The sequence below is a fragment of the Rhinolophus ferrumequinum genome, chromosome 27 (genome assembly GCF_004115265.2).
Source record: "Rhinolophus ferrumequinum isolate MPI-CBG mRhiFer1 chromosome 27, mRhiFer1_v1.p, whole genome shotgun sequence".
Lineage (NCBI taxonomy): Eukaryota > Metazoa > Chordata > Mammalia > Chiroptera > Rhinolophidae > Rhinolophus > Rhinolophus ferrumequinum.
In genome coordinates this window covers 27,373,406-27,445,055 of record NC_046310.1, presented here as the reverse complement: position 1 = coordinate 27,445,055, position 71,650 = coordinate 27,373,406, and the positions used below count along the sequence as shown (strand labels likewise).

The 71,650-nt window shown below is 45.7% G+C and overlaps 1 protein-coding gene and 2 pseudogenes across 1 annotated transcript; 2 read left to right on the top strand and 1 right to left on the bottom strand.

Annotated features, from left to right (window-relative positions):
* Nucleotides 1-5,810: 5,810 nt before the first annotated feature.
* On the bottom strand, nt 5,811-6,491 carry LOC117018507 (interleukin-33-like; annotated as a pseudogene).
* Nucleotides 6,492-33,979: 27,488 nt separating this feature from the next.
* Nucleotides 33,980-43,145, top strand: RHOU (ras homolog family member U). The gene is made up of 3 exons (XM_033099529.1): nt 33,980-34,511; nt 36,125-36,183; nt 40,722-43,145. Exons 1-3 carry the CDS (start codon nt 34,271-34,273, stop codon nt 41,175-41,177), a joined length of 756 nt encoding a protein of 251 aa, XP_032955420.1. The 5' UTR covers nt 33,980-34,270; the 3' UTR covers nt 41,178-43,145.
* A 19,493-nt stretch (nt 43,146-62,638) lies between these two features.
* The window catches only part of LOC117018506 (eukaryotic translation initiation factor 3 subunit C-like), a 10,035-nt pseudogene continuing 1,023 nt past the window's right edge, over nt 62,639-71,650 (top strand).

Genomic DNA, 71,650 nt, shown 5'->3' with positions numbered 1-71,650 from the left:
AAAGTTATATCTGCTTTATAAAAAGAATTAGGAAAATGTCCCTTTTCAATGCTCTGGAACAATTTAGAGATTATCTTATTTTCGAAGGTTTGGTAAAATCTCCCTCTGAAACCATTTATGCCTGGTACAATTTGGGGTATACTTCCTTGATAATTTTTTCCATATATTCAGGTATTGTTGTGTTTGAGCTTTCTAAGTCTAAAGAGGTCAGTTTTGTTTACCTGGATTTCTCTAGGAAGTTATCCATTTAACCTAATTTTCAAATTAATTTGCATAGAGGTCTACAAAATAGTCTCTTAAGATTTGTTAAGTTATCCTATTTCAATAGTCATTTCCCCCTTGTCATTTCTTATTTTATATGCTTGTGCTTTCTCCTTTTTCTCTTAATTAAGTTATCTAGTGGCTTGTCTATTTTCTTAATTATTTTTAAAAACCAGGAATTTGATTTACTAGTCAGAACCACTGTTTATCTATCCACCTCACTAGTTTTTGCTTTTCCCTTTAATTTTTCCTTCCTAGTGTTTTCCTTTAGTTTAGTTTTTTGTTCTTTTTCTAGCTTTTTGAGCTTGAATTTAATTCATTTACTTAAAATCTTTTATTTTTGTTGATGAAAGTGTTTAAAACTATGAATTTTCTTATGATCACTGCTTTACATATGTCTCAGGTATTCTGATATGGTGTGCTTTTATTATCATTATGTTTTAAAATTTTTGTAATTTTAGTTTTAATTTCTGCTTTCATCCAGAGTCCCTAGTAGACGCTTATACATTTCTAGCTGGGACAGACTTTTTTGTTGTTAATAATTTCTAGTTTTATTACATTGTGAACAGAGATTGTTATTTGTAATATTTCTTCTTTATAGTTCATAATTAAAATTTTTTAAATACAATAATATTTACACTCAAATATTCCATATCAATCCTTTGTATACTATTAAAGTTAATTATGAAACTGCTTGGTCTTCACCTTGATTTCATTAAAATGCTGTTTCTGAGGGCTCTTTCCTGTTACTTTACTGTCCTCAAATGTCTGAGTGTCTGCGATTTTTTTCACTACACCTTGGACACTGTATAGAGTTTAGTTGATACCTTGGTTGTTCTATTCACAAATGTAAGTTTGTTGCTCATTTACCAACTTCATGAGTCCCTTCATTTTTACGATTACTGCTTAGACACTCAATAAGCCACTCACGATCCCCAGGCTTCTCTTTAATGAAGCCTTCTGATTGGACACACTGGGTTATAATACATTCTCGCCCACTGTTGAGGCCTATTTCAGCTCTTCTTAAGGCTGGTCTTATATATAATAACATTCAAACTGCCCTTGTAGTCTACAACTGATTCATTTCTTTAAAAATTGAATAAATTTGACATGTAACATTGTGTAAATTTAAAGTGTACAGCATGTTACTTTGGTATATTTATATGTTGTAATATGATTTCTATTGTAGCAATATTTATCGCATTACATAATTATAGGACAGTTTATTTTCTATATTCCTTATACTTTGTGTTAGATCTCTATGGTTTATTTGCTACTCATTACAAGTTTGTAACCTTAAACACTATCAGTCTTGCCCCTCTACCACTTGGTAACCATTTTACTCTGTTTTGTTATAGGTTTGATGTTTTTAGATTCCACATATAAGTGATATGATACAGTATTGTCTTTCTCTGACATATCTCGCTTAGCACGTACTATTTCTACTTTATGGAACTTACTGATATTTTCTTTGTGAATACATGATTCACTGTGTGAATGATACTTATACCTTGAGAAGGAGTTGTATTTTTCCATTATCAGGCTGAAAAGTTTAATATATAGCCATGAGTTATGCCTTATTACTTATGCTGTTTACCTCTTTTATATCTTCGTTTATTTTGCTTCACTAGATCTGTCTGGTTCTGAGTGGTGTGTTCAAGTCTCCCATTATTACTGTGTCTTTATGCCTCTTTGCATTTCATAATTATTGCTTTATAAGGGTGGGGTTTTGTTGCATTATTTGATGTGTATATATTCATAATGGAAATAGCTCTGTGGGGACAGAGCCCCAGAGAGCAGTTTCCAGGCTCTCGGCCTCACGTGGAAAGGTGCTGGCTCGGGTAGTAGATGGCTGTCAGCTGTAGCCGGTTAGCCAATTGGCCACTGCTATAACTGCCGTGGCTGCGCTGGGGAGTGGGAGTCGGTCAGGTGGCAGAAAAGCGGACAGCAGGTCGCACGTTGTGTGACTCCAGCCTCCCAGTGAGATTATCGTGGTATGATTCCCCAACCTATGGCTCCGTGGGTGTTCCTTTTTGGCCTCACCATGTCCTGCATTCTTATGTGGGGAGCGGGAGCAGAGACCCTGCAGGCCGCCCTGCGTGACAAATGGCGCAGCGAGCAGGGTGTGGTGCCAGCCGAAACTCTCCGGAATGTCCTGGAGCAGTTTACATGTATAAAAGCTCAGTTTCGTAACACGGTATGGTGCCGGCCACAACCTACCAAAGCATGGTGGAGCGGTTTGTGCGTGTGAGAGCCCAGCTTCGGGAGGCCCACGAGGAGCGACACCGGGAACGGGAGGCGCGGTCTGCCTGGGAGACTCAAGCCTCCAGCTGGCACACCACCCTCTTGACCGTGGACGGCGTTGCCTTCATTTTGGTGATCTGCTGCGGCCTTGGGCTCCGAGGGTTGTGGACATCTTACACGGAGGTCTCCACCCACTCAGACACCTGGCAAGGTGAGCAAGATTCCAACCAGGTAGGAATGGAATCTGACTCTGGGCAGGAGGGCAGGTGGCCCCCACACAGTGTGTGGTGGCTGGTGGCCGCTGTTCTCAGGAGTTGGACCCCAAACAAGGGGTGGGAGGACGTGGACGGCTCTCTGGCCAGCGTGGAGAGGGCCCTGCAGGCTCTGGCTGAGCGGTTGCCAGATGAGGAGAAGGCTACAGCCGGCCACGTGGGCTGGATGTTCCTCACGCCTTGAGTCTCAACACGGAAAATGCGCTTAAAATAGTTTCAACAGAGGCTATAAAGCGCTTAATGAAATGGCCCAGGTGCCGGACCAGGTGTCCCGGTTGGAAGCGCTGGAAGCTCGGGTCCGCCTGTTAGAAGAGGGGCCCCACAGTGGAGACTCTGAGGCAGAGGCGGAGGAAGCGCGCGGAGACAATGTAGCTCCCAACCCCCAAGCCCGGCCAATCTTGAAGCAAAGGGTAAACCGTGAGCAACCTTTGGGCCCCGGGGGCGTTGCTGCCGGCAACCCAGCTGTGACTGAGTTTACAACCTACACTCCTTACACTCCCACTGAGTTGCAGGAGCTGGGGAGGCGGTGCCGACAGCGCCCTGGAGAGCCAGTCTCGGCTTGGCTACTACGTTTATGGGATGATGGGGCAGACAACATTCTCTGCTCCCCAGGCGAGATGGAAAAGCTAGCCTTCGTGACAGTGCATCCGTCCCTGCGACAAAGGTTACAGAATTGCCATAGGTTGGCCCAAAACCAGGGCAACCACTCTCTAATGGAGTGGCTCACTGCTGCGGTACGCACAGTATGGGGATGGGCTGGCGAGCTGCTAGACACTGTGAGTCAATGGCAGTCACATACGGAACTTACTCAAATCATCCGTGAAATGGGTATGAGATGCTATTTTCAATGCTAATATGCAGGGGCCGGATGACAAGCTTTTTACAGCGAGCAGGAAGATCTGGTTTTGGATACTGCACCTGCGAGTGCTTTTGGATCCTTGGTTGCCATTCTTATGCCCTATGTGGGGCGGCGGATCCATGAAGTTACAACTGCCATGGCCACCCTAGGGGATGTTGAAAGCCGGAGGCGAAGGAAGTTAAGATAGGAGGTCCGAGCAGTTGAGACCTGGAAGCCCAAATCAAAAGTAAAGGGGTGAGGTCGTGGGCCTCAGAGAGTAACACGCGCACAGATGTGGCGTGATCTTGTGGCAGCAGGGGTCGATGGGGAAAAAACAGACCGACAACCCAATGCACTCCTACTGGAACTTTGGAAACAGTTGCGTCCGGAACAACAATTCCGGAGAGGCCTAAAGGAAAAGTCTGGGAAAGTGTGACCCGTGTCCCTCCGGGACTTCATGCAGCCACTTGAGGCCGACTCCTTTCAGCTTGATTAGGGGTGGGGCCAAGGTACCCAGTCAGAGGGGACGAGCAGGGACCGGAGGCCCCACGTGGAACTGTCCATACATTGGTCCCCTTCTAATGTGCAGAGGGTTTTGGCCCTAGTTGACACTGGCGCAGACCACAGTCTCTTTTATGGGAACCCAGAACTGTTCCCTGGACCAGCAATCTGCATTGATGGCTACAGGGGAAAGACTGTGACTGTGAAAGCCGTTTCCTTACCACTGGGTATAGGAAGGCTTCCCCCTCGTTACCTACAAGGTTTATGACTCCCCCGTTCCGGAGTATATTCTAGGGGTGGATGTGCTACATGGCCTCAGCTTACAGACGTCAGTAGGAGACTTCTGTCTCCAGATCTGGATGGTGAAAGTGGTGACACGCGGGCATGCTCACCACCCTCCTCAAGGGCCACAGCCCCGGCGCGTGGTTACAGTGCGACAGTACCGCCTGCCAGGAGGGCAGGAGGCAATTGGTCGTACAATATTGGAACTGGAGAAGGCACATATTGTGAGGCCGACGCACAGTCCCTTTAACTCCCCAGTATGGCCGTTCAAGAAGCCAGATGGGACCTGGCGAATGACTGGGGACTATAGGGAGTTAAATAAGGTGACGCCACCCTTGCACGCTGCAGTGCCTTCAATACATGATTTAATGGATCGTCTGACTGTCCGCCTGGGGACATATCACTATGTAGTGGACTTGGCCAATGCTTTTTTCTCCATTGACATTGCACCCGAGTGTTCAGAGCAGTTTGTTTTTACTTGGGATGGGCGGCAGTGGACTTTTCAAGTCCTTCCGCAAGGATACTTGCACAGCCCCACTATCTGCCACGGGCTCGTGGCCCAGGATTTGGCACAGTGGGATCGCCCATCCTCTGTGGCCTTGTTTCATTATGTCGATGATATTCTGTTAACATCAGATTCTCTTTCTGATTTAGAGCAAGCAGCTCCCTCACTTCTCCGCCACCTGAAGTCACGCGGCTGGGCGGTGAATGAGGAAAAGGTCCAAGGCCCTGGCTTACCCGTCAAGTTTTTGGGTGTTGTGTGGTCGGGTGCCGGTAGTCTAATATGGCACAGGGATCCTCGTGGGAGACACTTGTCGCGTAGATTGTGAGGCGAGACCTGTAGGGGTGAAGTGTGGGGATAGAGCCCCAGAGAGCAGTTTCCAGGCTCTCGGCCTCACGTGGAAACGTGCTGGCTTGGGTAGTAGGTGGCCATCAGCTATGGCTAGTTGGCCGTCAGCTGTAACCCTTGAGCCTTTGGCCACTGATATAACTGCCGCAGCTGCGTTGGGGAGTGGAGTCGAGGAAAGTCGTCGGTCGGTTGGCAGAAAAGCTCACAGCAGGTCGCATGTTGTGTGAACCCAGCCTCCAGTGAGACTATAGCGGTATGACTCCCCTACCTATGGCTCCATGGGTGTTCCTTTTTGGCCTAGCTACATCATGCGTTCTTATGTGGGGAGCGGGAGCAGAGACCCCGCAGGCCGTCCCACGTGACAAGCTCCATTGTAATTTGTGGATTTTTTTATACAAAAAGTATTTTTATACATAAAAAGGAAAATATTCCACAGTCTGCTAAGCATTCTCTATTTCCTTTAAATGTTATCTATTTCTCTTTTTAAAATTTCTCATCCCTTCTTTAGTGGTAGCTATTTGGGCTACTCACCTAGGGTCTATAGCTTTCCATCACATTAAGTTTAAGAGAGCGTAAATATGATATTCTCTCTACTTGAACCTCCAGTTTGGTCCCCTAATTTAAGTGGAGCAAGATGGTTATCCTTTACTCCTATAAACACTACAGGATTGCTCTAACATTCAAATGAAACATATTTGGAGGACAAGAGCTCCCTGTGAAGGAGAAAGAAGGTCTGGTCTGGCAACGGGTCTTCACATTTTGTAACTCCACAGAGTGCTCCTTGTTGTCGGCAAGCAGCAAGAATTCTTTGTCTTTCGTAGGACTCAGGGTTACCAGTAACATCTGACCATCAACACTATCACCTGTTTCACTTGTGGAGATTCGCGAATCATAGAAACGGAATAACACCTTGTCTTTCTTTTGTTTTTTCCCAAGTCTTCAACAGAGATCTTATAACTTCCAATCACAAAAGGAAAAGTAATGGATTGATCATTGTATGTCCTCAGGGAAAGAGAACGTTCTGTTTTTGGTGAATGCCTGTTGGTGTTTTCTTTCCTAAAATAACAGACCTTCTTTTCTGTGATAAAGCCAGAGCATAGCTGCATAAAGTACATCTGGCAAACTTCTCTGGCCCTCTGTTAGGATTTTCTCAACCTGGAAGATTTGAACAGGGCTTTGCCTGATGACGTGTTCATCTTTGCTGTGGAAATTTGGTGGTTGAATATTTCATTATAGGCTTCATTTTTCAGGCTTCTGTTTAGGATGTCAATTCCTTATTTTTTTCACAAATGGTTTATTTTTGAGCAGATGATTTTGAGGGGATGGCACCCAAACAATTCTAAGTTTGTCTTGGATAAGCATTGTGGTCTTGTTTTGATATCTCCACTGCAATGCTGCAGCCTTGTGTTAAGAGAGCTTGCAGATTCTACTTGTTGGAATTTGTGACTGATAGCTTTAAAAAGTGTAGACTTTATTTAAAAAGCCCATTTTACTTTCTTTCTGAAATGTTTTTCTGCACTCCATTTACTTCATGTGGATTTAAGTTGTCGCTCTATTACAATTTCTCATGATGAATACATAAATTTATCAAATCATTCTATACATGTTAAGTTCCTACTATGTGCCAGGCACGATTCCAGGTACTGGGGAAGCAGTCGTAAGTAAGACAGCCAGGAACTACCCTCAAGAAGCTCACAGTCAACATTTACTTTCCTTTCCTCACGTGTAACACAATTTGCAGTTTAATGTTGTCTGTCTGTAAGCTTCCTGAGAAAAAAGGCCGTGTTCATTTCATTCATGGTTGAATTCCCGGCACTTGCAGCCAGCGCCTAGAGCTGGCGTTCAATAAGCATGTATTAAACAAGTCTACAGAGCTGTCTATATTTATTTCATATGCATATTCCAGACGAGTAGAAAACAGTCATAATTACACATACACAATTTATATTTTCAGTTTAACCATCAATTTTCCTCACCCACTCACAGTCTGAAATCTTTCATGAGGAGCCGCCAAGAGAGATGGGTTGGGGGGGTGGGTGCTTCACTGTCTATCCAGGCTGATTGATGTCCCAGCTCTCCTCATTTTCACCTTTTAATAAATGAGTCCATTTTTATTTTTTTATCCAGGGATTAGAGAGCCTGGAACCAATTGTCACTCCTGCAGGCACCCTGGAATGGATGGTCTATGGCCCGTTAGGAGGGCCATGCTGAGGACACGCTCTTGGTGTGGATGACGGAGCTGGAGCCTTTTCAGGCCACGGAAACTAAAACATTGTTTCTCCCAGGAGGGTTTTAGAAGAAAAAGAAAATTCAAATCTTTAAAACCATCTAAAAATACCTTGTTGATGTATCTATTTGAAAGGGTGCCTGGAATTGCTCCATGTATTTCTGTGATAACACTGTGTATCAATCAGCTGGGTGCCAAGAAGGACAGAGCACTTTCCAGTGACAGAGCCAGGAAGTCTCAGAACACACTCTTCAGAAGCAGCAGGGTCCCCAGAACTGAAATGTCCTCCCTCTGCTTCTAAGGCCCCAGTGTCATGTTAGTGTACAGATTCTCAGACGTCTGGAGAATATCCAAGTCACCTGTGAACGGCTCACCCTTTAGTCCTACTGTGTATTTAGTCCTACTGTGTAGGTGTATTTAGTCCTACTGTGGTTGGGGCGGGGGTAGCACGGGGAGAAGGACATATCTTCCACTTACCACCCTGTCAGTATTGAGAAAAACTATTGTCAGGGTGAGCTACTCTTACAGAAGTGCTGAAGGCATGCCCTCAGGCACCTTGCTGTAGGAAATGTTGAGAATCCACTTTAATGAAATGATCTTAACAGAGCCCATACTTGATTGGGGACCAGACATCTCAGTTGGTGAGAGCACTGTCTTAGTCCCTTCTCAGTATAACCCAGTTCTGTGTTCTTGGACCAAACACGACACCCTTGAATCCAGCCAGTCATTTAAAAAGTTTATCCAGGATCAGAAGAAGATTCAAGGAAAGGATCAGGGTAATTCCACACCCCTAAATAGCGCATTTAACTAATGGGGAATGTGATACCTGAATGTAAAGTAGGACATACATGACGCTCATTTGGTATGGAAAAATAGGATTCTAGGAGACCATTTCCTTGGGGACACTTACGTTATGAATCATCATGAGGATCTGGGGAAGTTAGTGGAAGAGATGACCCCCTGAGTTCCCTCACTTATCCATCCACTGGATTCTACTGGATGGGCTAAGAGGAAAGAGAGCTTGGAAACAGGCAGAGTCAGAAATTTGCTTCTGGACATGAGGGGAAGATGTTAGGATGAAGCAAATATGTTTCAAGGACAGGTGGGATCCACTATTAAGGTTTGGGGCAGTTTGGGAGGATTAGTAGTTATATATTGCCTGCCACCTAACAAATTAAAACAACGTTTATTATCTCCCCGTTTATGAGGGCAGGAATCAGGAAGCAGCTGAGCTGCGTGGTTTTGGGTGGGGAGGCTGGAGTGAAGGCCGTGGCGGCGCTGCTGGCTTCTGAAGGCATGGCTTCGAGATGGCGGAGGCGCGCGCTTGTCCTGGGGAGGCCTAGGTTCTCAGTGTGGGGTTCTCCAGGCTGTGCTCCAGTGCCCTCAGGATCACAGCTCCTAAAACGATTTCTCTTAATTTTTATGTAACTCAGTAGCTCTCTCCCTGACTCTCATTGGTTGTTGTTTCTTTTGATAAGACTCTTAACTGCTGTTAAGCATACCTGAAATAACCCCAAAGAAAATTACGTGACAATATTTTCATAACTTAGTAGACATCAATACCCTCCTGTAAACATCTATATTGGTCTTATATTATAATCATAAGAATTAGACTATGGGCACTTAAGCAAAATTTTTGTTTTTGTGTACACAAATGAGCATTTAAAAACAGAACTTGGATTATTAGATACAATTCTCTATAGATGATATATTATCATGTATGTATAATACATATTTAATACATACGCCTAATGCAATACTCTCTACAAGTAGCACTATCCACATTATTCGGGCTAAACTGTGTCTCCCAAAATTCATGCGCTAAAGCCCCAACCCCTGGGACCTCAGAATGTGAAAGTATTTGGAGATAGAGTCCTTAAAGAGATAACTAGCTTAAAATAAAGTCGTTAGAGTGGGCCCTAGCCCCATATGACTGGGGTCCTTACAAGAAGAGGAGATTAGGACACAGACGACCATGTGAGGACACGGGGAGAAGACGGCCATCAACAGGCCAAGGAGAGGCCGCAGGAGGGACCAGCCCTGGGCCGTCAACAGGCCAAAGAGAGGCCGCAGGAGGGACCAGCCCTGGGCCGTCAACAGGCCAAGGAGAGGCCGCAGGACGGACCAGCCCTGGGCCGTCAACAGGCCAAGGAGAGGCCTCAGGAGGGACCAGCCCTGGGCCGTCAACAGGCCAAGGAGAGGCCGCAGGAGGGACCAGCCCTGGGCCGTCAACAGGCCAAAGAGAGGCCGCAGGAGGGACCAGCCCTGGGCCGTCAACAGGCCAAGGAGAGGCCGCAGGAGGGACCAGCCCTGGGCCGTCAACAGGCCAAGGAGAGGCCTCAGGAGGGACCAGCCCTGGGCCGTCAACACGCCAAGGAGAGGCCGCAGGAGGGACCAGCCCTGGGCCGTCAACAGGCCAAGGAGAGGCCTCAGGAGGGACCAGCCCTGGGCCGTCAACACGCCAAGGAGAGGCCGCAGGAGGGACCAGCCCTGGGCTGTCAACAGGCCAAGGAGAGGCCTCAGGAGGGACCAGCCCTGGGCCGTCAACAGGCCAAGGAGAGGCCGCAGGAGGGACCAGCCCTGGGCCGTCAACAGGCCAAGGAGAGGCCTCAGGAGGGACCAGCCCTGGGCCGTCAACAGGCCAAGGAGAGGCCTCAGGAGGGACCAGCCCTGGGCCGTCAACACGCCAAGGAGAGGCCGCAGGAGGGACCAGCCCTGGGACACCTGCATCTCGGATTCCCAGCCCCCCAAGCTGTGAGAAGACACATTTCTGTTGATACGGCCCCCACCTACAGTGTTTTGCTATAACAGCCCCAGCAAACCAATCCACTCATTTTACAGCTGAGGAGATTTGAGGTTGGAGGTGACATGGCCTGCCCAAGTATGCAGCACCGTCAGGTTCCAATGTGAGCTCACCTGCCCAGTAAGCAGTCACCCAGACCTTACTACCAACAAGCTATTCCCCAGGGAAACACTAACTATTAGATCACATTTTCCTCTAATGAAGTCACTTTATACACTAGCTCTCCCCCTACCTCTTCATAGTCTTTTTCAGGTTTGCAGAGCAGGTCGCGGGTGCCTCCATGTCTTCTCTGGCCTCCAGACCCCCACCGTGGGCTATGAAAACTTAATTGTCACCTTATCTTTCAAAACAGTAACTGTAAGAGCTTGACACATAATTCAGAGGATCCAAGAAAGCATTTTTCTTCCTAAGACACACTTGTCATAAACAAGATATTTTAATACGTACTTTTAAAAAGGAAATTGATGATTGGAAGTTCATTACTAGTGAAAGCAGAGCCCTTTAGTTCTAGTAAGCGTGGAACAGTCCTGGGGTTTATCAGGCAAAATGCACTCCAGGCAGGTCTGTTTACTGACACAGCCAGATCAATGTCCAGATCCAGTGGGTGTGCTGGACAAAGGAAACCGACTGGTTCGGGGCTGTGTGCTGAGGACACACCCCCATGACTGCCCAGACTTTTTTGTTTCAGCCTTGGCTATCCTCTCCACTACTGAAATCCAATCCGGCACCAGAAACCAATGAAGCAATCAGTTTGTAAGTAGGGTAGCTACAGTGCCATATCGGGTTTATTATTGGCCACCTTGTAAACAAAGGAGACAAGGATTGTTTCAAATTCAAAAGGGGCCAAATGGCTAACTGTGCAGTCAGGTGGCAGGCACTTGATAAGCCAGCTCGTACTCATACAGGTGGTGCACTTGGCACATACTTCTCCATTTCTGCCTTCCTGGCTTTTGATATTTGGCTTTACTTAATGGTTCTAGATTTTAAAATGTTTGTCCTTTTCATTTAATGTCAGAGCCCCAGAGTTCAGCCCCCGGGCCTCTCCTCTTCTCAGTCTATACTCCTTCCTTGGTAATCTAACACTGTCTCATTCTCCGTCCACATGCTCATGAAAATCTACGCACATCTCTAGCCAGAACCTTTTTCTGAATGCCAGACTTATATATTGAACTGTCTACCCAATATTTCCTCGTGGACATCTCATAAGCAATTCAAACTTCGTATGTACAAACTGAATTTCTAATCTTTCTCCCTGAACCTGTGACTTGCTGGATTTTTTTTAAATCTCAATTAGTGACAGTTTTGGTTTGTCATGCCAGGATCCTTGGCGTTGTCTTGCCTCCTCATGCGCCCCCAAACCCAAGCCCCAGCACACCAGGTAGATTGTGCTGACTCCACCTTTAAGGCATGTCCAAAACTCAACTTCTTCCCAATACCACCTCTGCCACTCCTGGCTAAGTCCCCACCCTCTCCGTCTGGGAAACTTCATCTTCTAACTGGTCTCCCTGCACTCCTTTTTCATCCGCTGCCTGAGGGATGCTGGGAGCCTGAGTCAGATGGTGCTACTACCCAGCACAATGCCAGCAGCTCTCATGATCACACAGAAGTGATACCGTCTCTACTGTGGCCTACAGTCCTTTTCCTTTCTTCATTTTTCCTGTGACCTTGCCTTCTCTTTGCCAGCTTTTCCCTGGCACATGAGGCTTCCTGCTGGGAATGCTCCTCCCTAGACACTTGGTCCTTCTGTCCTACAGTCTCCACTCAGATGTAACTGTATGAGGCCTTCCCTGACCAGCTGACCACAACATCCTCCCTCTCCTTCCCCTTCTCTGTGTTCTCTCCTCTCTGCACGTATCATCCTCTAGCATGATGCATAATTCACTTTGGTAAATTCTGTCTCCCCTGAAATGCCAGCTTTGCCTCTGTTGTGCTCAGTGACGTGTCCCCAACTACGACAGGCCTCACAACATGCAGTGGGTGCTAATAAATATTTGCAGGGATAGTGAATTAATTGAATTCCTCCTGCACAACGTCCTGGGGTTTACATAGGAAAGTCCCACTGTCTAAGAAGAAAAGGTAAACCCACTGTGGCTTGGGAAAGTTCCCTTTGAATTAATCTCAGTCTAGTGGGTGTTGTTTCTGAAGTGCTCTCTTATGGTGATGTTGCCACTCATATCAACTATGTATGACTTGGGACTCTTTCAACATTCGGTACATCCCTTGATACAAAGCATCCAACCCATTTTGGTTGGCTGTCCTTGAGTCCTGTATGACCTTCTTTCTCTTTCCTCCCTTCTTTCCTTCCTTCCTTCCTTCCTTCCTTCCTTTCTTCCTTCCTTCCTTCCTTCCTCTTTCCCCTCTTCCCTCCCTTCTTTTTTTTTTTTTTTTTTTTTTTAACTCAGGACTATTGTTACAGGGATTAAAAGAAAAGAATAGCAATATTTTTAATGCAACAAAAACCTTTTCTGTTGCTCATATTCATTTTCTGTGTTATTTCAGATTAATGAATTGAAGGCACTCTCTTGGAATATGTGGCCAGAATTCACTCTGCATCAAGTCCCAAAGGGCAGTTTCAAAATTTCTGGAAATTAGATACCAATAGCAAGTAGGCTCAGTCTATGTTCCTATGAAGGAGTGGCCCACTAGGTCCCAAACTCACAGTTCCAGGGCTGCCCAGGTGTAGTAATTCCAGGGACCATTGCTACCGAATCTCTCCCTGGAACTTCTGAAACCTCTGTCATAAAACTGCCATGTTTCTTCACCTTCCATGCACAGAGTCTGGGAGATGAGAGAAGCGGCCCTACATATATATGTATGTGTGTGTGTGTGTGTGTGTGTGTGTGTGTGTGTGTGTGTGTGTATCACCTCCTCTTTATCCATTCATCCATCGATGGACACGCAGGCTGCCTCCACATCTTGACCATTGTAAACAATGCTGCAATGAACATATGAATGCACACATCCCCTCAAAGTAGCAGTTGGGTTTCTTCAGATAAATACTCACAAGTGACATTATTGGGTCCTTCTTTGTCTCTTGATATAGCCTTTGTTTTAAAGTCTATTTTGTCTGGTGTAGTATTGCTACCACAGCTTTCTTTTTATCATTTCCATTTTCATGAATTCTCTTTTCTATCCCTTTATTTTCAGTCTGTGCGTGTTTTTCGATCGAAGTGAGTCTCTTGTAGGCAGCGTATGTAAGGGTCTTGTTTTCTTATCCATTCAGCCATCCTATCTTATGATTGGAACATTTAATCCATTTACATTGAAATTGTTGATAGAATCGCTTCTTGGCCTTTTGGCTAAGATCAAGTGTGAAAATTATTGATAGAAATGTAGTTATTGACATATTATTATTCATGTTTTTTATTCTTTCCCTGTCTTATTGAAGTTCCTCTAAAATTCCTTGTAATACTGGTTTGGGGGTGATGAACTCCTTTAGTTATTTCTCATCTGGGCAGCTTGATTCTAAATGATAGCTTTGCTGGCTAGAGTAATCTTGGTTGTTGGTCCTAGTTTTTCATCACTTTGAATATTTCCTGTCAGTCCTTTATGGCCTGCAAAGTTTCTGTTGAGAAATCAGCTGACAGTCTTGTGGGAGCTCCCTTGTAGGTAACTAACTGCTTTTCTCTTGCTGCTTTTAAGATTATTTCTTTGTCTTTAACCTTTGACATTTTATTATAATTATGATGTGTCTTTGGGTGGGCCTCATTGGGTTCATCTTGTTTGGTACTCTCTGAACTTCCTGGGCTTGTATATTTATTTCCTTTGCCAGGTTAGGGAAGTTTTCTGTCATTATTTCTTAAATAAGTTTTCAATCTCTCTTTCTCTCTCTCTCTCTCTCTCTCCCCCTTCTGGTACCCCTATGATGCAGATGTTGGTATGCTTGATGTTGTTCCAAAGGCACCTTAAACTCTTCTCGTTTTTGTGGGTTCTTTTTCCTTTTTGCTGTTCTTATTGGGTGTTTCCTACTACTTTGCCTTCCAAATTGCTGTTTTGATTCTCTGCTTCATTTAATCTACTGTTGATTCCCTCTAATGTATTCTTCATTTCTGTTATTGTATTTTTTATTTCTGACTGGTTCTTTTTAATGTTTTCTACCTCCATTTTTATGTTTCCTATTTCTTTGTTGAAGTTCTCCCTGAGTTTATTGAATTCTCTTTTGAGAATTCAAAAAGAGAACCAATGTTTTGAACCGATGTTTGGAACTCTGCATCTGGCAGATTGCTTGTCTCCATTTTGTTTAGTTCTTTTTCTGGAGTTTGTTCTGTTCTTTTATTTAGGACATGTTTCTTTGTCTCCCCATTTTGGCTGCCTCCCTGTGTTTGTTTCTATGTGTTAGGTAGGGCTGCTATGCCTTCTGGTCTTAGTAGAGTGGCCTTATATACTAGGTGTGCTGTTTTGCCCAGTGGCACAGTCTTCCGTCCCCTGAGTGGGGTGCTCCAGGTGTGTCTTTTGTGTGGATTGTGTGCCCTCCTGTTGTAATTTAGCCTTGGTTGCTGTTTGCACATCAGTGGGAGTGATTGACCTTCAGGCTGATTGGTTGGGACTGGTCGTTACTACAGTGGAGGAGCTGTTGTGCCAGGGCTGACCGTATGTAGCAGGATTCACTTTAACAGGGCTCTGGTGCCTGTCTAGGCTGCTCATTGGGTGTGTCATTTGTGCAGGTGATTGGGTGGTGCTCTGGTGTGGCCTGACGCTGGCCATGAGTGTGTTGGTTCTGGAGCCTCTTGAGAGGGGCTCTGGTTCAGGCTAAGGTCAGCTGCTGCCTGTGCCCTGCCTGGGACCAGTTGGTATGAGCTACAATTGGTTGGCTGTAGCTTGTGCTGGGCTTGCTACTTGTGCTGGGCTTGGAGGTGCCTGGGGGAGGCTAAGCTGTGAACTGAGGCCAGATGCTGCCAATGTTGGGCTTGGAGCTTCTTAGCAAGTGGTATGGTGCATGCTGAAGCCAGATGAACCTATGAGAGTTTTTAGGAAAGTCTGTAGCTGAGGCAAGATAGGCTGTTTGTATGGAAAATCCACTGGAAGTGGCTTGGGTGGGCTTACAAATTGGGAGGGGTGGGGTCTCAGGGAATCACCAGGGCAGAGCTAATGAATGGTGTTAGCCACATTGATGGAAACTCATATATAGCTGCCGCCTGCCTCTGCATGCCAGCAACAGGGAGGGCTCAACAAAGAAACAAATGGCGCCTGCTCAGACAGAGCTGTCCCTCCACCCCTAAAGCCAGTGTGGGGACAGGGTCCCAGAGAGCAGTTTCCAGGCTCTCGGCCTCACATAGAAAGGTGCTAGCTCGGTTATTAGACGGCGATCAGTTGTAATGAGATAGCCATCTGCTGTGGCTGGGTGGCCATCAGCTGTTACCAGTTAGCCATTAGCCACTAATATAACTGCCGTGGCTATGCTGGCAAGGGGGTTGGCTTGTTGGTTGCTTGATTGACAGAGAAGCAGATGGCAGATTGTGGATTGTGTGGCTCCTCCTTCCTGTGTCTCCAATACAGCTGCCAGTGAGAATATAGTGGTATGACTCCCCTATCTATGGCTCCGTTGGTGTTCCTTTTTGGTCTCACCATATCCTGTGTTGTTGTGCGGGGAGCGGGACCAGAGTCTCTGCATGACACCAGACAACTCAGTTCCTCCTCACATGTCCCTGGCACCTTTTGAGGTGCTGCCCCAGCACTGGAGCTCAGAGAGAGTGAATCTGTCAGTGAGTAACGATGTGTGTGGGCTCTTTAAGAGGATCACCTGGGACTGTAGCTGCCCTTCAGCTCATGGGCCACAATCTCCATTGGTTTCATAGGCAGAAGTTATGGGGACTTCTCTCACCAGCACTGGAACCCTGGGCTGGGGAGCTTAATGTGGGGCTGGGACCCCTCACTCCTCCATGGGGGGACCTCTGCAGCTGAGATATCCCTCCTGATTTTTAATGGTCACATGCAGGTGAGACCAGCCCATTTCACATCTTTCCCACCTACCAGTCTCACTGTGGCTTTGTTTGTATGTCCTTAGTTGTGGGAGTTCTGTTGAGCTAGACTTTGAGTGAGTCTCAATGATGGTTGTTCTGTATTTTTGTTGTAATTTTGATGTAGTCGTGAGAGGGGGTAAGTACAGCGTCTACCTATTCGTTATCTTGACCAGATTTCGTCTATAAAATATTTTTTAATGTCACTTAAAACTTTCCAATTTTGACTGATTATAAAGCCATCTGAATTAATGAAATATTAGAATTTTAGAAAAAATTCAAAACATAAAACATTTGGTCATTGACAAGTCCTTAAGTCAACAAAGGGACACATCAATATTTCTGGAATTAATTTAGTGAATGAAAATGATTTTAAATTAGCAACACACATGTATGAAAATGATATTTCAAGAGGACATGATATATATACTACACAACTACTTAAGCATTCCTTCTACAATCCTCTTAATGTTAATCAGCTTAACTCTTAATATTTTAATTAACATACAAATCACTAATAAGTAGACAAATGTGACCCCTTTTAAGTACATCCAAATTTTTGTGGGTTTTCCTTTTTTCTCCCTAGTTCCTAGATTTTGTTATTTTATACACATTTGTATTTTTCTCCCCTCTGCCAGTATATACTGCAAGACAGTGGTGACCTGTTTCCTTTGTTTTCTCTTCTGATCAGGGCATTCTCACCTAATCAGTGTGCCTCTTCCTGAGTCAGTTGTCAAGAAAGATACACCATTGCTCTGTTGTTCAATGTGCTGCTGCATATTGTTATTAAAATAACTCCATTGCTCTGTTGTCTTGTGTATGTGTGATGGTTTAATGGTGAGGTTACAGGGTATGTTAAAAAATTTCTCACTCTTGGGAGTCACTAGCTGAGCAACCTTATAAAACTCCATCTTGCTGAGCTGGCATTTTCTAATTTATAAAGTCAGGGAAAAAATAGTACGCGTTTAGATTTCAGGAGTTTTAAACATGAAAATACCTGTAAAATGCTTACCTCATTGTGAGCCTAATCAGTGTGGCTATAATTTGTTACAGCTGTAAGATCACCTGGAAGATGGCGGCAGAGAAAAGGAGGAGGGTCTTTGTGAAGCACAAGTTTGGTCTGAACAGTCTGCTCACCTATGTCAAGGTAGGATATTCAATTTCCCCATCCAGAAGTCTGTCCTCAGCCATCTTCTGATTTTCAATTGCACTTTGTATATTTCTGCTATCATATCCTGTCTCACATTATTTATTTTACTTTTTTTTTCTCTCTTCCTGGAATTATAAACTCCTTGAAGTCTGCTCCAAGCACGTCTGTACAGATCTCCATCATTCTTGCTTAGTCAGACTTAGTTCTTGAGTTGGATCCCTCCATTCAATAGCATAGCTAACAATTGTACCCCTTCCCTTCCAAAAGCAAACTAATGTCACAATTACAATTCACAAAAGTAGCAGTCATCTTCTAATACATTATTCTAGGATGCATAAGACAGAGAAAATGGGCCCCCTGCTACACTACTTCTCCTCAAAGATGGACTTAGGCAAGTTTGTAAGGCATTTGGGTGTACGTGCATTCATTCAAAGTGTTACATTGCCATTGCAAACCCAGCAATGGATTTTGACAACTAAAGGGATATGGAAATTCCTTTCTCTTCATGTTGCAGGATTGTGGGTGCTCCTTTGCCCTCAACTGGGAAAATCTAGAAAAGAGAGATGGTTGAAGTTTCTGAAAGGGAGTAGGACAATCCTATCATTTCAGGATTTCTGGCCAGGGTAATTACAGTGGTTGGGAAATGTTACATGGTCAGTTCTTATCTTCAGGGTGGTTGAAAAATTAGAGGAGGCCAAGGTTTAGCAATAGCTAAGAGGGGTTTCTAAAGAGTTCTTATCATCTGTGAGGATTTGGGCAGCTGGAAAATGTTGGGCCTGTGATGTGTGTTTGGGGAGGGAATTTGGAAGCATATCAGTGGCTGCAAAGGTCTGGAAAGGAGGCTTTTCTATCAGAAGGGTCAGAACAGCTGGGAGGGCAGACAGGGAATGCAGCTCTCTGGGAATGGAATTGCCTTTCTCACCAAGGAGGGGCAACAGAGTTGCAACAGCTGGGAAGACCCAGAACTGGATTTTAAAGAGGAAAATAAACAAAGGCTGAGGGGGAAGGTGCCTGCAGTGTAGTTCAGCCTGCTTGACACAGCATTTGTTTTCACCATTGGCAGTGATCCCAGCCTTCCCTGTCTGGCAGCTCTCAGTGCAAATTTACCTGTCAACCCTCAAAGGGCCCTTCCTGATGCTTTCATTTTTCTCCAGGAACTTATGTATATAAATTACTAGTCATCTCTTTTGCAATAATTCTGCAGGGTCAATCAATTTGTTAAAAATATTAAAACACCTATAAATAGCACTTGTGGAAGATGATATTCGTTAAAAATAAATATTAGAGATGTAAACAATGTACAGTAATACTTCATGATATTTGTTCCTGGAAAAGTTTTGTATGAATAGGATTTTGGTCAATCAAATCACATTTAAAGTTTACTATAAGAGTTTTTTATTTAATTCAAAATGTGTATAGTACGTAATTAGCACTGTGCTAGGCAAATAGTTCTTTAAAATGCAAATAGCCATGAATCCTATTTAATACAATTTATAGTTTTGAATATTTTTAACCAGTGTAATTTTGAAATATAATGTCATTCATAAAAGTGAATAAAACAAATATGTGGTAAAATTAATTAGCATAAAATGAACACCTGTGTAACCACTCAGCTCAAGAAATAGAACATACCGGAACATCAGAAGCCCCCTATGGCCCCTCTTTTTCCCAAATATAACAATTACCCTCAATTACTCTTGACATCTAACACTGCTTAATTTTGCCCGTTTGCATACTTTATATACATCAAATCAAATAGTTTAAACTGTTTTATGTCTGCCTTCTTGCACGCCTCCTTGTGTTAGTGGGATTCATTACTGTTACTGTACTTGTCTGTAATTCATTCATCTTCATGATTGCATCTGTAACATGTGACTGGGTCTGTGACACGTGACTACATTGTGTAACGTAATTTCCAAAATTATCTCCTCCATTTTACTGTTTTGAATATTTAGATTGTTTTCAGTTTGGAGTTCTTAAAAAATTGCCTGCGTGGGCACATGCACAGAGCTGTGAGTCAAGGTCATTTCCAAGGTGAAGCATCTAATAGTTGGCACGTGACTGTCCATACTGCTTCCTGGAAGCTATGTGTCCCAAGTAGTGTAATTACATGGTGCAAGCAGACTGGATCCCTGCATCCCCACTTGGAATAGAGCTGCTTTGGAGAGCCACTAGATCTGCAGTGGATTTTGCATGACCCCAAAATTAACTCTCAAGTTTCCAGACATTAAGTTTTTTACTTTGTTTATCACTGCACACCTAGGCATAGCTAGCCAAGCTGACCAGTAGAAACAATGTAGAAACATTTTCTTTTCAGAAAAATTTTTTACGCTCAAAACTAATTTTCACATCTGAAAATTTCATCGTGCCAATGGGCACTCTTAATTTATTCATTCTAGTTACCAATAGGGTGATGGCAAGTAACAGAAGGATATCTGGAGACAGGGGCACCAGTATCAACATGTTGGACCATGTCCATGACCCCTTACCAAAATACTGCCTAATGAAAGAGTTTAGGGTTTGTGATTACAGACAGGAACCCACTGGTGGACCAGCTGGTGGTTTGGTGACACTTACATGATTTCTCCCATCTTCTCTAAGGAAAAATGCCAACATTATTTCCATGTCAATTTTTTTTCCTGGAGTGGTATCCCCAATTGGAAAAAGAGACTAAGTATGGCATGGTCAGGAAAACAGCCACTTTAAGGCACATGGGTAAGAAAGGGGTGCTTTCATGAGTTTGGGAGTTGCTGCAGAAGAGGGCAACAGTCACTAAGCCTGTCCACCTGGAGCAGAGTAGCAGCTGGAGCTTGCAAGAAAACCCAGTAGCCTTGCAGATGTGGCCACCAGATGGGCCATGAAAGGGGAGCCCAAGTTGCGGATGTGGGAGCTGCAGCCTCTGTGGGTCCAGTGACTGGAGGTGGGCTTGGGGCTGCTGTGAGGATGACGAAAAGCACGTAGAGTGAGAAGACAGTGAGGTTATGCTGGGCCCCTCTGTGTCTGTCTGCTACCATATCTGCTATATGACCCTCTTCTACCTCCCTTTCTCCCTCCCAATCCCCAGGAAACTTCTCTCATTGGACAATATTAGCCTGGACCCACATGGAGAAGGGTGTTCAGGACACATGGTCCCAACCTCACATGGAAGCAGCCATGCCTTGCTGGCAATAGACAGCCCAGCTCAGAATCTTCAGCTTACGTGGCGTCTCTTATGGGACATTTCAACACTAGCGTAATGCTGAAGAAAAGAAACAAGATTAGTGTGTCCAAGATAAGGGGTTATAGCTTGAAGAAAGAATGAATACACAGAGCTATGTGACCCACTAAATGAAAGATCCTGATTTGGTTCTCTGCTGTTATTTATTTATGGAAGGTGGGTAAATAGTGAAATGTTATAAATAGAGGAAAATAGCTATCTATAGAATTTGGTGATGCAAATTACACTCTGTCTGGCAAGGAATGTATTCATTATTGTAGCTAATTTCTTGAATATGTGAAAAAATAGAAAAATGAAAGTGATAGCGTGGAAAGTCTATTAGTATGGTTTTTATTACCATGTTTCCCCGAAATTAAGACCTAGCCGGACCATCAGCTCTAATGTGTCTTTTGGAGCAAAAATTAATTATGACCCCGTCTTATTTTAATATAGTGTAATATAATATAATATAATATATAATAAATACTGCATATAATATAATATAATACAATACAATATAATACCGGGTCTTGTAGTAATTTTTGTTCCAAAAGACGCATTAGAGCTGCTGGTCCTGCTAGGTCTTATTTTCGGGGAAACACAGTAGTAAAAAACGTTTATTATAATCATAATGTATTATAAAATGTATTATAAAATACATTTATTATAATCAGTAAATTTGAAAATTAGATACTCTTTGCTAGTGGAAAGGTTAAAGAACTATAAAAAATACTAGAACATGTGCTGGGGATAAAGTTTGTTGAAACAAGGGTCCTACCTTTTAGGAGATTAAGAGCAAGTGTCAGTAAGTTATTTCAACAGACAAGTGCTATGCTAGGGACAAGTACAGCACATCAATGAAAGGAGATCAGGGGACACTGCCAGGAAGAGGTGACATCTAAGCTGAGACTTGTGTGATAAACAGAAACAGGCCAGAGGAAAAGGGGGAGAGCAGATGCAGACTCTTAGTTAACTTTTATAAAACACTGGAGAAGAGAGAGTACCATGGGTCTGTGGGGCTGCGGTGGGCAGTGGGGTGGGGTGGGGTGGGGTGCTGGAAGTCCTAGAGGACCTAGAGGGGAGCTCACGGTGGGGTGGGCGAATGTTCACAGTGGAGCTGGAGGGCTACATAAGTAAAAACAAGATCTTGAGTGAAAATTCTGTGCCCAGGCAAGTGCCAGTGTTTCCCAAATTTACTAGACCTAAAACACAATGAAGACATTGCAGCAATTGCACTGTCCTGGCAGAATACAAATGGGAGGACACAAGAGGTAATGCATTCTTGTTTTGTTTGTTCATTTATTTTGTTTTAGATTCCACATGTAAGTGAGATCATATTGTATTTGTCTTTCTCTGTTTGACTTATTTCAGTAAGCATAGTAACTTCTAGGTCCATCCAAATTGTTGCAAAAAGTAAGATTTCATTTCTTTTTATGGCTGAGTAATTTTCCATTGTGTGTACATACCACCTCCTCTTAATCCATTCATCTATTGATGGATATTTCAGTTGTTTTTATATCTTGGCTATTGTAAATAGTGTTGAAATGAACAGAGGGGTGAATATATCTTTCAATTTAGTGTTTTGGATTTCTTTGGAGAAATATCCAGCAATAGAATTCCTGGGTCATAATGTAGTTCTATTTTTAATTTTTTGAGGAATCTCCGTACTGTTTTTCATAGTGGCTGCACCAATTTGCAATCCCACCAACAGTGATGAGGGTTCCCTTTATTCTGCATCCTTGCCAACACTTGTTTGTCCCTGCCATTCTGACAGGAACGAGGTATTATTATGGTTTTATTTGCATTTCTCTGATGATTGGTAATGTTGAGCATCTTTTCATAGGTCTGTTGGCCATCTGTATGTCCTCTTTGAAGACATATTCAGGTTCTCTGCCCATTTTTAAATTGGATTGTTTGTTTTTTTGGTTTTGTATGAGTTTTGTTTTAAAATAAATTTTGGATATTAACCCCTTATCAGATGTATCATTGGCAAATATCTTCTCCCATTCAGTAGAATGTCTTTTTGTTTTGTTGATGGTTTCCTTTGCTGTGAAAACACTTTTTAGTTTGATGTAGTACCATTTGTTTATTTCTTCTTTTGTTTCCCTTGCCCAAGGAGATATATCAGCAAAAATATTACTAAGAGTTTACTTCCTATATTTTTCTCCTAAGAATTTTATGGTTTTGGGTCTTACATTTAAGCCTTTAATCTATTTTAAGTTTATTCTTACATATTGCATAAGAAGTGGGTCCAGTTTTAATTATTTGCATTTATCTGTCCAGTTTCCCCAGCACCACTTATTAAATATATTGTCTTTACTCTTGCTTCCTTTGTAAATTCTTGCTTCCTTTGTCATAGATTAAATGACTGTATATACATGGATTTATTTCTGGGCTCTGTATTCTGTTCCTTTGATCTATGTGTGTGTTTTTATGCCAACATCATGCTGTTTTGATCACTATAGCCTTGTAGTATAATTTTATATCAGGTAGCATGATACCTCCAGCTTTGTTCTTATTTTTCAGGATTGCTGTGGCTATTTATGGTTCTATATAAATTTTAGGATTATTTGCTCTAGTTCTGTGAAAAATGCCATTGGTATTTTTTTTTTATTAGTTTCAGGTGCACAGGACAAAGTAATACTTAGACGTTTATCATTTATATCCCTCACACTGTGGACTCCCCTCCCCCCATCCACTATCCCTCTGACATCACACAGAGCCATTACATTTCCACTGTCTCTATTCCTAATGCTGTACTCTGCCTATTGTAAATGTATACATACATATACATACATATATATATATATATATATATATATATATATATATATATATATATATAAAATTATAGTTGACATTCATTATTGTTCAGTTTCAGCTTCAGGTGTGCAGTGCAGTGATCAGGCATCTACATCATCCCTGAGGTGGTCTCCCAAATGGGACAAGTGTCCATCGGATACCCTACAAAATCTTTACAACATTATTGATTACATTCCCCAAAATAATTTTCAAAACCCCGTGGCCATCTTGTGGTTACTGACTGTTTTCTAATCCCCTCACCTTCCCCCTTATCTCCACCCCCCTCCCATCTAGCAACCCTCAGTTTGCCATTGGTATTTTGATAGGGTTTGCGTTAAATCTATAGACTGATTTGGGAAGTATGGACGTTAATTAACTATACTAATTCTTTCTATCCATGAGCATGGTATATGGTTCCATTCATTTGTATATTTTTTAAATTTCTCTCTTCAATGTCTTATCATTTTTTGAGTACAAGTCTTTTACTTCCTTGGTTAAATTTACTCCTAAGTATTTTTTTTATGCAATTGTAATTGGGATTATTTTTGTTAATTTCTCTTTCAATAAGTTCATTATTGGTGTATAAAAATGCAACTGATTTCTGAATGTTAATTTTGTATCTTTCCACTTTACAAAAATTATTTATCTGTTCTAATAGTTCTTTGGTGGAATCTTTGGGGTTCTCTCTATATAGTATCATGTCATATGCAAATAATGACAATTTTACTTCTTTCTTTCCCATTTGGATGTCTTTTATTTCTTTTTCTTGTTTGATTACTGTGGCTAGAACCTCCAGTACTATGTTGAATAAAAGTAGAAAGTGGGCACCCTTGTCCTGTTCCTAATCTTAAGGGGAATTGTTTTAGCTTTCCCCCTATTGAGTGTGTTAGCTGTGGTTTTGTCATGTACAGCCTTTATTATGTTGAGACATGTTCCCTCTGTTCCCACTTTGCTGAGAATTTTTATCATAAATGGGTGCTGGATTTTGTCAAATACTTTTTCTACATTATATGACCATATGATTTTTATCCTTCATTTTTGTTTATGTGATGGTCCACCTTAAGTGATTTGCAGATATTGAAGCCACCTTGCATACCAGGAATGAATCCCACTTGATTGTGGTGTATGACCATTTTAATGTATTGCTGAATTCTGTTTGCTAATATTTTGTTGAGGATTTTTGCATCTATGTTCATTAAGGATATTGGCTTATAGTTTTGTTTTTGTTTTTGTTTTGTGTGTGATATCTTTGGTTTTGGAATCAGGGTAAAGATGGTCTTGTAAAATGAGCTTGGAGCCATCCCTCCTCTTGAATTTTTTGGCATAGTTTCAGGAGAATATTTGTTAATTCTTTTTCAAATGTTTGGTAAAATTCACCTGTGAAGCATTCTGGTACAGGACTTTTGTGTGTTGGGAGCTTATTGATTACTGATTCAATTTCATTGGTAGTAATTGGTCTGTTAAGATTTTCTGTTTTGTCTTGATTCAGCCTTGGAAGATTGTATGCTTCTAAGAATTTATCCATTTCTTCCAGGTTGTCCAGTTTATTTACATATAGTTGCTCACAGTATTTTCTTAAAAGTTTTTGTGTTTCTGTGGTGTTGGTTGTCACTTCTCTTCTTATCACTTTTGATTTTATTTATTTGGGTTCTCTTTTTCTTCTTGATGAATCTAGTTAAAGGTTTGTCAATTTTGTTTATCTTTTCAGAAAACTAGGTCTTGGTTTCATTGATTTTTCATATATGTATATATATATATATATATATATATATATATATATATATATATATATATATATATATATATATATATTTAAATCTGTTTCATTTATTTCCACTCTGATCTTTATTATTTCCTTCCTTGTGCTCACTTTGGGCTTTGTTTGTTGTTCTTTATCCAATTCCCTTAGGTGTTAATAGACTGTTGTGAAGGTAGTCTGTTGATTTGAGATTTTTCTTGTTTCTTTAGATAGGCCTGCAGTGTAATGAACTTCTCTTTTAGGACCCCTTTCACTGTGTCCCACAGATTCTGGGTCATTGTTTTTTCATTTTTATTTGTCTCAAGGTATCTTTTGATTTCTTCCTTGATCCCATTGTTGATCCATTCATTACTTAGTAGCATGCTATTTCATCTCCATGTGTTTGTGTGGTTTTCTTTTTTCTTCTCTTGTAATTGATTTCTAGTTTCATACCACTGTGGTCAAGAAGACACTTGATATTATTTCAGTCTTTTTAAATTTGTTGAGACTTGTTTTGTGGCCTAACATGCTGGTTCATCTTGGAAAATGTTCTGTGTGCACTTGAAAAGAATGTATATTCTGTTGCTTTGGGTGAAATGCTCTAATAATATCAATTAAATTAATCTGATGTAGTGTGTCATTTAAGGCCACTGTTTCTGTGTTCATTTTCTGTCTGGAAGATCTGTCCATTGGTGTCAGTGGGGTTTTAAAATCCCTTACTATGATTTTGTTACTGTTGATCTCTGCCTTCATATCAGTCAGTACCTGTTTTATATATTTAGGTGCTGGTATGTTGGGTGCATAGATGTTTACTAGGGTTAGGTTATATCCTCTTGTTGGATTGATCCCTTTATTATTATGTATTGCCCTTCTTTGTCACTTATAATCGTCTTCATTTTAAAGGCTGTTTTGTCCAATATAAGTGTCACTACCCCATCTTTTTCTATCCCTTCACTTTCAGTCTATGTGAGTCTTTTGATCTGAGGTGGTTCTCTTGTAGACAGTATATGCATGGGTCTTGTTTTCTTATCCACTCACCTATCCTATATATTTTGATTAGAGCATTGCATCCATTTACATTTAAAATGATTATTGATAGGTACATAATTATTGCCATTTTATTATTCATATTTTTGATCTTCGTTTGTTTGTTTCCTCCTTTCTTCTTCTTAAAAAAGTCCCTCTAACATTCCTTGTAATACTGGTTTGGTGATGATGAACTCCTCTAGCTTTTTATTATCTGAGAAGCTGTTTATCTCTCCTTCAATTTTAAATGATAGCCTTGCTGAGTAGAGTAGTCTTGGTTGTAGGCCTTTGTTTTCATTACTCTGAATATTTCATGCTACTCCCTTCTGGCCTGCAAAGTTTCTGTTGAGAAATCAGCTGACAGTCTTATGGGAGCTCCCTTTTAAGTAACTAGTTGTCTTTCTCTTGCTGCTTTTAGGATTCTGTTTTTGTCTTTAACCTTTAACATTTTAGTTACGATGTGTCTTGGTGTGGACCTGTTTGGATTCATCTTGTTTGAGACTCTGTGCTTCCTGGGCATGTATGTCTATTTCCTTTGCCAGGTTAGGGAAGTTTTCAGTCACTATTTCTTCAAATAGGTTCTCGATCCCTTGTTCCCTCTCTTCGCATTCTGGTACTCATATGTGAATGTTGTTATGCTTGATGTTGTCCCACAAGTTCAGTAAACTATCTTCATTGTTTTGTATTCTTTTTTCTTTTTGTTGTTCGGATTGGGTGTTTTCTGCTACCTCGTCTTTTAAATTGCTGATTTGATCCTCTGCTTCATCTAATCTGCTGTTGATTCCTTCTAGTGTATTCCTCATTTCAGTTACTGTATTCTTTATTTCTGAACCGGTTTTTTTACTAGTGTCTATGTCCTTCTTTATGCTTGCTATCTCTTTTTTGAAATTCAAAGTCCGTAAGCATTGTTATAATCAGTGTTTTAAACTCTGTCTCTGGTAGGTTGGTTGCCTCCATTTCATTTAGTTCTATTTCTGGAGGTTTCTCCTGTTCTTTTATTTGAGACATGTTTCTTTATTTCCTCATTCTGGCTGCAGCTCTGTGTTTGCTTCTATGTATTAGGTAGATTTCCTATATCTGTTAGTTTTTGCTGGGTGACCTTATGTAGTATGTGTCCTCTGTGGTCCAATGGCACAGTCTCCATGATCTCCTGTGTGTGTGTTCTAGGAATATCCCTTGAGTGTGTTATGTGTGTTCTCCTGGTGTAGTTGAGACTTTTGGTGCATCAGTGGGTGGGATTGACTCCCAGGCTGACTAATAGTGAGGATTGGCTGCACCCACAGTATTTGAGCTACTGTGAGGGCTGACCCTACAGAGGAGGCTTTGTTCCTGTGGGCTTCTGTGCCTGTTGAGACCCCCCTTTGGGTGTGCCACTTGTGGGGTTAACCAGGTAGTGCTCTGGTGTGGTCTGAAGCTGGCCTCTGGGTGTGTTGTTTCTGATGTCTCTTAGGAGGGGCTCCCATGCAGGCCAATTTCAGCCTTACCTATTATCAGCCCATGGCTACATGGTAGGAGCCACAAAGCTATATGTGGTTCACTGCTGCCTCTGCTGGACCTGGAGGCATGTGGGGCTGTCCTTGCTGTGAACCGAGGCTCGCCACCACCAATAGTGGGCCTGAGGCAGCTTAACAATAGGCCCAGGGCTCACTAGGCCTATTGCCGCCTGCTGGCTGCCCATAAGGCCCAGCCATTGAAAAAGACTCCTTAAGTGCATGGGCCAGGCTGGTTGACCCAGTGCTCAGAGCCCTTGGTAATGTATTGCTAGCTGGGCGGGGCAGAATCCCCAGGAGTCATGAGATGTGGCTGGTGGTTTTTATAAAGTTATTGCAGATTCAGTTCTTACACCAATGCCTGGCCTGTGACCATTTTGCACAGCGCCCTGAGAACACTGCAGCCAGCCACTGCCTTATTCTTGCAAATTCCTGGGAGCTGCCCAAGAGTGGCTGTGGCACAGGTTTTAGGTCACTGTCCACCACCAAAATCTCCCTGGGCCATTGCAGGCCATCGGCTACTATAAAAGGCCTCTGCAGCTTTGGGGTGGGGCTGGCCACCGAGGTGCCGAGTACCCCTGGCAATGTAGCTGTCTAGGAGTGTGGGACAGGTTTCCAGGGGGCTAAGGGGTGTGGTCAGTTGTTTCTACAAAGTCAGTGCAGTCTCTGCTCCCATACCAGTGCTTCGCCTGTGACCACTCCGCAAAAACACCCTGAGAACACAATGGCCAGCCACCACCTGTCTTAGACCCACAGGTTCCCCAGAGCTGCCCAAGAGATATTGCAGTGCACATCTTGGGTTACCACCCACAAGCAAATGTTTCCAGGCCAGCATGGGCTGTCCTCCTGCTGTAAAAAGACTTCTGCAGCCTGTGGAACAGGGCCAGCAGCCCAGCAGTCAAGACAGTCCTGGACAATATAGCACCAAATTTGTGGGTGGTGGAGATGCAGGGCATCACCAAGATGGTGCACATGCATGGATTCCACCAGACCAATGTGGTCTCAGACTTGGGCCTGTGGGAGAGGGCTTAACTCTGAAAAGATGGCACTCTCCAGCAGGCCACACATGAGTCAGGCTCCACGCAGGGAAAACAATGGTTCCTGTCCTTCTAGCTTCTGCCCTGAGGCCATACAACTCAGTCCTTCCCTGCATGTCCCTGGGCCTCCTGAGCTGCCATCCATCTACGAGAGCCAGATGAGTGTCTGCCAGTGAGTGAGTCTGTGTGCCGGCTCTTCAACAAGGTGTCTGGGTTTCCAGCTGCTCTCTGCCCCACCAAGAATGACAGACAGAGTGCTCACTGATTTTCACTGCCAGATGTTGTGGGAACTCCCTTTTCAGGCACAGGACCCCTGGGCTGAGGAGCCTGGTGTGGGGCTAAGGTACCCCTCCCTTTTCAAGGGGGACCTCTGCCACTGAGGTGTCCCTCTCAGAGTTCAACCACCATCTGTGGGCTTGGGGTCAGTCCATTTCATGTCTCTCCACCTCCTACCAGTCTCAATGTGGCCTCTTCTTTATATACTTAGTCATAGGGATTATGTTCAGCTAGTCTTCAGGTGATTCTTGAGGTTGACCTATAATTTATTTGTAATTTTGGTGTGATCCTGGGATTCAGTAGGCATAACATTTACCTAATCCACCATCTTGGACTTCTCTACCCTATGTATTTTGATTGGAGTATTTATTCATTTTCCTTTAAAGTGATTTAGTTATGTAGTATTGCCATTTTATTATTAAGGTATGTAGTTATTGCCATTTTATTATTCATATTTATAATTTCTTCCCTTCTTTTTCTTAAGGAAGTCCTTTCAACATTTCCTGTAATACTGGTTTGTTGGTGAAGAACTTCTTCAGCTTTTTCTTGTCTGTGAAGCTTTTGTCTGTCCTTCAATTCTAAATGATAGCCTTGCTAGGTAATCTTGGTTGTAGGTCTTTTCTTTTCATCAGTTTGAATATTTTGTGCCAATCTCTTCTGGCCTGCAAAGTTTCTGTTGAGAAATCAGCTGACAGTCTTATGAGAGCTACCTTATAGTTAACTAATTGCCTTTCTCTTTCTCCATGACCCCATGGAGCAGGATTTACCCCAGCGGAGCTCTGGTGCCTGCTGAGTCCACTCTTCAGGTGTGCCACTTGTGGAGCTAATTTGGTGACGCTCTGGTGTGATCTGAAGCTGATCACTGGGTGTGTTCATTCTGGATCCTCTTGGGAGGGGTTCTGGTGCAGGCCAAAGTCAGTCGCTGACTATGCTGGACCCAAGCCACATGGTCAGAGTTACAAAGAGACCCATGGCTGGCAGCTGCCTGTGCTGGGCTTGGTAGTACATGAGAGAGACAACCAAGGATCCAGGCTGGCTGCCATTAGTGCCAGGCCTGGGGCCACTCAGAAAGAGGCACAGGGTATGCTGAGGCCAGCTGCCACTTGCCTAGGGCCTGTGGACCTTTTACAGTTTTTAGGAAAGTCTGCATGAGCCAAAGTCAGCTGCTTGTGAGGAGCAGCTGCTGAAAGAAACTTGGGCAGTGGAGAGTTGGGTGAGGCAGGTTCTCAGGGAATCACCAAGGTGGGATGAGTGGTGTTCACCAGGTTAATGCAAATTCAGATTTGGTGCCTGCCTGCACCTGCAGACTGTGTGAAAGGAGGGCTCAACACAGGAACAATGGCAGCTCCTCCTCCCACCCTCTCCTGAAGCCACACAATTCAGTTTTTCTCCATATGTCCGTGGTACCTTTTGAGCTGCTGTCCCTTCGCTGGAGCTTAGGGTGAGTGTTGTCAGCAGTGAGTCTGTGTGCAGGCCCTTTAAAACTGTGCCTGAGACTGCAGCCACCCTCAGTCTCACTCCACCACAGTCTCTGCTGGCTTTCATAGCCAGAGGTATGGGGACTTCCATCTCTGGCACTGGAACCCTGGGCTGGGGAGCCTGGTGGGGGGCTGGGATCTCTGCCGCCGTGATATCCCTTCTGATTTTTAATAGTCAAATGTGGGTATGGGACCAGCCTGTTCCACATGTTCGCCCCTCCTACCAGTCTTGACGTGGCTTCTATATGTCCTTAGTTATAGGACTTCTGTTCAGCTAGACTGCAGACTGTTCTCTGGTTTAGTTGTAATTTGGATGTGATCGTGGGAGGAGGCCAGCATAGTGTTTGCCTATCACCATCTTGACCAGAGGTTATCAGGTAATGCATTCTTAAAAGAGCGCAAAGAAATGGTCTTTCATATTAATTGCTGCAAAAAAGTAGTCAAATTTGACTCATATGTTCTAATATTTTATAAATGCATAAAAAATAGAAACAGAAACCTACTATTTGCCCCATATGATTTCCAGTGTGGGGTACAGGGATGAACAAAATAAGTCCCTGAGGAGCTTTTTGCAGTTGGCATTCTGCCATTCTAGGCCATCTCTGTACTTCTGTACGTTAATGACTTACACTACAATGCAGTGTGGAGTCTGCTTTCCTGCATGCAAAAGATGATTATAAATAGGAGAAGATTAGTTTTGGGTGTTTTAGATTAAGCTGCAGGGAGTTGATTAAATTGAATCTAGAAATATGGGCTAAAATGAGTGGGGATGGGACAATGTTAGACATAAAAGGCACAGCATTTAAAAAAGAAGGTAAAGCAAGAGTCAGGAGCTATAGAATACAAAACTGACACATGGCCAGATGGAGAGGTAGAGCCAGATTTTGTAGGGCCTGAAGCTTATCAAATTTTAGAGACTTCTTTAAGAGAAATAACAAAAATTTAAGAATAGAAAATTAGGTACAAAAATAAATATGGATTAAAAATGAGGAGTACATCACAGCAAGCTATAAAATTTATATAAACACCATAAACTTCAAAAAATCCACGTAAACATTTTAATAAACTGCCTGGCACATATTGATCCTCCTATTTTTCCTACATTTTTTTAGCTGCACTCCTTTCCCCTCCAACTTTACTGAGGACTAGTTGACAATTAAAGTTGTATATATTTAAGGTGTATAACTTGATGATTGATACATGGTGAAATATTCACCCCAATCAAGGTAATTAACACATCTATCACCTCACATAATTACCTTTATGTGTGTGTGATGAGAATACGTAAGATTTACCCTGTTAGCTAATTTCAAGTATACAATACAGAACTGTTTATGGTCACACTGTTGTACATTAGACCACTAAAACTTAATCTTGCCTAACTGAAACTTTGTGCCCCTTGAACATTTCCTCAAATCCCCCCAGCTGTGTACCTTTTGACTACTTCTTCAATTTTGTGTTATGCTTTCCATGAGAAAAGTAGAAATGTATTTCACATACAGGTAAACTTGCTGTGTGTGATACTACTACAGGTTTGTGTCTTCACAAACATACGTATTCACATCAATTTCCACCAAAAATGTATGGCATATTTATGATGTATATGCTGCATAGAGTATATTCTTTACAGAAGAGAACTTCCATTTTGACCAGGAGTAGTTGAAACAGCCCAACACACTCTAACAGTACTAAAAGTTTTATGATGGAAAGAATTGCCATAGAGTAGCTTATGGCTCCGTCCATTTAAAGCACTATTATTACTTTGCTTCTGGAACCATTCCTGTGCTGGGGAACATAGGACAGTTAGGGTGGACACCAATGTGACTGCACAGAGGATAGCAGGCATGTCACTGGTAGCCATTCCTACACCTGGATGGCTGGCAATAATATAACTATACCTGGGACCGGAAACCACATAAATAGATCCCACCATGGTCAGGGATAAGGAGAAGCAAGCCAGGTGCCTGAGGCTCAGAACTTAAAGGGGCACTCATTGTCAGGGTCAGGCAAGTGCCAAGTTGGCCCCCTTAATTTTGCTCCCTTGGCACCTTTCTTTCCTCACCCTAGTCCTGGCTCTGTACCCATTGAACCCAAATGAAATGCCTCGTCAACTTCACTTTCCTTGGCTTGATCCCTGAAATGGCCTTGACCACTTCAAAGCCACTCAGTATGAGGGGAAGTCAGAGTAGAAACAAACAGTGGATTTAAGTGGTGGTGATTAAAATATATCATTTTTCAAAATTTACGAAAACATAACTATGTGTTCCCATAGTGAGGGCCCCCAGGGCCTTGGATGGAGTTCTTTGCAAGTGAGGGTCCTCAGATTCCAGCAGCTGAACTCTTGGTAAATCCACCTGTACATCCCGACCTCAGCCATAATCTCAAGTCTGAGTTCATCACAAGATCTTATCTTTGCTTTCTGCACATTGAGTAAGAACTTAGGCTCTGGAGCTGGACTGTTTGGGCTTGGATCCTGGCACTGCCACTTACTGGTTTGTGGAACCTGAACATTTTATTTATTAGCTATGCTCAGATTTTCTCATCTTACACCCATCGGATGGGTATAAGTAATGTTTAGATAGAGGAATTAGTTCCTGCAGAGTGCTTACAACTGTGTCTGGCACATAATAAAAGCTTAATATTTATTAGCTACTGTAATTTTTATTACTAGTTATAGTATCAGCATTTATGTTAATATATGTGCTTCTTCTCACACCTCACGGTTAAAACTCCAAGGAGCCTTTGTGTCCTGACTAGGCTCAGAGAGGGCTCCCTGTCTTCTGAATGGACTGTTGACTAAATGTAGGAGAAGACAGGAGGAAGTTGTCAGAGAAAATTTAATTTTTTTCCAGATAATATTGTCACCAAATTACATTTAAGTAAATGAAAGAATTGGGGCTATAAAGAAATTTGCTGGTTTATGGCATGCCAAAGAGAAAGTCAAATGAGAGTTAACAATGGATCTGGCATCCTTTTGGGCCCAAGTGAAAAGAGAATAAATTATTTTAGAAGAAAAGTCACACGATGGGCTGTAGCTGGACTTAAAAAGAAAAGCTGCCTGTTAATTTAGTGACCTTTAGACCACATGTCCCCAGAAGACACTTCATTTTTCCCCGAGTGGAGCGCTGTGGCCGACGAGGGGCTCCGCAGCACAGCCTCTGACTGAGAAGGGGAGGTGGGGGGTGAGGGGGCGAGAGGAAAGGCAGGAAGCTCAGGCTTCCCCGCCGCGTGGGTGCGCAGGGCGGAACCACCCGGGCCAGCCAGGCTGTGGTGTCACTCTCAGGCGCTGGGGAGGAAGCTGCCGGTGGCCAGCGCGGCTCATTCAGGCGCTGCCCCGTCAACGGAGTATGGGGGGAGGGGGCTAGGGATTCCCCGGAGCGGACGTTCGGGGTCCCCAGAGCCAGTGTCTGCGATCCCCACAGGCCCGCGTGGCACCGCCTCAGGAGCCAGTGCAGAGGCCTGGCGTGCAGGTGGGGGCGCTGTGGCCTTGGCGCCGGGACCTAGCCGCCCGGCTGGACCCGCCTCTTTCCCCTCCCCTCCTGCCCCCCACGCGTCCTGTAGCCGGAAAGCCAGGAGGAGACCGAGCAATCAGGCTCCACGGTGCTCGGCGGGCAGTCCTCAGATCGCTCGGAGCGGAGCCGGTGGCGCCGCCGGGGCACAGCGCACGACCCTCCGCGGCCGCCTTTGTCTGCGAGTGGTGCGGCCTGGAACCTCGGCTCTCGAGGGCGGGAGACGCGCCCGCAGCGCTCGGTGACAGCTCCTCTCTCCTGGAGGCTCCGGGACCGAGGGGCAGCCGCGCTGGGCCCTGCTCGCCCGCGCCAGCACGTCCAGTGCGCGGACCGATGCCCCCACAGCAGGGGGACCCCGCATTCCCCGACCGCTGCGAGGCGCCGCCAGTGCCGCCGCGCCGGGAGCGCGGGGGACATGGGGGACGCGGGCCCGGGGCTCCCGGGGGCCGGGGGCGCGGCGTCAAGTGCGTGCTGGTTGGTGACGGCGCCGTGGGCAAGACCAGCCTGGTGGTGAGCTACACCACCAACGGCTACCCCACCGAGTACATCCCCACCGCCTTCGACAACTTCTCGGGTGAGTGGGCCCTGGGGGCAGCGGCTGGCGGACAGGGTGCGGAGGGGACAGAGGGCAGCGCGAGGGTCTCGAGGGCCTTGAGGTGGCTCCGGGACCCCAGGCCTGGCCCAGCCAGGCAGTGGACCAAGTGCGGAGTGCAGGACAGTCCCGGACTTTTGGAGGGTAGCTACAGTGGCTAGAGCCCAAGCAAAAGAGGGACGAGCTCGCAGTTTCGGATCAGGCGAGCGGGGATCCAGTTGGTTGAGTTCGGGTTGCCCGGTCAGTTTGCTGCGTGGAGAAGTTGCGTCAGGTCGACATTGCCGGCGCTGCTGCCGAGTTTCCTTGGAAGGTGACGCGCAGGTGCCATTACCTGTGGCCTTGAGTGTGGTCCTCTCCTTTCGGCGGTTCTCCTCGCAGATCTCCTTGCAAGGGGCATCTCCACTTTAAATAACCGTGGAGACGGCAGAAAAACTTGATTTAGTGAAAATAGCACGAGTGGAACGGGTGAAGGCTTTGGTTTGGATTAAGCCTGGAGAGCAAACACGATTTCTTGCTTCTGATTCCCCCGCCGCTGCCCCACTGCCCCCACTTCAATCTCCCACCTTGGCTGTTTCTGAGTTTTAGTATCTTTTCACTGTCTCTAAGCCACTAAAAGCTCTTATAGGTATATGGTTGCTGTTATTTGGTTTGGTAGATACTAAGGAGTCCTTTATCTTGATTTTTCAAGTCTTTTTGAAGTTTAGGAAAAAGTTAAAATCCACAGAGCTAGTCTGAAACACTCACTCTCATTCTTAAAAAAAATTAAATTAAAAAAAATTGCTTCTTGACCTCCTAGAAAGTAATGATGGCAAGTGCTTGCTTCCTCGGAATTCAGAGGTGCCCTAGATACAACCCTGCTATGAGAATGATTTCCCACCTGAACAGCAGTGTTTCTTTCATTTTTTTTTCTTTGTCTAAACTGACTAGTATAAACTTTTACAAACAATTTAGAAAGTTACATTGAAACAAAACTGAGTCCTTAATTTAAGTAGAACTGCCCTGACGAGGGTCCCTCCCCAGATGCCCCATCCCCATGCTTTTCTTTCCTTCCCTTTTTTTAATTCTCTCTTTGAGCTGACATGGAGAGATAAGCAGTGCCCTCTTTTATAAACAGGACAATGCAGGCAGCCAGTGTTTGCACATGTTCTCGAAACAAGCTACAATTTTATGATAAACCCTGAAGTCTCAAACATTTCCCAAGGGAAAAGAATTATTTGTGAGGTTTTCCACTTATTTAAAGCTGCAAGGTTGGTTCCCAATTATCCCCCAGTGTTGTTTTTTAGGGTTTTTGAAATTGGTGTGACGGAAAATAAATTCTCCCAGCTAAGAGGAAATCACCTGCCCTTCTGGGGTACCATCAAAGGGGTCAGGGGTTTGCTGCCTTATCCGTGGCAATGGAGAATTGCCAGCCCTGGAGAGGGTACACAAAAGTGCCACCCGGCCTCCTTGTTTTCCACGAGTCTTTCATTTGTTAGAGGACCCAGAATAGGAGCTGAAGGGTTTGGAGTGACAATGGTAGTTCTGGCTAAAACCATTATTCTTCTAAAGGGGTTAAAAGACACCTCCTGACAGTCGTTTTGGTCTTGTTTTTTAAGCGGTGGTGTCGGTGGATGGGCGGCCAGTGAGACTCCAGCTCTGTGACACTGCGGGACAGGTTAGTATCTCCTCGCTGCTCAGTGCTGGGAAAGGAAACAGCCCGTTAAAGGCCTCCTAATAAGCTCCCTCAACAACTGGGTCATTCTGAAGCCTTCTGGGGTAGCCCAGCCCTGCAGGCCCCTCTCAGAGGCTGGGGTGGAGGAAGAGAGCTGCGGACCAATAAAACAGGGCGTGGCCAGTTTTGCGTGGGCAAGACGGGAGAAAAAGGGCCAAGAACAATTCTTATCGCACAGGAGTTTCTGATCTTATTTACTTTCTGGTTTTTATTAAAAATGATCAATGATGCTTTGTAATCATTTCTCAAGTAAGTTGGTAATACCTTGTAATCATCTTATTAAAGGGCAACAAGGCAAATGTTTAAGAAAATCACTCAAGAAAAAGATGGAGTCAGTGTTAATTCTGTCCCTTAGTGTGGTTTGCCTCACTAGGGCCACTGCTGTCCTCTGAAGCACGATATAGTGGCTGGAGCTGTGCTGGGCTGGAGGAAAGAATGAAGTGGGACTTAGTGTTTCCAAATCATGAGCATTTATTCTTGTCTTGGGGCCAGGTACTCGGATGAGACAGCCAGGGAGTGATGGGGAGGATGGGATGGGAGGCCCCTTGAGTATGCCTTTGAAGAGCTCCAGGGGCTCGTCACCCAGTGTCCCCTTGGCACGGTGCTCAAGTCAGTGAAATCTCTCTGTGCTCTGTGAGGGTGCCATCCATCTCTCGAATTTGCCAAAATGACAGTTAATAAACGTGTAGTTTATTACAAGTACCAGAATATCAGTACTTGCTAGAGTTAGAGAAAGGGCTGGGGGCTACTTTGTAGGCAGGCAGAAGTGCTTGCTTCACTTGCTGAGGTGCTGTTACCTGACCATTTGCCTTTAAAAAGAGGTTGGCTTTCAGTGTCCCCAAGTGCCTCATCCAAGCCTGGGCTTCCTATTGCTCACCTACTCTGGGACAGGCAATTCAGAGCTTTAGTTTTCAAACCTCAGGGTGACACAAGACTGGGCAGCCTTGCTCCCTAGCTGAGTGCCAGTTTGGCGGTGGCCACAGTGGCATGAGTGGTTGTCCGGCCTCTTCTGTCCTATACTTACCCTGCCACTACAGCACCACAGCTTCCCCTTCCAGGAGGAGAAAAAAACCCAAACAGTCTGTATTTGATGGCCTTTAGAAAAGAAAAATCAAAGAATACAGGATCTCCTAACACTTAATCTTTCTGAATGCCATGCTGGTATTTATAATTAAAGCTTAACTGCTTTGTATAAAGTGAGCATGTTTTTCCTACTGTGGCTCAGATTTTCTGATCTCTAAAATGAGGGCTGAGTAGCACGTCAGTCAGTGCTGGCATCCCTGCTGAAGCAAGAGGGGCAGCTTAGTACCTGAGCATCTGACAGAAGACAGGGAGGTACAGAAACGAAGGCAGGTGAGTCAGGTCCTTTATGGGGGAGCAAGCAGCCCAGTGCTGGCTCCTGCCTGCCCCAGGGTTCTGCTGGGATGTGTCCTTCTCCTGGGCGGGGGTTTACTCCTAGTGCCTGAACAATGTCTGGAACATAGCCGGGCTTAATCATGATGAACGAGCGGAGCACTGGGTTCTGGGGACGCCAGCTTAAGGCATGGATACCTGCCCCTTAACACGCTTACAGTCTGTAGGGAAGATAAACGAGCTAGTAGAACTTGTGTAAGTTCTACACCAGAGACATGACATAACTAGGAAGGCAACCCCAGCTGGAGGAACAGAACGGCAGGTCTGCAGGAAAATCTCAGCAGTTCTGAAGGAGGAATAGGACTTTTACCAGAAAAGCTTTGTAGAAATGATCCTGAATTATCCAGGAAGAGTTCAATTTTTCCTTATTATGATCTGTTTAAAAGTCAGAGAAACACAAGAATCGTTTAGAAATAGTTTCATGAAAGAAGTTTATATTTAGGGGAAAATGGGGTTTGGTGCTAAGTTTGTAAGCTTTGGTTTTTTAAGAAATGTTTCTTCTGACCTCCCAGCAGTGTTTTCATTGAGATTTACTATATTTCTTACCTGATGTGCTGGTTAGTAACGTGTACCTGATTATGTAATGAATGAGATTACATCTAAAGATTTGAAGAAAGATTTGAAGAAAGATTTGAAGATTTGAAGATCTAAAGATTTGAAGAAAACCAACTTCAAAAACCACTTAGTGAAAAATGCACAGCTGGATTAAAGTTAAAGTTAAGTAGAGTTAGTTTTTTCCTACTCCCCAAGTGTCAGTCAGTTTTGGTTTTGACTATTAGCAAGGCTGGTCTTGGAGGTCATCCTTGGGTCCTCTCCCCACTCCAGAGCTGGTGGACTACCTTAGAAGGGACTTGATCGACTCTGGCCATATTAGCTTAGTGTTGACCCAGCCCCCAGGGCTCCTTCTTCTGGGCAGTCATCACGATGGCCTGCTGTCTCCATTTCCAACCCGAGCACAGGTAGCCTTAACCTGGGGCCCAAGTCAGGCTCATGTAGATGCTCAGAACAAGAACAGCTTTACTGGCTGGATAAATAACTAGAAATTGCTTTTGTGCCTTGGCTTTTCTTGTGAGGGAAGGTAGGTGAGTATACAAGATGTTAAAAGGAGTTTTTAACACTGGACTCACAGTCTTACACAAGTGAAAGTTGATCAGAGACTGAGGACTTTGAGAAATACCTTTGGCATAAGAGGCATAAGAGATTGGACTACCACTGAAATCAGAGTCTGCATTGCAGCACTGCCAAAAAGGGGCTGAAAATTCTTCAGCCTTTTGATCTATGAGGCACCTGGAAAAATCTTTATACTGAAAAACAAAAACCAGGTTGCAGCTTGACCAATACCACTGTCCGGCTGTCTGTGTGCCCCATACTTCAGCTGGACTTCATTGTCCCCACAGACCTGGCAAGGGCAAGCGGACCATGGGCCTCAGGACGTATGCATGTTGCATTTATTTCAGCAAATATCCAAGGTTTCTGGTCAGCAGTGTGCAGGAGGGTCTAGTATCTGCTTTGCTTCCTGAGCCCTTTAGCCGGAATCTGAAGAGATCTGGGGGCCCTGTCACAAGGCCCGACCCTGCGCTTGCCTTTCTTTCTATTGGTAATGCAACCCCAGATTCCAGGCCATGGCCAAGGGTAGCTGCCTGAGGGAGCTCGGTTTTGTGCTTCTTCCTTGGAGGCCCCTGAGAACAGAGGGAACGTTTCATTGAGAGACCTTCAGAGCTGGCTGTAGTCCACCTGCTGGAGTCTCTTATTTTTTTCAGCACAAAGTTGGCAATAAGAAACCTAAATCCTTCTTTTGTGACTTTTGCTTATGGAAGACTGATGAGGGGCAGTGACATTCTGAAATGCCATATTCATTCCCGAACATTTTATATTGTTAGGTGCTTATTGCCGCACAACTGAAATACAGAGCCTGAAACAAAGAGAGTGTGTTCTAATAAAACAGATCCAGGTTTCTTTTATTTCTAGAAAAAAGCGATGGATGCAGAATAATATGCATATAAATAATAGTTTATATGTAATCGGAGCATGCCAATGGAGCACCCCAAACCCGGATGACATTTAACTTTTTTTGCCACTGGTAAATTATCTGTCACTATCTGAGGTGGTTGGCGCCCACAGATAGACATTCTAAGTCGGAATGAGCCATTTGTATGAAGGCTGAGGTTGTGGCTCCCTGTTCCCAGGCGACCCCCAGCCCTGAGTAGTGCCTGCTGCCCTCTGTTAAGTGGGTGACTGCAGAGCTTTGGTAGCTGGTTCATATAAGTAACTCTAACTTGTTCCATCCAGTTCTCTGTCCCTAAGAGTAGCCCTTTCTCTGGTTCTTTATCTTTCCAAAGCCCCATTCATGGAGGCCTATGGTGATGGCAGAGAGAGAGGGGGAAAAGAAGTAAGAGAAAGGGGAGGCAGGGAGGGAAAAGACAATAAAGCAAGGAGAAAGAGGTATGTCAAGTGAGTGTGAATGTATGAACCACTATAAATGACACTGAGAGGCACAGGGGCTCTGAGTTGTCAAGAAGAGTGGCCTGACCAAGGCCCTGCACTTGATTTCTGGGTCTGACCTGTGTCTGACTGGCATTGCTTGTGTGCTGCGTGTCCGTGGGCATGCACGGAGCCAATGGTGTGAGGATGGCAGGGATGCATCCTTCCAGAAGGGAGCTGTGTTAATGGGTGGGGTCGCTGGGGTCAGGTTGGCGTTTGGGGGTCTGCGTGGATGCTGTCTACATTCTAGAAAACCAGCTAAGCACCAGAGTTGAAAGAGTAAGTGTGGGTTCCTCTGGCCTGAAGGCTAAGGTAAATGTTATTTCTAACACCATCTGATGTAAGTACTTGTTCTATGCTAAGTTGCAAGTAGGGCCTGAGTACTGATGAGAGCGATGAACACATTTGGCCGAGTTTGAGGCCCCAGATAGCTGAGCAGCAGAATCCTCTCCAAGATGTGGGCTTTTCTTTCCATCGCCAGTGGGTTTTCTGTTACCTACCAGACCCTTTCAAGTGAAATGGCAAGGTGCTCTTTGTGCAATGAGGTTGGTTTAAAAAGTGACTTTGGGTGCTTTGACTGGTTGCAGGACGAGTTTGACAGGCTGAGGCCCCTCTGCTACACCAACACGGATATCTTCCTGATGTGCTTCAGCGTGGTCAGCCCTTCCTCCTTCCAGAACGTCACTGAGAAATGGATGCCAGAGATCCGATGCCACTGCCCCAAAGCCCCCATCATCCTGGTGGGAACTCAGTCGGATCTCCGAGAAGACGTGAAAGTCCTCATTGAGCTGGACAAATGCAGAGAGAAGCCGGTGCCCGAGGAAGCAGCGAGGCTGTGTGCCGAGGAGATCAAAGCCGCCTGCTACGTGGAGTGCTCAGCCCTGACGCAGAAGAACCTCAAGGAGGTCTTCGACGCGGCCATCGTCGCCGCCATCCAGTACTCGGATGGTCAGCAGCAGCCAAAGAAGTCCAAAAGCAGGACTCCGGACAAGATGAAGACCCTGTCCAAGTCCTGGTGGAGGAAGTACTGCTGTTTCGTGTGACGCTGGCACCGTTGTCGAGTGAAGTCGATGCTGGACGAAGCAGGCGCTGAAATGAGCCCTTTCTCCATGGGCGCCTGTGCGGAGAACATGTGTCACTGAGCCATTCCCCATGGACGTGTTCTTTCTTGCCTTAGATTTTCTTGTAGTTTGAGCTTAGGGATGAGACTCTTCTGCAACATATTTTTGAAGTAAGTTAAGCATTTATCATAACTTTGGAAATTTAGAGCTCCAGACCTTTGGATAGATTTACATCTAATCTGAAAAATTTGCCTCTCATCTGAGCATCAGGAACGATTCTGCTGCATTGTAATGTGTGGAAGGATATGCTGCATCCTCGCCAGGCAGCCGCCGATTGCAGCATTCAGCTTACAACCTCCATGCTTTTTATTCTCTTTTTAAGGAGCAAAACTCAGAAAGAAATTAGAGACCTCTGCCTACAAAACCTCAAACCAGTCACTTTTGTCATATACTGACACTCGATTGCATAAGATTTAAAAACCAACAAAAACATCCCTCTAAGCCTATGGCACTGTGTAGACCAAAAAGGAAAAGTTGTGTGTTAGAATTTCTCAGTCTGGGGGCAGTTGTGTTGACACTGTGTAAACATGGTACTGTGCAGACATGCGAGTGGTCCACCTGTGGCACTTTCATTTTCTTTATGGAGTGACACGTTCAGATCAGAGTGTGAAGTTTGCTGTTAGCGCCCTGTGCGCCAGACCCCTGGAAATTATAGCCCAGGGAGCACCGCCTGAATTGCCTAAGCTCCCACACTTAAGTTATGCTATCTGCCGGGTGTGAGTACTTGACAGGCCCGCAGCAAGCGTTTGTGGGACACAAAATGTACTTTTTTCAAAGTCAGCCAAAACAGACTTCTTGTACACACACGTGTATATCCACATGGCTGCATTTGCTGCTGATTCAGACTTTTAAAGAGTGAATGGGGAAAAGCATGACCACCAAAACAGGTGTGAGGGAAGCGTGGCTTCCTCTTTTTGTTAACACTTTTTGAACAGATTTCTTTTTACACCCTCGATATGATTTTCAGTGTATCTGAACACATTTTTGAGACCATCTTAAAACAAAACATGAACCTTTCTTAAAACCTGTTTTAAAATCTGTTAAAACAACCAGTTAAGTCCACAGGTGTCTATTAGAGGACTGGCGGCAAAGAACAGCACCGCGTGTCATGGGCCATGGCGTCCACTGTGGCCGTCCAGGAGCACGTTGTGTGCGGGAAGCACCACTCCCTCGCTCAACTGTGTCCTTCCTTTCAGGCAGTTAGAAAGCCCCGTTCTTCACGGTGGAGTCTTAAGGCCGCCTGGAGAGTGCCACTGCCACAGCAGGAGAGTGGCCCTGCTTGCGATGGTGCTTAGAGATACCAAAGGTCGCCTGAGGCACTGTGACGTCAAGTTTGCCCTGGGTGAAGCACATTTACCAAAATCGGTTCAGGGGGGAACCTGTGGAGCCAGTGGATGGAAGACTTATCTTTCTGTGGGTCTTGTGTTGTCGCTTTATGTTTGAAAAAAAACAATTTGTGTTTTTCCATAGAGAAAGTGAAAGATTAGGTTATATTTCAGGCTCGGGGCTTCTTTGATTTCTGATAGTAAATAAAATTAACTAATTTCTTGGCTTAAAAACTAAAATACATAGACTGTTTATTATTTATTTTTCAATACATTGAAATTGATATCAGTCATAATTTCCTGAAGTGTTTAGTTATAACCTGAGTGAATAAAATGACTTCATTTGTGAAAATGCCCCAAACAGACATAATGAAGTACGCCCCAAGCCTACATGCCTTCTGTTGGAAGCAGCTTCCTGGCCTGGGCCCCGCCTAACCCCAGTGGAGCAAGACTGATTTGACTGGGAAGTAGTTTTAAACAGTATTTTTATATTTAAGCCAATGTCATGGAGTACACAGCAAATTACTTTTTAAGAAAGAAAACAAAACTTGAAAGAAGTCTGATGCTTGTGGGGACGCTGCTGGTTCCCCTGGAGGGGCCGCAGGCGCCCTCTGCCCTTAGGGCCACTGGTGGGAAGCCTGTGGCCCGTCCTGAGAGCTTTACTTGAGAGGTTTGTTTTCTACCCAGATTGCTAGAACCTGGGCCACTAGCACCAAAAACCCAGAGGGCTGACACTTAAGGGCAACAGTTTAATACGTCGCTGCATTTTATAGAATACTGAAAGTACAATTGTACTCGAGGTTTTCCTCCATTTTCCCCGTGAAAGTAGAGATTTGGGCAGAAAAGTTTCTACAAGTACGTGCTTGACTTAAATATTTTAAAGTTGATACACTTCAAAGCTCACACATTGTTAAACTTGAAGCTTGGTATCGAGGAGAAGATTTTGTGAGTTCTGCTTTAGAAAATGCCACTTTAGCTTAACTCCTACTGTGTAGGCTGGCCAAAATTTTAAAATACAATATACTCCAAAAACTGTTTTCTCTCTTTGCCACGTGTATGGAATGAACCTTTTGTGATGTTCTCTGTGCTTGACAGACTTGAGAGAAACCACCCAGAGATTATGCAAGTCCACACGGCAATGTCTTCTCCCCAGACTTGTAACCTGGTGCCTTACCAAGTGTGCTTTCCTGTTTCCAAGTGTAAATAACGGCCAGCAGAGCGCTGTCCTTGAAAATGCCATAAATGCGGTGGTATGAAATAAATTCTGACCGATGCCTGTAACTGCACTTGACTTCTCTACAAAGGAATTTCATTGGACGTGAATAAAAGTTCAGCCATATTGAGAAGCGGGCTGTTCGGGAGGCATGGCGTGACCCCAGAGGTATTTTGGGAATACATCTCCTCCCAGCATTAAATGCTTATCGACTATGGGGTTTTGAGAATTCTGGGCTCACAGCCTGATACAAGAGCTCGGTGGCTCTCCACCTGTGATGGGTGGTGGGCTGGCATCCCCGAGGGTTGACAGGATCACTGTCCCTGGAGTCAGAATCCAGGCTCAGAGAAGCACTGAGCATGTGGTGTGGTGGAGAGGTCACTGGATCTGAGCCTGGTTTTCCTTACGTGTGGACAGCACAGCCTTTCTCACCAGGCTATTTGAGGCCCGATTGAGGATGCATCTGTGTATGAGGGGTAAATGTCCAGGTGGAAGGGATTAAAGGTCAGAGGTGCAATGAGTCCCACCAGCTTTCCAGTGCAGACCAGCAGGGCACAGGGTTCCGTCTCGAAGAGCACTGGGACATGCCATGTGCCACATGTGACTTTCCAGATTCTTGCTGTCAGTCTTCTCATCATGCCACCCAGATGCAGCCCTTATATCAGGGGCCCCAGGGAATGTGGCCCTGGGGACAGAGCAGTCTGAGGGGCCAGCTGTCATCCTGTTTCCACCTTCCAGCCTCAAGGGGGTGGACCATGCTCCTGGTCAGCCAGTGAAGGATAGGTCTGTCCACTTCATTCGCGCATCAGGCCTCAGGCCAGGCTATGACTTTTCATATCCACTGAATGTCCCAGCTCACTGCACTGGAATACTGTACAGAGAGCAACTAGAACCACCTGCTCGTGTCCCACACTGGCCTGCACAGGGCAGCCCGACCTTACCACAGAGGGACCTGGTGGTTTCTCCCGGCCTGGCCCCAGACCTGCTGCCATTATCCGGGACAGGCCTCCCCAGGGTACATTGACAGAGCACCCTGTCCCTTTAAGGAGGTCAGGACGTGCTTCATGGAGATGTTTCTATGACCTGAAGGAGGTGAGGGAATGAGAAGTATGTGGGAGAAAGGTTTTTTAAAAGAAATATCAGGTACAAAGGGCCTGAGGCAGAGGAATGTGTGGCACGTCCGAGACCAGTGTGGACAGGACAGAAGCAACACAGGGAGGAGAGCAGGAGATGACATCAGGGCGGGGATGGTGGGATGGGAAGGCGGGGGAGGAGGCGCTGGGCTCTGGAGTCAGGCTGCTTGAGCTTGAATCCCAGCTCTGTTCTTACTGGTTGTGATTCCTTGAGCTACTTAACCTGTTAACCTCTTAGTACCTACACTCTCAGATCTATGAAGGGGATAAAGCTGGCACCTGCCCCCATGGGCCGATGGAGTTATGAATGTAACATGTTGGTTCATCGTAGGCGCTTAGGAAATGTCCACTCTGACTGCTCTCGTTGCTAGGCTCTGTTCATTTCTTTCCCAGCAGGACACCTAGTTGATCAATTTACGATTGGCCCCCGATGGCTTTCATTTTCTACTCTATCAGATTTTATGGGGCAATAAGAGCAAAATAATGTAAATTACTCCATTAGTTTCCACGGGCCGACCCTGGAACATGGATGCTGCTGCTTGAGCTGGTGGGATTGCCTGGTGCTGCCCCCTGGGAGAAGCTGTGTGCTAATCTCACCACTGCTGAAGTCAGGGTCAGCACACCAGTGGGGTGGGGGAAGGGCAGTCAGGGCGAGGCAGGAAAGGGAGCACTGCGAAGACTTTCCAGCCCTCAGCGGGGCTGTCCCTTGATTCTCTTCAGGCAAGATGACACTCTCTCTTCAGATTCAGACTAGCATGCTCTTGGTTTTGTGACTGGAACCATTTTTTAGTGTCATTGTTCATTAGCCCGAGTCACCCAACCAGTTTCCTCTATCTCCGATGTCATGTGCAATCCTAACAAGAAAACCAAGTCTTGGAGACACAGTCTGCATATGAAAGAGCCATGTAGCCAGGAGCCCGCCGTTTACCTACAGTGAAGACACGGTGGAACTGGGATCACATTAACCTGCATTTGCCCCCTTTTTTCCCCAAGTCCCACAGGTACTTAAAACTTAACTCACTCTGTTAGTTTCCTATCACTGCTGGAACAAACCACTACAAACTAGTGCTTGAAAACAAAAATTCCTTACCTTATCGTTCTGGATAAGGTGAGATGGTCGCACTGGTGATAACATTTATGACCTTAACTTAGAACTCTGGAGGGCCTGTGGGAGGAGCTATCACTCAGGGTCACTGCAGACACCCCACAGGAAGAGCTCTGTTTACAGTAGAGCCCCCGCCATGCCAGTCCCTCCTGCTCGTCCCTGTCCCCTCTGTAAAGCCCCTCCTCGGCTTTTGCCCAGTGCAATGTCCTTCCTCTGTCCCCTTTTGATGATGGAATTCCTAGTCGATTTTGTTTTACCGTTGACAGTGGGCTAAAATCAAGGTGAGAACAGGGCTGCATTCCTTTCTGGAGGCTTTGGGGGTGAGTCCACTTCCTTGCTTTTCCAGCTCTTAGAGCCCACCCACATTCCTTGGTTCATGATCCATCTCCACCTCTAGAACCAGCAATGGCTGGTCGAGTCTTTCTCAGAGGGTGTCTGTGGGGACAAAGCCAGGAGTGCAGTTTCCAGGCTCTCAGCCTCACGTGGAAAGGTGCTGGCTCAGGTAGTAAATGGCCATCAACTGTGATTGGATGGCCATCAGCTGTAGCTAGTTGGCCGTCAGCTGTAACCAGTGAGCCGTTGGCCACTAACATAACTCTCGTGGCTACACTAGCAGAAAATGGGGGCTAGCAAGAAGATGGTGGCTGAACTAGCAAGCAGGGATTGCAGTTAGCACGGCGGATTACAGCTAACAAGTGAGGTTGGTTGGTTGGCAGGTTATGGATCGTGTGGCTCCTGCTTCCTGTATCTCCAACCCAGCCACCAGTGAGACTATAGTGGTATGACTCCTCTATCTATGGCTCCGTGGGTGTTCCTTTTTGGCCTCACCATATCCTGCGTTCTTATGTGGAGAGCAGGACCAGAGACCCCACATGACAGCGTCCCTCTGACACTGACTCTTCCACATCCAAGAACCCTTATTCTTACACTGGTCCACTCACAGAGCCTCAGAGTCAGCGGATTAGAAATCTCAGTCCACCTCCAACTTTGCCGAGCAGCCTACGTGGTCACAGGCGTTAGGCTAGCGACATCTTTGGGGCCATTCTGCTGACCAGTCATCTCCCGAGGTCGGCTCATTGCTTCCCAACACCTTCCTCCTCCGTGCCTCTCCCTGTGTGCTTTTTTTCTTAGGGAATGCGCAGAATGTACTAGAACAGCAGTGCACTTGTCCAAACCAGAAATCTGTCATCAGGCCAGACGCCCTTCCTGCACGTTCACATTGAATTTGTCCCCAGGTCCTGTGGTTGGGCATTATTCTCAGGCCCTTCTCCTGACGCCCAGTGTGTCTGTTGTGAATTCAGCCACACCCTATCTTTCTCCAGCCACCCTCATGTCTCCTCCTCCAGCCTGGCCAACGTTTTTTGTTTGTTTGTTTGTTTTTAACTTCTAAGCTGCTTCTTCACTTCCAAGAAATGCCCAAGGATTCTCTATTGCCTATAGCATCGATTTCCAAACATTTTATAATGCAGACCCCACATGATGCTAATTGTACTTTTACTATTTTTACCAAAATACAAAATAAGAAAAAGCCACCTGCAATCGCAGTTTCACATTGATTGAGATAACACTTAATAATAAAAGACGATGTGAATTCAAAAACTATTTTATGTTCAGTAACGCTTCTAACTAATTGTAAGTTAATCACATAGCATCTACATACAATTGAAAAATATGTCCATGAGCGACATTTTTCTGCAAGCACTCCTACGTGCTCCCGCAGAGTCTCTTGTCTCCTGTCACTCACAGCTTCCCAGGATGTGTGGCCAGGATGTGTGGCCAGGATGTGTGGTTCCTCGGTTGAGGAACCACAGGCCTGAAGGAGAAAATCTAAATTCCTCTGTGCAAAGATTTCCTGGCTGTTGATCTTACTTCCTGCCTACCTCAAAGGTCCTGCCACTGTCCTGCCTCGTTCTTCGCAATGCACCCTGCACCCCCATATTTATGGACTTTGGTGCACATATTCCCAGAATGAGACAGACCAGCTGCAAGGTCAGTCGGCCTGAATTCACGGCCACACTGAGGGCACCGCAGAGTGGGCAGCAGCAGGCTCGGTCAGGGGTGGGATATGGAGGGGCAAATGCTGGCAGGGTCCCCACTGGCTTACCTGGCAGATGTGGCAGGCCACCCTCAGGGGGCTGAGGGCTTCTAGGGTAGCATCAGTGGCTTTGAAAAGTCCCATTGGCAAAATCATCTCTTGTGAGACGGACGGCATGTCATACATATCTTGATATTATTAGACATCCATCTCCTATCTCTCCTTATTCTCCAAGACAACACAGCAGCGTTATTATGGTTGGCATCTCAGGAAGGTCCCCACAGGGACAATGCAGTGACCATCCTGACAAGCTGCCTTGCCCTTCCGACGACAGTACTTTCTCTTACTACGTTAGTATTATACAACGGCTCCCAACTAGGAATTGGTTGAAGTGGAGAGAAATGTACTACAGATGCCAATGTGAACATTTCATGTATTTGCTGATTTTGCACAGGATGGGGAAGCATGCTCCAAAGACTGTTGCTAGTATTTTCTGTCAATCAGACAGCCAGGGGAGAGGTAGCATCTATTTGACCTGCAGCGGTTGTCAGCGTGGGTCTGGCTTCCACAGGCGCATGTGTCTTACAACGCAAGCGGGCTTCTTCAGATCATTTAAACCTATTGTCGTCGGAAGGGCAAGGCAGCTTGTCAGGATGGTCACTGCATTGTCCCTGTGGGGACCTTCCTGAGATGCCAACCATAATAACGCTGCTGCGTTGTCTTGGAGAATAAGGAGAGATAGGAGATGGATGTCTAATAATATCAAGATATGTATGACATGCCATCCGTCTCACAAGAGATGATTTTGCCAATGGGACTTTTCAACAAGTAGAACAAGTAGAACTTAGACACACAAGCTTTCAGAGATGACACTTGTATCAACCACGCTTTGACAGGTGCAGGATGATAGTCGGTGCGGACAGTAAGACAAGTACCAGTATTTTACATGGCTAGCGGGAGATACTCGTGTGCTTCAGGAGCAAACACCAAAGCTGCTTTCTCACTGTGGCAACCAGGATGCCTGACCCCCACGAGCTCCCATCCATGGGTGTAGACTATACCTTTAGTCTAAAGAGGTACTTGTGAGGAACTTTGATCTCCACATCAAAAACGGCATCCACCATAGCAATGACAGTGGAAATAGTTTGGCTTGACTCATTTGTTTATCAAAGGTTTTACCGGTAAAAATACAGAAAAATCACACACAAAATCACCCAGAACCCCCAAGCTTCTCCCTTCACTCGGGTCCTCTTCCCTTGTGCCCCTTCTCTCTCCCTGATCCTCCTGGGTTCCTAATTTTCATTCTGAAATAAAATCTCAGGCCAGACTACAAAACTAGGAGGGCTGCACACAGTTTATTATTATTGCTTATGAATGATCTAAAGCAGACACAGTCCCTGATGAGTAGATTTCCAACACATTTGATCTACACAATTTACCTCCTTTTCACTTTATTTCAGGATCTAAGAGATGAGAGTGGGGAGTGGGGCCATTATATGAGTAGTTATTGTCTTTGTGACAACTTTCAATAATTTTTAAAACTGGGCCTTGTGTGGCCGAGAGCTCACCCGAAGTTAGACAGTCCTGTGTCACCAGTCTCCTAATGACCTCACCTTCACCCCAAAACTGATTGGGTGCTGCTGAAAGTCAAGTGTTTCTATTTCAAAATGGAAAAAGTAGACGGGGACTAGTTATTGATTAAGTAAACAATTGTTTAGGTAAAACAATGAAAATTTTTCTTATAAAAATGTTGATAAAGTAGACCAGGGAACAGAGAAAGTTTATAAGGGGCAAAACGGTTTTGGTAAATATCATAGCATCTGAAACTTGTGAACCACATGTGTTTATTAAGCATGAAAAATATTTCACCTATTTGCCTAACCTGTCTAAATCTCCTCTTGATCAAGTTGTGATATAAATGAATAAATACAGCATTTCTTCTAACCTCACACCACCCATGGCAGGCATGTATTGGATCAGTTGCTATTATCCTTGTTTATTGGAGAGTAACAAAGAGACTAATTTGCTAAGTAAGGGACTCTTCATGAGTCAGTGGAAGAACCATTATTCAGTGAGGGTATTTTAAGACTGGATTTCCCTTTTCCTTTTCTGCTTTTATATAGAAGACATTGAGGGGCCTATACAACCCCCAGGGGGGAAGTACGTCCAATGATCTATTTCAGTATAAAAATCACCCCATCACTTGGTGGGGACTTAAAACAGCAGCTGTTGGCTTGTTCTTGCCATCCTATGGGTTGACTAGGCTTAGCTGGGCAGTTTTGCTGAAGTCACATGCAGCGGGGAGCTCGACTGGGGTGAGCCCTAAAGCAATGCTGGGTCTCTCTCCCTGTGCCTGTGTCTGGCCCGTTTCTTTACAGCATGGAGACTGACTTCCACGAGTGTGTGCTAAGAGAGAACGCTCCAGTGTGCAAGGGTTTAGCAGCCTGTTTGCACCATGCGTGTTAAAGTCCATATGTCAAAGCCAGGCCCGGAGACAATGCTGGGTGGGAGTTGCCACTGGGAGGTGTGTTTACCTGGGGCCCACAAGTGGATGCAGTGAGAACGGAAGGCTGTGGGGCTGCCATGCTGGTGCAGTCTTTCGTCCATCTGTGTTAATCCCCGATAAAGAGAGGTGGGTCATGTGCACTACCATGCAGGTGGGGGATGCAACAGCTCTGGCAGCCAGGACTCTGGTGCTGAAAGCTGTAGGCATCACCTACGTTATTTTCAGTGGGGTCTGTTATTAAAATGGTTGACACAACATGTTGCCTAAACTCTCTGTTGAATCTTCCTTCTTTTGGGAGAAAATACATGCTTAAAATGAGTGGAAATGGACACCTTGCTGAGCAAGCAGAAAGCTGGACGGGACAGAGTTTGGATGTTTCCATCAGCACCCTTTTCTAGCAACAGGGACAGAATTCGGCTGTATTTGGATAAATGGAATCATACAGAGCACAAAGCCCTTTCAAAAACCTTATATTAAAACTATCACCGTAACCAGTGTGGTAATCAGTAGTCTATTCCACACAAAATTTGAAACTACTCTCAACTATGTGATAAGTACCCATTTCTCAAAACAGACTGGATTGACGCCGGCGGGGCCCCTGCTCCCTAATGGCATTTCCCTAGGTCGGCACATCCAGGGCCCACAGGAGACGCTGTGTCCTGTTATACTCCTGCTGTGCCCAGTCCTCACTGTGGAGACACTAGTTTGCCTTTCTCTCTCATGCAGTTTATAAGGTGCCCATATTTGGGATCTAAATGAGAATGACTGCTCTTGGCAATGGCACACAGCTGAGGGAAGCCCCAGATTTCTTCCAGGCTTCCTGGGTCCTTGTCCTTCCTTTGCCACTGACCTCTATGCGTTTAGAGGGTGAGTCTAATTTCTCTGGGCTTTAATTTTTTCAACCTCACCAGGAGCTGAAGTTGTGAAAGCTCCATTGTTCCTTTTCCCTATAATTTTAAGATAATCACACTTGTTTTCTGCCTCGATCTCCACAGGCTCAGGAGTTTTAATCTGAAGCAAAATCAATATCAAGTTAATAAATCTGTAGTTCTCACCAAACCCCAAGGACAGAAAATTATGTCTGGAGACCGTTGGGCTCAGCCGCTCCATGTGTAGCTTTTGCAGACGTGGAAGGAGAGGCAGCTGAGGTTCTGAGCGGGCGGCCAGTCCTGGGTCAACATGAGAGTCTCCAGGAAGACAGAAAACTAATTGCATTCTGATGCCTCAGCAGCTCAATGAGTGGTCTTTCCACTAATCAAAACCTGTTAAAGGATTAAAGAAAAAGAAGAAAAAGAAAAAAGTTAGATTCAAATAGTACAAAATAGAGAAAATAATGAAGTCGATTAAAGTGAGTGTATGCCATGAGAGTGTGTTGGTTCTTATCTCTATCAGGCAAAGAATTTACTACGCCCCTCTCTGTGAGTGCCAACCTCGGGGCCTTGCCCTTCTGAGAACTTACTGCGCTGGTTATGCAAAGTCCTATAGAGATAAATATGCTCCCTCTCTGATGTATTCTTGCTGAAATTTCCCAAGCTAATTAGTCTGTCTTGGGGAGACAGAGTTATCTCTTATTGCTGCAATAACAATTAACTTTTTAACAATTAACCATAGCCTGCAGCCACAGATATGCCACAATTTAAACAATATGATAATATCATCAACTGACCAAGATGTGTCAGCCCTCAAGCACTTACTCAGTGGGGACCTTTATTCCTGAAGCCCCGTGCTGAGTGCCGCTCTGCCAGGCCTGGGAGACTGCCAGCTTAATGCCTAACATACTGGCGAGGTCACCACTGTGACTGCTGTGGGGTGGTGACGAAGATGCGGGACGGAAACTGCTGTTTAGGAAGTAACAGCATTTGGAAACTACGATTAACAACGGTTTGTTTTAATACTTTTTAAATCATAAAATTAATATATTTTCATTATAAGAATACTGGAAAAACTGCAAAACTAGAAAAGAGAGAAACAATCGTAGTCCCATTACCTAACATTTTGGTAATTCTATTCCAGTATTTTTCATCATGTACTTACGCTTCCTCATCACTGTCCATCCCTGTTCCCAACCCACCTCTCCCTAGGGCACTTTCTATATGCAGGTGTCACCAGATAGGGCTGGGCCAGCCTGCCCTTTGTGGCTTTGATAACATCCCCTCACTCTCCCTTCCGCCATCTGTGGTAAGTTGCGGGCCACATCCCACTTCCTCTGAAACACCAGCTCTGATTTTTTTTTTTTTTAATTTATTGGGTGACAATTGTTAGTAAAGTTACATAGATTTCAGGTGTACAATTCTGTATTACATCATCTATAAATCCCACTGTGTGTTCACCATCCAGAGTCAGTTCTCCTTCCATCACCATATATTTGATCCCCTTTACCCTCATCTCCCACCCCCCACCCTCCTTACCCTCTGGTCACCACTAAACTATTGTCTGTGTCTATGAGTTTTTGTTTCTCATTTCTTTGTCTTGTTCTTTTGTTGTTTTTGGTTTATATACCACATATCAGTGAAATCATATGGTTCTTTGCTTTTTCTGTCTGACTATTTCGCTTAGTATTATACTCTCAAGATCCATCCATGTTGTCACAAATGCTCCCATATCATATTTTCTTACCGCCGAATAGTATTCCATTGTGTATATATACCACAACTTCTTTATCCATTCATCTATCGAAGGACATTGTGGTTGTTTCCACGTCTTGGCCACCGTAAACAAAGCTGCAATGAACATTGGAGCACACGTGTCTTTATGTATAAATGCTTTCAAATTTTTTGGGTAGATACCCAGGAGAGGGATTGCTGGGTCATATGGTAATTCTATTCGTAATTGTTTGAGGAACCTCCACACTGCCTTCCATAATGGCTGCACTAGTCTGCATTCCCACCAACAGTGTATGAGGGTTCCTTTTTCTCCACAGCCTCTCCAACACTTGTTACTATTTGTCTTGTTGATGATAGCCAGTCTGACTGGGGTGAGGTGATATCTCATTGTGGTTTTTATTTGCATTTCTCTGATGATTAGTGATGTTGAGCATTTTTTCATATGTCTATTTGCCATTTGTATGTCCTCTTTGGAGAAATGTCTCCTCAGGTCGTCTGCCCATTTTTCAATTGGGTTGTTTGTTTTTTTGTTGTTGAGTTTCATGAGTTCCTTGTATATTTTGGATATTAGCCCCTTATCGGAGGCACTATTTGCAAAAACCTTCTCCCATTCAGTTGGTTGCCTCTTTATTTTGTTGATGGTTTCTTTTGCTGTGCAGAAGCTTTTAAGTTTGATATAGTCCCATTCATTTATTTCAGCTTTTACTTCCATTGCCTTTGGAGTCAAATTCATAAAATGCTCTTTGAACCCAAGGTCCATAAGTTTAGTACCTATATTTTCTTCTGTGCAGTTTATTGTGTCATGTCTTATGCTTAAGTCTTTGATCCATTTTGAATTAATTTTGGTACATGGTGACAGAGAGCAGTCCAGTTTCATTCTTTTGCACGCGGCTATCCAATTTTCCCAGCACCATTTATTGAAGAGGCTGTCTTTCCTCCAGTGTATGTTTTTAGCTTCTTTGTCGAAAATTATCTGTCCATATTTATGTGGTTTTATTTCTGGGTTCTCAATTCTATTCCATTGGTCTATGTGTCTGTTTTTCTGCCAGTGCCATGCTATTTTGATTATTGTAGCCCTATAGTAAAAGCTAAAGTCAGGGCGTGCGATACCTCCAGGATTGTTCTTTTTTCAGCTCTGATTTTTTGCCTTGTGAATTTAATCTTTCACACTCATTTGATCCAAATGAGGGCCAGAGCCTCCTCCTCTTTCCCCTGTATGTGACCATCATGCCGTGGATCAGCCCGTTGCCAGGGACACCAGGGTTTCTCCCCTGAATTGCCCCACACACTGACAGAAAAGGTTCTCCACATAGGCCTGAGCCTCCTCTAATCCTGCTGTCTATAACAGGTCTGCGACAGGTGTCAATCGTACTGTACACAATTGACCAACATTCAGCATTTAACAGATCCCGTTCCCTTATTTCCATTCTCAGGCAGCATTGTAAGAAGCCAAGTCAGGGTGGGCTTCTGCACAGACGTCGAATGTCAGGCTTTCCTGAGGTTCCTTTCTGGGGCTGAGCTTCCATTCGCCGCCCACAACAGAAACTCTAAGAGACAAAGTGGCCACTGAGGTCAAGGGAGCATGAGTTTGGGGACAGCTATTGTGTTACACCCCAAAGGTTATATGATCTGCTGGGACGTGGTGCCGCTGAGGACAAAATGCTTCAAGTGCATCTGGCTTTAAAATATGCAGGAAGCACAATTTTTTTCAAGAGTCCCAAATTATGCAACTGATAGGTAGGAGCAGCAGTTAGTGCTCAGAGAGAATGGGAAGTCGGAGGCAGAATGTCCAGTCATGGCTGGAGGCTGGTAGGGGGAGGCAGCTAGCAGGAGGTCGTGTCCTCTCCCTGTCCACTGAACCTCGGCTGGCAACACAGACACCAGCAAAGAGCATCTTCACCAGTCTGTCAAATGGTGAGACGGTTCTGGCCAAACTTGTCTCTGCAGATACTCTCAAGAGAGACATGACCATCGAGAGATCTGTGACTCCATCTGTTTCCACGATGAAAAGGTGACATGCCTATATGATGCAGACACACATGTGATGCTGCTGAGAGAACATATAATATCAATTTATTTGGATTCAATTCAACAAGTATTTGTTAATCACTTATTCGAGGTATTGTCATTCAGAGATGACTAAGGTGGCTTTGTCGTTAAGAAGCCCACATTTCTTTTTAAGACAGGAAGCTAGTGCAGGCATCTAGTACAATAAGACATTCTGTAGATGGAGTCTGGATGGAGCCTTGATGGACTCCCAAAGGGGCTGACAGTCCTTCTGAAGAGAGCTGGCTCCTACTTAGTTGTGTGTGTCTGTCCCTTCTGATAGACGGGACAGTGCTTGAAGACAGGGACCACATCTTCTCTGTTGGTGTATCCCTACCAAAAGTACAGGACTCAGCCTACTTTTTATAGAAAATTAGAAAGAAAGAGATAGGGGAAGGGAGGGAGAAAGGGCAGGAGGAAAGAAGGAAGGAAAAAAAAAGAAATGCTAATAAAAGGCGACTCTTGAGTCAAACATCAAAGAGTGAATATAATTTTTCTCAATTGGAAAAGGAAGAGGAAATTATGAATTCTGCCTGGTTTGGAAAAAGAGTCAGGAAACATTTCATAGAAGAGCCCAGATTTGAAGAGCACCAGAATTTACCACTTGGAGAAGGAGAAAAGAGGCTAAGGCACACAGGCAGAGTGACACTTTTATAAAGAAATATAAGTGCTCGGAAAATGTCAGGAGAGTAAGCTAGACATGGAGAACTAACAAGAGATGAGGCTGGAAGGCATATCGGGGACCAACTGTGCAGGGCTGTGACGGTGGACCAAAAAGGCAGTTGACACAGTAGAAATAATTGATCTAGTCTTTGATTTAGAGACAGACACCAAGAGGGAGGAAAGGAAGGGTGAAGAAATACCAGGAGAGAATTAGGGCCTGTCACATGGTCCTGACAGAAGGGATTAGGGTCTGACCTAGATAAAGGGCCTTGGGAATGACAAATTAAGGATCAATATCACATTCTGGGGTAGAATCTTCAGAAATGCCTGACCACAAGAGAAACCAAATTCGACATTAAGGTTTCATCTTAAAGGGAAGGTGACTACACCACATGCAGAAATACTAGGTCGGGAGAAGTTGGTTATGAGCCGCGGGGAGATGACGATTTGATTTGGGATTTGAGGTTATGACAAAACCAACGACGCATGTTGCCATGATTAGGAGAGATCTGGAAGGGAAAGCTGCACCCCTGGCAGGGGTTTTTAGTGCCATCTGGTCCCCATGCTGTATAGGCCATGTCACGTCAGAACAGACTTGCTGTGCCCCAACCCTGTCTGCAGCCTCAGCCTTCGACCACCAGTGGGTGTATTGCCCCCACTTTCCTGACTCCCGCCCCATGAAATGGAACCTCACTGTACCCTTCTCTGAGGAAGGACAGGTGTGGTGATGGTGCCATAACATATGCCCCCAAACCTCAGTGGCTTAGAACACTAGAAGTTCATTTCTTGTTCACATTTCTTGTTGTCGTAGGTCAGCTGGGGACCCTCGACCATGCCATCATTGCCCTTCCTTTGGGTTTAGGCTGATAGAGCCGCGTTAATAGTTGTCACAGAGTGGGAAGAGCAGTGGGAAGAGAAAACATGGCAAAGCCTATGCTGGCACCAAAACTTCTATTCCGGTGGCACAGGGACAGACAAGAGGCCAAGCTCTTGTGTGGAAGAATTCCACATGATGTGTATACGTACTCCTCGCTCAGGGAGCTGAAACTTAAGGCCCCTCGACATGACATGTAACGTGCTCAGTGACTCCTTCCCAAGAGTGTGGAAGGGAGAAAAGGAACTTCACAGTGGAGAAGCCCAGCAAATGCCCAATTAGCCAGGTGATGGATGTCATCAGTGACAAGTCACGTTGGTAGCATGTAGCCTTTATATGATGTGATGAGAAGGGCACCTCTCCTCTCTGGTCCCCTCACAAAGCCCCAGAACCCCAGTCTGATCATGAGGACACATCAGACAGGCCCCATTTAAAGCACATTCTATGAAATCCCTGATCGTGATACCAAAATTGTCAAGGTCACCAAAAACAAGAAAACCTAAGAAGCTGTCACAGCCCAGAGGAGGCCAGAGAGACACAACAACTGAACGTGGTATGTGGCTGGGCCCCTGGGCCAGAAAAAGGACATGAGGGGAAAACTAGTGAAATCCAAATAACATGTGGGAGTTAATTACCAGTGACGCACTGAGACGGGCTGAGCTATGACAACATGGCACATTGATGTAGGGTGTCAACAAGGGAAGGCACTGGGGGAGGGCAGTGTGGAGGGAGTACTGCACTTTTCTGTACATCAAATTGTATTCTAAAGGGAAAAGTTTATTCAAATTAAAAAGGGGTATGTGTCATTTCTGATCACAAAACTGACCCAAGAACTCAGAGCCACTTGCTCACACTGGTGTCTGCCTCTTAGATGCTGTCACTCAGTCATTATGGGATTACTAAAAGAAATGAAGTCTACTTTTCACTTGTAAATAGCCGGTGGCCAGGAGTGACCAATACCAAATAAATGTATCAATTGCAATTAAAGGGAGAAAGGAAATTGAGTTAATGTCTGTAAAACAAAGACAAATAACAGTGTTCAGAATTGTCAGCCACTCTCACTGTACTTGCTGGTGCCAGTCTCATAGCCACATCTCACCCACGATGGGAGGGAAGGGGGTTGTCGTCCCACTGTGTGTCCAGGGTACTTACCTCCTTTGGATCTAAGCTTAGTGCCACTTCTCAGGTTCAATGATCTTGGCTTCTTCCTGGGCTAGGACTTGGACGTTTTGTCTGCACACACTAGACATCTCCCTTGGTCCAGGCTGGTCCCGAGAACACAAACTCCCTTCTCGTGTGCTCCTGCCAAGTCTGTCTGGCCTCAGGAGCCCACTGGACAGAGATAACAATGTCTGGGTCATCAGAGGTGGGGAGGAGGGCAGAACTGATAAACAGGACCAATCCTGCTCTGTGGGGACACCATGGGGGACCCAGCAGGCTGGACTGGAAGGCCATGCTGGGAAGTGGGGGAAGGTAGAGGGAGAGGTGGTGCTGGACATAGGGGTCCTGTGTGCTCAGCAGAGGAGCAGGCACTTGGCTGAGTGGACAATGACTGGCATGGTGCCAGGTGGAGGCGGTTGTGTTCTAGGGGCATGGTGTGATGGTGGCGTCAGCAAGGAGTGTGGAGACCAGCTGCTGAGAAGCGGCGACACAGAGCTACTACCCAGGTTGTTCAAGTCAGCGCTGGGGTTCTGGAATAGAAAATAAAAGAAGACCCGTACGAGTGAGATGGATCAGCCCCAACACGCTTCTATCCACTGCTACAGTCTGTCCTTGAGAAGCGCGAGAAGCCCTGGGGCATACGTGTGGGTGTTTGGTTTATAATGAAGTGCTCCAGGAGCGATTTTCGTTTTTTCTCATCTGATTTTTTCTGAAGCACTTTATAGTCCTGATTTGCACTTCTGCTCCTCTCACAGCAACCTGTCCCTTTGAGTGGCTCACTGGGTCACTTGTGCCTTCGATGAATTAGTGGCTGGGCTAGGAGCCAATTTCACGTTTGCAAATTACCTTGTTGCCTCTGCTGAGCTAAATCCCAGCTTGTGGGGCCGGCCAGCCAGGCGTGTTCATTCTGTGCCCCTGGGACTGAGTGTCGTGTTTTTCATGGCAGTTCTCTAATCAGTATCACTATGTTCTCATTTCCTCAAATGCTGCCACTGATTGGGATTTCTGTTTCATGAGAGGAATTTATTGAGTTGGTTTCTTTGCCATAAGTATGCACGGATTTGTGCAGAAAATCTGGTAAAAGGAGAGTAGGAACTGGGCAAGAAAGGGGCCAGTGCTTAGGGAGGGATGGGCGGTGCCCGGTGTCTTCCTCCCAGGTGTGTGGACACGGTGTGTGGGACTTGCACTCGGCCACCTGCTCCTCTCTGCCGAAACACTGTCTGCCATTTTCTTAGCAGGATGGCTGTTTAGGTAACAACCATATCAGTGTTCTGGGCACTTTGGTCCTTTACAGAGATTTTTGCAGCGTCTGTGGGGTCTTTGCCAGTGAAGAATAAGCTCGTGGACAAGGGTGAGGCACAGTGCCCAAAGCAAGGTGTAGAGAAAGGCAGTATCGGCAGTTTGCGGTCGGATTCCAAACATCTCTTGTTTCTTTCTGTTGCCTTGGCTTGATGTTGCTTTGTTTCAGAAGACATTAGCATGTACAATTCAGTTTGGCTTTCCTCTTTCCTCCATTAGAAGTTAATGAATTTTGTTGGTATTTGATCTGGCCACAGGCTATTTCATTAACTAAATAAGTTTCATTAACTTTAGCGATCTCATAATTATTCCAGATGATAGACTCTGGTGTGAGCAGATGTTCACACTGTCCTTGTTCAGTTTAATCTTCTACATTTCCCCTGGAGATGGACAGTACGGACCCACTGATTTATGTAACCACAGAAATATGGATGAAAAACAGCATCTAAGATTGGACACTGTCATTGTTCTCCTCTCTGCTCTCAGGGTAATCACAGGGTGCTTTTGTGGTGGAGCGTCTTCCTCCAGAAAAACCCCGCCCCTGAGACTTGTGGCAACGGAGCAAGCAAGAGGACATGCAGACAAAAGCCATGAGGCACCTGGAGAATTTGACAGGCTCTGAAGAAGTACACAAGTCATGGCTCCCTTGGCATTTCTTTTTCATAAAAGAAAGAATTTTAGATCCATTATACGAATATGTTTTAGATACAAATAATTCTTTGCTCCTTGGTAGCTTTTAAGAGAAGCAGAAGAAATGATTGTTCTAAATGGCATTTGAGTTGCACAGCGAAAGCCTAATTTTATCTATTGCTTTACAGTTTAAAAACATTCAGAATGACAGCTCTACACAACAGTATGGAGGGATCTCACAAACATTACTCTGAACAAAAGAATCCAGGCCCAGAAGATTATGTTACATGATTTATTTATTTACAGAAAAAACTAGGCAAAGCTAATGTGTGGTGTTAGAGGACCAGAGCACGGTTATCACCAGGGGTCCCAATGGCGAGATGGCACAAGGTTGGGCGTCTGGGGTGCTGGTGACATGCTCTGTTTCTGATCCTGGGTGGTGATCACACGAACCAATTTGCTTTGAATTAGGTCTTGGCAAGACTTGCATGGGATTTTTTTTTGTTTGTTTTTTAAATTGGGAAATATTGGGGGACAGTGTGTTTTTCTAGGATGTCAAATTGTTGTTTTTCAATCTAGTTGTGGGGGGCGCAGCTCAGCTCCAAGTCAAGTCGTTGTTTTCAAAAGTTGTGGAGGGCGCAGTTCATTGGCCCATGTGGGAATCAAACCGGCGACCTTGGTATTAAGAGTTCGCGCTCTAACCAACTGAGCCAGCCGCCCATCCCCAATATGTTTTTTAAAATAGGTTGCACTTCAAAAAGTTTAAAAAAGGAAATAACCTCCTACCGAGAAAGAGAGAGAGAGAGAGAGAGAGAGAGAGAGAGAGAGAGAGAGAGAGAGAGAGAGAGAGAGAGCATATTATTCACTTAAATTATTTCACATAATTTCCTGACCACCACCCATGAAGGAGGCATGTGGGGTGTTAGGCGCCCACCCCACAAGTGCTGCCCTTGCTTCTGAGTTGCAAAGGGCCTGCCCATCCATCTTCTGAGGCAGGTCCAGTGTATTCTCTCCTCTGGACCGGTGGCCTTACCAGTTGGGATGTGCCAGCAAAATCGGGAGAATTGGAGGAAGGCAGGAAGCCCTCTTGACACTCATGTGATGTAGGGAAAAGAAGCAAAAGGCATGCACCGTCCTGTGCTTTGATTGATAAGAAGCAAACTGAGACATGAAATAGGCAGTTTCAAAGCCAACTAGACCTATTGTCATCCTGCTCAGCAAGTGTATATGGCCCTTGTCTCTGACCCTGGATGTGGAAGCTGTCACAGCTGAAGGTGTTCACAAGTGTGTGAGGGAGAATATCTGAAAGGACAGGCCACTTCCAGGAGCTTATTGGCACTCTGGGGCCATGTGAGGAATGTTTTCCTTTTTGGGAGAAGGCCATTGCATCTCTGGTCACTACCTGCCAATGAGTGTCTCTTCTGATGGTCCGTGGGGTGGTGACCCTCCTTCTGCTCTACACGAGGAGTGAATCTTAGGCCTGTGACCACTATCCTTCACTCACCCAGTCACAAGATATGTCTGCTCTGAGAACTGAGGATTCTCGATGGTCTCTGAAATACAAGGACAAGCTAAGGCGGGAAGGTTTTTCTTTTTATTTGCAGTTTCATCACATGAAGGATTGAACTAGACCTCTCCCACTTGAATGTTATATAGCTTTGACTCTTAAATTTCTACAGAGCTTCCCGTTAAATGTAGAGGATTGAACAACTGCTCCATTGTAAAGCCCCACTGAAGTGACAGTAAGTGAACGAGGGAACCCACAGGACAAGGAGATTGGCTGTGCTGAGAACAGAAGACGAGAGACACAGCCAAGTTCAGGCAGATGAAGGCAGGTCAGTGCTTGGTAACCGATAAACAGGACAGAGCAAACAGAAACTGCAGGTCTGTGGGGAGCAGGGCAAACAGGGAGCCAGAGCTACTGTGTTCAGAAGAATGTCTTTGCTTGTTACCAGAATAAAAGTGTTAAGACCATCACTAAACCCAAATCCAAATGGAGAAGGACCCATGGCGGCATCCAAACTGTCACACCCACAGATGGAAGCAAGTCAACCTCTACTGGCTGCCGGGTTTCAAATGTGGTGGAACCAGCAAGATATCTATGGGGAAGACTGCTATCTGCAAAGGGCTCTTCAAACACCACTGGGACATAAAGAAATGAAGACTAAGCAGGAATATGGACCCCGCCGATGTCTTCTTATGGGAGTTTGAGATCAGCAAGTACAATGTGACCTCCACTGACAACTAGTGTACGAATGTCTCCTTTCCTCAGGCTGCTGTAACACATAAGCACAAACTTAGTGGCTTAAAACCACACAAACATATTATATTCTGTGTGTCCCACATGGGTCTCGCTGGACTAATGGCAAGGTGTCGGCAGGGCTGCTTGCTTTCTGGAGGCTGGAGGGAGAACCCGGTTCCTTGTGGTTGTAGCACTGAGGTCCCATTTCCTTGCTGGCTGTCAGCTGAGTGCCAATCCCAGCATCTAGAAGCTGCCCACGTCTCTCCGTCTTATAGCCATCTTAATGTCCCTCTCATGCTTCAAATCTCCCCTACCTCTTGTCCCATTTTTTCATCTCTCTGACATCAGCAGGCCCATCCAGATAACCCAGAATAATCTCCCTAGTTTGAGATCCACAACCTTAACCAACTTCCTGTGGACCATGCGATGTAGCCCATTCCCAGGTCCTAGGCGTTGGGGCCGTTATTTAGCCTGCTGCACCTTAGAGCACTTGACCAGGAGCATGATCACAGCCACATCTCAGGCTGACTGTTGATCGTTGCCGGGCTATGGGTGAACTTGTGGCTGGTGACTCAAAGAGTAAGCAGGGGGTGTGAGCATGGCACTGCAGAAGTCAGATGTACATTTCAAAGAAAATGCTGTAACCCAGACACACTAGCATTTGTGTCACTTTCAGGTGACAACACAGAGCCGAGTGCTTATGGAGATGGGATGTCACTGTGAGAATGGCCACATGGGCTGACTGCTTACCCCCTCCTACCCACAAGGTCCCTGTCCATTCCTCCAGGGCAATTGGTGCTGTCCCTGTGGGTCACATGGCGACTCGTGTTCTAAGAGCAGACGTGGGGGTCACCTTCGCCCAATCAAAATCACAACCAAGGAGACATCTGTGGAAAGGCTTTACTTTTAGTGAAGTTCAGCCTCAGGATAATGTGGCTTCAACATCAAAATCTGCCCGTCAGAGACACTCGTCACAGCAAGAATGAACTCTGCTTCCATGGAAACTGTCAGCTTCTGTGCACAGGTCAGAACCCTTAGCCATTCAGGCCAACTCAGAGCTGGCCAAGCCCTGGGGCTGCATGGCCATTTGCAAGGGGAAGGATGATTTGGCCAGAAGCCGGGAGAGGCACCTCGGGGGCTTCCTGGACTATCCCCCCTGGGAGAGCTCTACTGTCGGGGTATGAGAGGGTCTGTAGCTGTGGATGCCACCAAGACTGTTAACAGGAAGGCGGATGGGGCAGCCAGGTCAAAATGTCTGCCCAGAAAGCTGAGAGGCTAAAAGAACATTCTTTCTCACGTGTGCCCCCCAGTCTCACCACAGCCAAAGGCTGACTTGGCAGTGTTTGTCCTGATGGACTATTTGAATAATTTTTGTTCAAGAGGAAATGATTGACTAATGAAAACAATGCATCATAAAAGCTTCAAAAGGAAAAGAATGTTTTGTGTACGAGTTATTTGCGGCATTTTACGTTTTCAGATTTTAAAATTAATATTAAAACTGGAAACAACTTGATCAAAAATAGGTCTCAAAATATTAGGACAGTTAAAATAAAATTCAGTTTTTCTTTCCGCATTTCCGTCGTTCCCCGGTGTGACTCGCAGGCTTAGTTGGCTCATCTGCACCCGCCGCAGCCCCTCATGGCCATCGCCGTGTCGGGTTTTTCACCACCAGTTCGGACAGTGAATCCAAGTTGTCCCTGTCTCCTAACTCAGGGGCAACTATGGCAAACAGCCATTGTTGCTGAGTGAGGATAAAGAAGATACCAAGAGAGTTGTTCAAAGTGCCAAGGACAAGAGGTTTGAGGAGCTGACCAACTTCATCAGGACCATCCATAAAGCCATGAAGATTTGGGATGTCACCAAGTGCCTGGAAGAGTTTCAGCTCCTGCGAAAACTCTTGGCATATAGGAAGGCTAAGAGAACGGTGGACCAGGAAGGTGTTCCCCGGTTCCATATCTGCATCCTGGCTGACCTGGAGGACTATCTTAATGAGCTCTGGGAAGACGAGGAAGGGAAGAAGATGAGTAAGAACAATGCCAAGGCCTTGAGCATGCTGCGCCAGGAGATCCGAAAATTCTACAGAGATTTTGAGTCCCACATTACCAATTCCAAGCAGAACCCTGAACAGTCTGCAGAAGAAGAGCTGAGAAGAATGAGGAGGTCTCAGAAGACTCTTCAGATGAGGATGAGAATGAGCACAGAGTCAGTGCTACAACTTTCCTGAAGAAGAAATCGGAAGCTCCTTCTGGGGAGAGTCGCAAGTTCCTCAAAAAGATGGAGGATGAAGATGAGGACTCAGAAGATTCAGAAGATAATGAAGAGTGGGCACAAGTTCAACATCTTCTAATTCAGACTCAGAAGAAGGGAAACAGACTGTGCTGGCCTCAAGATTCCTTAGACAGGCCCCCGCCACAGAGCAGGACAAGAAGGCCACTGAGAAGAAATGGAGGACAAAGCCAAGGAGAGTGACAGGAAATCCAAGCACCTGGCTGAGGAGGGGAGTGGGAGCGTGTCCAAGGTCGAGTGCCCCTCATTAAGGAGAAACCAAAATTGTTTGCCAAGGGCACTGAGATCACCCATGCTGTTATCAAGAAACTGAATGAGATCCTACAGGCACGAGGCAAGAAGTGAACAGATCGTGCAGCCCAGATTGAGCTATTAAGCTGCTGTTTCAGATTGCCTCTGAAAACAACCTTGGGGAAAGTGTCATTGTCAAGATCAAGTTCTATATCATCACCTCTCTCTATGACTACAACCCCAACCTGGCCACATGCATGAAGCCTGAAATGTGGCCGAAGTGCCTGGGCTGCATCAATGATCTGATGGACATCCTGTTCGCAAACCCCAACATCTTTGTTGGACAGACCATTCTGGAAGAGAGTGAGAACCTGAGTAACGTTGACCAGCCACTGCATGTCTGTGGCTGTATCCTGGTGGAATGAATGGATGACGAATTTACCAAAATAATACAAAATACTGATCCTCACTCTCAAGAGTGAGTGGAGCACCTGAAGGATGAGGCACAGGTGTGTCCAATCATCGATCGTGTGCAGTGCTACCTGGAGGAGAAGGGCACCACGTCTACCCGAGGCGCATCCTCCACGCCTACTGCAAGTTTGATTACAAAGCCCATCAGCAGCAGCTCACCCTCCCCGTGGGCTCCTCCAAGTCTGACCAAGCTCAGGCAGAGAACAAAGGGGAGGACTCAGCTGTGCTGATGGAGAGACTGTGCGAGTACATCTATGCCAAGGATTGCATGGACTGCATCCGCACCTGTGGCATCCTCTACACATCTACTATCATGCCCTGCAGTCCCGCTGGTACTGGGCCTGCGACCTCATGCTCATGAACCGCCCGCAGGACAACATTCGGCACACAGACCCTCCAATACAGATCCTGTACAACCGCACCGTGGTTGCATGGGGCATCTGCGCCTTCCGACAGGGCCTGGCCAAGGACGCCCGCAATGCCCTGCTGGACATGCAGTCGAACAGCCGCGCCAAGGAGCTGCTGGGCCAGGGTCTGCTGCTGTGCAGCCTGCAGGAGCACAACCAGGAGCAGGAGAAGGTGGGGCGGCGCCGCCAGGTGCCCTTCCACCTGCACATCAACCTGGAGCTGCTCAAGTGCATGTACCTGGTGTCGGCCATGCTCCTGGAGATCCCCTACATGGCCGCTCACGAGAGCGACGCCCGCCGGCGCGTGATCAGCAAGCAGTTCCACCACCAGCTGTGGGTGGGCGAGCGCCAGCCCCTGCTGGGTGAGTGTGGGCTCTGGGGGGGACGGGCGTCACTCGCCTGTTCCACGATGACTTCTAACCAAGGATTAAAGGAAGCGAAAGGGAATGACTTTCCCTCGGGGCGATTCCATGTAGTTTGATGCCTGTCTCCATGTTGTCTCCTGGAGGCGTCCTCCTCACTCAGCGCACCTGCAGTCTCTTAGGTTGCGTTGTCCTGGGCTGCGGATCAAACTCTGCTGCTTCCTGTTACTGCCCCTTCAGTCCCTCTCTGTCAGCGTTAACTTTCTACCCAATTTATGGTGTTACACCCCCCCGCCCCGTGCCTTACAAGTCCTTTCCTGCCTGCAGAATAAAGTTCAGTCTCCTTAGTCTGTAGTTAAACTCTCAAAAATAAATAAATAAATAAATAAAAATTAAAAAACTTAATAAATAAAATTTAATGTAGAAACAAAATCAAATAAAATAGTGTAGAATAAAGTTGAAGAAATCTCCCAGGAACTAGAATAAAAATACAAAGAAATAAAATAAATGAAAAAGATAAGTAAAGTGAATGACCCATCCACAGGCCCGAAAGCGATTCACGAGAGAACGAGGCAAGTGGAGGGAAGAGCTTGTCAACACGTCGTTTAAGTAAAGACCTGAGATCTGAGAGGCAGGCTCACGGTCTGCCCTGTGCTCAGCACACAGTTGATGAAAAACACCTTCAGCAAGGCACAATGGCCATGTTTTCAGGGCTGAGGGTGAAGAAAAGATCCTAAAACTGCCCACAAGGGACAAGAAAGTTTTTATACAGAGAATTGAGAATTCAAATGCCACTGGATTTTCCATATGTCCCACTGGAAGCTAGAAAACAAGAAGCCAGTCTTCAAAATTCTGCGGGAAGATATTTCTGTCCTTGAATTGTGCATAGAGTCCACTGGGTGTGGTCAGGTGGTAGAGACAGGCAAGCTCTCCAGAGTATGTATTGCCCATGGACCCTTTTAAAAGAAACTTAATCAAAAGAGGAAGTAAACCAAGAAAAAATGACTTGGGATTCAAGAAATGGGATCCCGCCTGGGAATTCCCAGCACTATGGGAGCAGGCCTGGGGACAGCCCGTCCAGGTAGGCTTCAGGAGGGATATTGCCAAAAAAGGAACAGAAAACAGATACATTACCTGATGTTTTTGTCTACACAGAGAGGAATTTTGTAGTTTTGGTTGGAGAATTTGATTAAGTGATAGGTAGATAGACAACTATGAAACAAAAAGAGTATATTTCCTACTTCCATAAAACCAATGTGCTGCGCTAGAAACAACACATAGTCACAGTGTATTCTGGGCTCAGCCTTGGACCACGTTCACATGGTTGTGAACAATACAACCATTAACTGTGGATTGGGCCCCACTTGTGATGTGACTATCTTAGGGGCTGTGGGGACAGCCAGGAGTGCAGTTTCCAGGCTCTCGGCCTCACGTGGAAATGTGTTGGCTCAGGTAGTAAATGGCCATCAACTGTGATTGGATGGCCGTCAGCTGTGGCTAGTTGGCCGTCCCCTAACCAGTGAGCCATTGGCCACTAATATAACTGCCGTGGCTATGCTAGCAGAAAATGGGGGCTAGCAAGAAGATGGCGGCTGAGTCTGCAAGAGCGGATTGCAGTTAGCACGGCAGGTTGCGGACAGTGTGGCTCCTGCTTCCTGTGTCTCCAACCCAGCCGCCCGCAAGAATATAGTGGTATGACTCCCCAGTCTATGGCTCCGTGGGTGTTCCTTTTTGGCCTCACCATGTCCTGCATTCTTACGTGGGGAGCGGGACAGGAAACCCCATATGACACCCTGCATGACACATGGTGCAGTGAGCAGGGTATGGTGCCAGCCAAAGCTCTCCGAAGGGTGGTGGAGCAGTTTGTGCATGAAAACTCAGTCTCAGGAAGACCAGGAGGAGCAGCTGCCCGAGAGCTGGACCCCTGTGGAGGGGTGGGAAGATGTGGGCGGTTCTCCAACCAGCATATGCCAGAGAAAGTGAAGGTCGTTGAGGTCCTGTGGGCTGGGAAGTGCTTGCTGAAGCCCTCACCCCCAGGTTGGGGAGGACTTGGAGCCCTCGCCCTGCGGAGAGGGCACGCATTGTGAGGCTAACACACAGCCCTGGCGAATGACTGTGGACTATGGGGAATGGGCTCCATCCCTAATTTAATGGACCGCTTGACTGTTTGCTCGGGGACGTAACACCATGTAGTGGAACTGGCGGATGTTTGCTTTTGTGTCTCGACCAGTCGCCATGGAGAATATGTGAGAAAAACTGGCTGTGCCCAGGAAGACTGATGGTACCCTGAGAACCCTGGCTGAGCTCAGGAGGTCTGGCTGTGCCTAGAGAGAGTGGCAGTGGCCTGAGAGGCCCTGGCTCTGTCCGGGGAGGCTGCTGGTACCCTAAGAAGCCCACGAAGTCTGGCTGTGCCCAGAAGGACTGGTGGTGCCCTGAGAAACCCTGGCTGTGCCCAGAGAGCCTGGCTGTGTCCAGGATATTGCATTCACCTCCAGGCTCCTCACACTGGGTCCCTCGCGGAAGACGCTTGTCGCGTAACTTGTGAGGCGAGACCCTGTAGGGGTGGAGTGTGGGGACAGAGCCAGGAGTGCAGTTTCCAGGCTCTCGCCCTCACATAGAAAGGTGCTGGCTCAGGTAGTAAATGGCCATCAACTGTGATTGGATGGCCATCAGCTGTGGCTAGTTGGCCGTCAGCTGTAACCAGTGAGCCACTGGCCACAAATATAACTGCCGTGGCTACGCTAGCAGAAAAAGGAGGCTAGCAAGAAGATGGTGGCTGGCAAGTGCGGATTGCAGTTGTGGACAGTGTGGATCCTGCTTCCTGTGTCTCTAACCCAGCTTCCAGCAAGAATATAGTGGTATGACTCCCCTATCTGTGGCTCCACGGGTGTCCCTTTTTGGCCTCACCATGTCCTGCGTTCTTATGTGGGGAGCGGGTCAGGAGACCCCCGCATGACACCCTGCATGACAGAGGGCTGGGGGTGAGGAGTAGGGGATGGATGGGGAGGAGACATTGGCAGAGGACAACTAGATTCCAGTCCCGTGTAACAGGAAGTCTGCAAATGATATTTTAAGTTGTACAAATTTGAAAAGCTATGTAAGTGTGTCACTTAAAAATACAAAGGTAAGTTCCAGGAGAAAAGCTAAACGAGCTGCCTCTGGGGGGTTGGGGCTCAGTGGTGAGGAGAAGGTGTCAGGAGACCCCTTGTTTTGTATTGCAGGACTTATAATACCATTTAAATGTAAAAACTGTATACATTGCTTTGATAAAAGTAGAAATTTAAAAATGTAAATAACATTAACATTCTTCTGTTTTTACAGCAGCTGTGTTCCAGCACCATGGACAGGTGACACTGGGGTAAAGCAGAAATGCTGATGATGTCACAGAGCAGACAAATGAATTTTGGCAGCCAGTCAAGTGCCAGGCCACACAGGAAGCTGCGCCACACATCTTCCCAAGTTGCACGTGGATCTCCTGAGGCCATGTCTTCCTTCTCCCAGAATCACCAGGTAACTGGGAAAGAGTGCTTAGACATGTCAATAGCTGAAAGTGCTATATCCTGAGGTCATTAAGTAATAATGTGGAGTGATTGCCTGGATAGTTCCGAATAATTCAGGTAAAAATCATGCACTATTTTAATGGGGGGAGTGTGGGGACAGCGTCCCAGAGAGCATTTTCCAGGCTCTCGGCCTCACGTGGAAAGGTGCTGACTCGGGTAGTAAGTGGCCACCAGCTGTGGTGAATTGACCATCAGCTGTAACCAGTTAACCAATTAGCCACCGATATAACTGCCGCGGCTGCATTGGTTGGTCGGTTGGTTCGGTAGCAGGCAGAGAAGCGGAAGGCAGGTTGCAGGTCGTGTGGATCCAGCCTCCAGTGAGACTATTGTGGTATGACTCCCCTATCCTTGGCTCCGTGGGTGTTCCTTTTTGGCCTCACCATATCCTGCATTCTTATGTGGGAAGTGGGACTAGAGGCCCCACAGGCTGCCCCGCAAGACAAATGGCAGAGCGAGCAGGGTCCCCTGCATGACAAATGGCACAGCAAGCAGGGTCCCCCACACAACAGGAGGTATTTTGAATGTAATTTTCCTGATTTGGGTATCTATCCTGCTCAAATTTGCTAGCCATCTGCTGGACACGCACTTCCCTCTGCTTGGTAGCTGCATTTAAGAGTGTGGTGATGGAGTTCACCCCTCACCCCAACCTGACTCTGGCCCTATATAGATGGCCTTGAGGCTCTTTTGTTGATCTGAGAAGTCACACTCTCTGTCTGCTCAGTGGCTTTGAGCCCAAATGAGCGTCTTTTGACATCTCCCTTTGCTTCTCTGGAGCTCCCCCTCTTTAAGTTCTACACTATAGGCTGTGTGTGAGGTCAGTGGTCTGTGTACTTAGATGCTAGAGGCCGGCCTGGCCAGGCTACCCCCACCTGACCCGACTGTCCTATGCTTGTCTTTGTGCTGGGGCAGAGCCTCCCGGGCCATAGGGCAAGCCCCTACACCTAGGAGTCCTTGCCCCTGAGAACAGTCTCCTGCCAGCCTGTTTCTCGGAAAGCTGGGCTGCAGTGGCTTTATCTGTCACCTCTGGCTTCTCTACCTATGTAGACAATGTTAGCCTGGCATTGACATGATTAGAACTGGACATGGAAACTCAGCTATGAGTCTCGGAGCTGACCTCTGAGGGGAAATGGTCTGCTTTTCTATAATAGTCATGTAACACAGAAGACTGGAGTAATGACATGTACAGTAGCAGCTCAGAGGGTCCTTCTTCACCTGGAACTTCCAGGGTAAGGAGAGAAAAGGATGCAATGCTGAGGATATGAGCTGGTCCCTTGGTTCTTGGCGTTGTTTTGCATGGGGACACAGAGCTGGGCTCCTGGCCTCGGTCTGCTCTAAACACTTGGCCTGTCTTAGCAAACTACACGGTGACACTGAAGTTGGATTTCACAGTGAGCTTGGGAGGTTGGTCTGCATTTAACTGCACTCGCAAGAGGTATAGATTATAGCTAGTCTGTGACGGGGCGTAGCCGTGAGCACCAATCCTGACACTGAGGACACAGCTGACTCAGGTGACAGTGACAAGGTCCCCCATAGCTAGGCACTGCAGTGTGCTCTCACACACGTCTGCTCACTGACACTCCCTGGAACTCATTCCAGCTGCATTATACCCCCGTTTACATGTGAGAAAGCTGGGGGTAAAGGGCTCGGGTGACTTACCGCAGCGAAGCATTGCCAAAGCCTGGTTTTGAACCCAGGTGTTCAGAATCACAAGCCCAAATTCTTAACAACACCCATGTCCCTCTCCTGGAAGCCAGGTGGCCAGGTCTGTCTGGAGGGTGATGTGACCCCAGGTAAGTCATTTCTTTTTTTGGAATTCTGGTACTTTTTCTTTATAAAACGAGAGGTTCTGACAAGAGAAACTCTGGGCGCTTTTTTGCCCTGAGTGTGGCAGGAGCTTGTTCAAAAAGTGTTGGGATGGATGAGTAAATGATCATGAGGAAATCTTTCTCACCTACCTATGCTGGGGACCAACCACGCTCTGGATCCAGAGACTGGGGAGATTGGAGTCTGCAGGCACAAAAATGTCCCAGAGAGTTTCTTATCAAAACTGCTGAGGAAAGATGTCCTGTAGTGACTTTTTCTGTGGTTATGTCTGCTTCTCGCCTCTAGGAGATTGCAGGCTTCCTGAGACTAATCTTCACTGGGTGCCTTGTCCCCTTTGTTCCTAGCTTCAGTGGGTGTTAACACATCAGGGAGGCTGGAAAAATGCAGACTTCCCGACCCCACCTGTAAGGAGTCCTCAC

Coding starts and splice junctions, on each gene's coding strand:
- RHOU (XM_033099529.1), top strand. CDS start 34,271: ATGCCCCCACAGCAGGGGGACCCCGCATTCCCCGACCGCTGCGAGGCG. Junction 34,512..36,124: donor CGCCTTCGACAACTTCTCGG/GTGAGTGGGCCC, acceptor TTGTTTTTTAAG/CGGTGGTGTCGGTGGATGGG. Junction 36,184..40,721: donor TCTGTGACACTGCGGGACAG/GTTAGTATCTCC, acceptor GACTGGTTGCAG/GACGAGTTTGACAGGCTGAG.